At 37.4% G+C, this 72,089-nt stretch overlaps 1 protein-coding gene and 1 pseudogene across 1 annotated transcript; both read right to left on the bottom strand.

Moving 5' to 3' along the window:
- Positions 1-21,684: 21,684 nt before the first annotated feature.
- On the bottom strand, positions 21,685-37,329 carry LOC116119053 (annotated as a pseudogene).
- Positions 37,330-63,103: 25,774 nt separating this feature from the next.
- On the bottom strand, positions 63,104-64,656 carry LOC116119048. The gene is made up of 3 exons (XM_031405004.1): positions 64,555-64,656; positions 63,973-64,470; positions 63,104-63,806 (listed from the first exon to the last, which is right to left on the bottom strand). The coding sequence occupies exons 1-3, from the start codon at positions 64,652-64,654 to the stop codon at positions 63,283-63,285; spliced, it is 1,122 nt and encodes a 373-aa protein (XP_031260864.1). The 5' UTR covers positions 64,655-64,656; the 3' UTR covers positions 63,104-63,282.
- Positions 64,657-72,089: the final 7,433 nt, after the last annotated feature.

Here is a 72,089-nt window from a genome sequence, read left to right as displayed (position 1 = left end):
TATTAATAATATATTACTAATTATAATTATAATTATTGTTTAATTATATATTTTGCAAATTCTTTTACAAATTATTATTATCAAATAAATTGTTCTATAAAATTACTAAAATGATTTATTTAGGTAAATACTTATAAAATTCTTAATTAAAAATAAATATAATTTAATACGATATGAAATATAACTAATATTATGTTTGGTATAGTATTAAATTGAAAAATGAAATATCAAATAGTGCATTTGTTGTATCATCATTTCTAAAAGATGTGTCTTCTTAGTATGAGGATTCCTAGTTGAAGTTAAATCCCTATTAGGATTTATTGGATGGGAAAATGATAGAGTTACCGAAAAGTTTACACCGAATTTGTGCACCAAATGACGTGGCAAAATCCTGACCGTTGATTAATATTAACTGATAATAAATCAACGGTCAGGATTGTGCCACGTCATTCGGTGCACACCTGTCGGTAACTGTAGCATTACTCTATTGGATGATAGCATTACTTTCAGCAGCTGGTTTGACAAGATTTGTAAATATTTTCTTTCTTATTTAGGCTTCATTTAGGAGCGTTAGTTTTGGGAGTTATTTCCTTGTATAGATTTTTTCTATTGTTATCAGATTTATTGAGCTGTAAATCTTGTATATATTCCTGTTGAGATCAGTAATGAAGACAGAAAATGATTTCATCAGATTTGTTCATGGTATCAGAGCCATGGGTGATGAAGACAAGAAAGATGTAGGGACTTCTGGTTTAGACAAGAAAACACAGAACCTCTACTCACTAAACCCGAATGATAATCCTGGAAACATAATCATTGAAGTTCAATTGAAGGGTGAGAATTACGATGAATGGGCACGGGCAGTACGAACCGCTCTGCGAGCCAAAAAGAAATATGGGTTTGTCAATGGAACTGTCAAGCAACCGGAAGATAATTCGTTGGAACTTGAAGATTGGTGGACAGTTAACTCTATGCTTGTGTCTTGGGTGTTCAATACCATCGAGCCTTCGATTCGTTCGACAATATCTTATATGGAGAATGTGAAAGATTTGTGGGAGGATATTAGGCAGCGATTCTCCATTGGAAATGGTCCTCGAGTGCAGCAGTTAAGATCTGATCTGGTGAATTGTAAGCAAGATGGGCAGGCTGTGATTACTTATTATGGAAGACTCAAAGCTTTGTGGGATGAATTGAACAACTATGATCAAATACCAATGTGTACTTGTACTGGGTGTAAATGCAATCTCACCGCTAAGCTCGAAAGGAAACGCGAAGAAGAGAGAGTTCATCAGTTTTTGATGGGTTTAGATGAAGAAGGATATGGAACAGTGCGTTCAACTATTCTAATCACAGAACCATTGCCTAACCTGAATCGGGCATATGCCATGGTTATTCAACAGGAACGGGTGAGAACCATGACACGAACAAGAGAGGAAAGAAGCAGTCCCATGAGTTTTGCTGTTCGAAACAGTTGGTCCTAATTCAGGGGGGGACAAAGACAAATCTGTGATTGTTCTAATTGCAACAGAGAGGGACATGATGCTGATAACTGTTTCCGGCTCATAGGTATCCTGAATGGTGGGGAAATAGCCCACCACAGCGTCACTGGACGAGGTGGTGGACGAAAGCGTGGTACTGCAAATGCGTAACAAGCCAGGAATTCCCAAGCAAACGCACCTCAAGCATCCAGTGTTGACGTGGGCGAGGAGCAGGATCCGACTCTAATAGAAAAGGACTTAGTGGTTTGAATGATGACATGGGCTCCTTGCTTGGGTTATTAAGCTCACATAAGAATAGTGGTAATGAGAGATTGACAGGTAAGGGAAGACTACTTCTTGGATTATTGACTTAGGCGCCACCCATCACATGATAGGAACTTATTCATGCCTGAGTGAGTGAGAGATTTGTGCCATGTTCAGTCGTTTTGCCTAATGGAATGAGACCATGGTTGAAAGAAGGAACTGTGTTTCTTGGAGAGCACTGATATTGAGACATGTTCTTTTGTGCCCAATTTAAAATGCAATTTGATTTCGGTGTCTCAACTTCTTGATGATTCAGATTTGGTTATGCAAATCACTAACAAAATTTGTGCTATAGATACCGAACTTCGAGGAAGCTGATTGGAGCAGGTGAACGATGCGAAGGTTTTATTTTTTCAAAGGAGTGGCTTCGCGCATGCATACAGGCCAAGGGTGTTGGATCTTCTGAACCCTGGCACATGAATGGGACATCCGTCTTTTAAGGTGTTAGAAATAATTCCTAAGTTGGTAGTTTAGGAATAATAATAAGGCATGTGATATTTGTTTTAGAGCGAAACAAACAAGAGAAACTTTTCCTTATAGTGATATTAAGCCAAGAATGTTTTGAATTGATACATGTGTTTTATGGGGACCCTATAGAGTCCCAGCTGCTTGTGGATCTTTTTTTTAACAATTATTGATGATTTTTCTTGTGCTGTATGGATATTTTTGTTAATAAGAAAATTGAAGTTGCTTGTGTTTTTAAAAGATTTGTTGCAATGATCAACGACAATTTAGAAAGATGCGAAAGTTGTTAGAAGTGACAATGAAGTGAGTTCTGTGTCTCGAGAATATTTCGATGAGCATGAGATATTGCATCAACATCTTGTGTAGGGACACCTCACACAAATGGGCGAGTGGAAAGAAAGCACGTCACTTCTTAATGTGCAAGAGATTGCGTTTTCAAGTAAGTCTACCTATTGAATTTTGGGGAGAATATGTTCTTACAGTAGGATATTTGATCAATAGAACACTCTACTGTTGTTAGATGGTAAGTCTCCTTATGAAGTTCTCTGGGACAGCACCTTCCTATAACCATATTCGAATTTTTGGATGCTTGTCATATGCACATAATTTAAACAGGACAAAGATAAATTTGCAAGTAGAAGTCGAAGTGTGGTGTTTGTTGGATATCCGTTTGGAAAGAAAGGATGGAGATTGTATGACTTAGAGATCATGAGTATTTGTGTTTGAGAGATGTTGTTTTTATTGAAACAGAATTTCCATATACAATTAAGCATATTTCAGATAATGAAGTGGCTAAAACCGTAGAAGAAAATGGAATCAAGATGACGTAGATGACACATGTACAGATGCGAAGGAAAATGGTGAGGTGAATCATGATGATGAAGAAGCACCTGTAGCTGATTAGTGCATGGAGGAAATATTGCAGAAGAGAACGAAGATGTCGAAGAACCACTCATAGGGGACAAAAGTGAAGCAACCTTCTGTTCGTTTGAGGACTATGTGACTATACCATCAAAGTAAACCCTTCAACGTGTTCATCACTTCAATCTGCTTCCTTAGGTACACCTTATCCTTTGGCACATTATGTGAATTTTGTTTCTATACAACATAGGTCCTTCTTGGCAGCAATTTCTACAGGACATGAACCTGGTACCTACAGAAGCAGTCAGATGAAATTGGAAGGAAGCAATGAGAAAGGATACAAGCCTTAGAAGACAATGGTACATGGACTGTTGAAAACTTGCCACCAGGAAAGAAAGCAATTGGAAGCAAGTGGGTCTAAAGATAAAATATAACTCTGATGGAGGGATCGAAAGGTATAACACGATTAGTGATACTTGGGAATAATCAGTTGAAGGCATTGATTATCACGAAACATTCGCACCATAGCAAAGATGGTAACTGTCCACTTTGCTCGCTGTTGCAACTGCAAAAAATGGGAACTTCATCAAATGTGTTCAAAATGCTTTCTTGCATGGTGACCAGATGAGGAGGTGTACATGAGACCGCCGCCTAGTTTTGTTTCTCAAACACCAGGAAAAGTTTGTAGACTTCGAAAGTCTTATATGGATTGCGACAAGCGCCTAGGCGTTGGTTTGCAAAATTGGCAGCTTCTCGAGGTTTATGGGTTTAAACAATCATGTTCAGATTATTCACTGTTTGCTTTTCATGACAAATCTGTTCATTTGAGTGCTTGTTTATGTTGATGACTCATTATCTCGGGTAATGAGGAATGGCGATACAAAAGTTCAAGAATTATTGAACCGTGTTTTCATATGAAAGATTTGGGCAAGTTGAAATTTCTTGGGCATTGAAGTGGCAAGAAATTCAAGTGCATCTTCCTATAACGCAAGTACACATTGGATGTGATATCTGAAGTTGGATTGTTAGGAGCCAAGCCTGCTGAACTCCTTTGAACAAAATCACAAGTTGGCATTACAAATAGCGCAGTATGAATGCCCCAGCGCAGTATAGACGGCTTGTAGACGACTTCTTTATTTGCACAATCCACCGCCCTGAGTTATCTTATTGTATGCTACCCTTGCACATTTGCAGCGCCGAAGAGAGAGCATTGGAAGCAGCCTTAAGAGTGGTGCGTTATTTGAAAGGCCATCCAGGTCAAGGAATCTTTTGCGACTGATTGTGATTTGAAACTCTATGCGTATTGTGACTCTACTGGCTAGTTGTCCTTTAACAAGACGCTCTTTGACAGTACTTTGTTTTTCTAGGAAATTCGCCCATATCATGGAAATCTAAAAGCGCAACAGTATCTCGCTCCTCCGCTAAGGCCGAATACCGGTCTATGACCACCGCAGCTTGTACTAAAATGGCTAAAAGGTTTATTGAGTTTTCTTGGAGTTGAGCACGATGGTTCAATGCTTTTGTACTGTGACAGTCAATCAGCTTTACACATGGCACTAACCCAGTTTACCATGACGTACGAAACATATCAAGGTAGATTGTCATTTATTCGTGATGAATACACGCCGATGTAACAACTGCGTTAAGCTAATACAATGCATGCATTAACAATGAAAATTGGGCCCAAAAAACTTTCTTTTCATTATAATCATATGTCTTTTATACACAAAGAGTACTGTTTACAAAAAGTCATTTTAAAAGACAAAACAGGGGAAACAGTGTAGCTATTGCTCCTCGCTTGCCGACACCCCTCCGACTGCATCAACACCTAGATCCTGCATCCACAAAGGAAAAATAACGGGGTGAGCACAAATAATGCTCAGTAAGTAAAACCCTCTATTGTCTGTCCCCGTATTGTTTACTCTTAATCTTTCATTACACTATTTCTGTTTCTACTAAACGTCATGGCCTCATCTTACCGGGTTACGGCCGTGGCGTTCCACAGCACCATCTCACTCTCCATGACTATCGAGTGGAATTCATACAGTACCAACCTTCTTAGTGACTACCGAGTGGGGATCACGAAGCACCTACCCGGTTTTCGTAACTATCGGTGGAGACCACCACACCTACCCGTTCCTCAACTTTCAGGTAACGATCACAAGCATTACCCCTCTCTAATCACTGTCGGTTGATGATCACAAAGCATCACCACTTCTTAAATGTCGGATGATGATCACAAAGCATCAACCGCTTATCTAAACTAACCGGTGGTGGTCACAAAGCATCCACCCGTTTCTAATACTTATCGGTGACGATCACAAAGCATCAACCCATCTCTAATGGCTATTCGGGTGGTGATCACAAAGCATCAACCCGATTCTTATAACTGTGGTGATGATCACAAACATCAACCCATTTCCACTACTCTTCTCATTCACTCTGTTCTAGCATTTTTCATTCTCTCTACCTTAGAGTAGTTGCATCCACCAAGTTCTCTACTCATAGAGTAATTACATACACAAAGTTTCCTACTCTTTGTTAGGTCACTTTTCAATGCACAATTAGTGCCTATGAATGGTTCATCTCCACTAATGCACTTATGAAATGCCAACATGCAATGTTGCAGAATTAAGGTTCACTACTCATACTCAAACCTCTATTAGGCATTTCATCAAACACTCAAGTGCATTATAAAACTCTACTATAGCAATGATTCTAAATCTTTCTCTAACCATCCAAATGGGGAGAAACCCCCTCACATAGCCACATAACCTGCCAAAGAAAGACACTTCCAAAAAGGGTTCCACAATACCCCTTCAATTCCTCTCAACTACCTTTCCAACCCACAACTCACTTCTTTATTTGAAAGGCAAACAATCACAAAGCACTAGAAATCTCTATTTAAGCCTCAATAACATGACATTAACAGTATATAACACACATACATAAGTGCTATCAAAACCCTAATCAAGAAAATTCCCAAATCTCAACTTGGGTTGGGGTTTACTTACCTGTTTTATGAGAGACTTCACTAACCTTCCTTTCACTTGGTTTGCTTGACTTTTTCTCTACTCTTAAACCAAAGAACAAAAACCCTCATATTCTATATACAAACAAAACTCACAAGACTTCACAACCAAAGCAAGAATCCTTACCTTAGGATGCCTTAGGTTGATTTTCTACCTCAAATCACTCCAAAAACCCTTTAAAACTCCTTGATCAAAAGAAAGAGAAAGTGAGAGGAAGCAAGAGGGAAAGTGGCGTTGAGAAGAGAATGAGGGGTTTGCAATGTCCTATATTTTAATGAAATTTATCACACATTCCCATTTGCCCTTACTCTTCTTTGGGAATTCTATATATATCCTTTGATTCATTACAAACACACCTCCTATCAACATATTCTCCATGAAAAATCCTTACATTTTACTCCCCACTTTTCCTGCTAATTAGGGGTAGAATGGTCAAATTGCCCTTAGGGAAGAAAATATCTAAAACTTAACAAACATCTGGGTCGGCCTGTCGCCGCAGCGAGGAGCTTCTGTCGCCGGGGCGAAACTGCCAGCATGTTTCCCCGGCTTCAACACCTCTTCGCCACGGCGAAGCTTGGCACACTGAACCTTCTATTTTCAACCAATTTCAGGGCAAGTATTCAACACAACACTCAATCAAAGGTCAACCAAACAATATTACCAGAAACCAACTCAATAAGAGCAAAGAAGAAACAATAACTACTTACCTCAAGTGGGGCGTTACAGCCGAAACATTCAAGTGAAATAGTGCATACTTCTATGCAACCACGGACATTTTGACGAAAGCTTTAGACCCACTCATTTGATTTTCTTCTTGCAAGTTGGCATTCAAAATCCCCATGCTCCAACTTGAGGGGGGTATTGGATTAGCATTACTTTCAGCAGCGTGTTTGACAAGATTTGTAAATATTTTCTTTCTTATTAGGCTTCATTGGGAGCATTAGTTTTGGGAGTTATTTCCTTGTATAGATTTTTTCTACTTTTATCAGATTTATTGAGCTGTAAATCTGTTATAATTCTGTTGAGATCAGTTGAAGACAAAACGATTTCCATCATTGTTCAGGATTCATGTAAATTCATTCACGCAAATCAGTCTTTTGTGCAATAGTGACCTACTTATCCTCTTTACACCTAGTACCTCACCGCCTCTCTAGGTTCTTTGTGAATATATATGTTATTGTTATTACTCAATATCAATTTGTCAAATTACTGTCTATCAAATCAAATTCTTAGTTGCTTCATCTACAAAAATATATCAAAGTAGATTCCTAAAGACTCTTGTAGATTCTTCATTTGCTTCTCTTTAGTATATAAGTAGTGTTTTAGTTAGTTTGTTCAAGAACTATTCCAAGTAGTCAAACTTTGTTAAAAAAAAAAAATTGCATTTGAGGGGCAATAGAACGCCGGAATACATTTCAGATAAATGAACAGAACACTCTTAATCATTTAGAAGCACTACAATCACCTTAAGAGGCATACAAATAAATGAAAGAGATAACATCAAGATCCTCAAACAATTCAACTATGATATAATGATGAAGTAAAAAAAAAAAAAAAAAAAAAAAGAACAGAAGAACGACCAGTAGTTGATATGGACTGAAATTATTGTCCTCAACACCTTTCATCTTGTTCATAGCAAAGAAGAAAAGAGTTGTGAATAATTTTTTTGTGTGTCATTTAATGAGAATTTACAAACTATATATTATATAAATAGAAATGCAAGTGTGAAAGCTAATCCTAATAATTACAACTGATTATAATAGTAAATATCCCATTGATTGGACAATAAACAGGTAATTAATAAAATCCTCGGAATGGTCAAGTATCATTAAAGGATCTTTCCTTTAATATTCTCCCTCAAGTTGGAGCATAGATGTCAAGAGCACTTAACTTGTGAAGAAGCAAGTGAAATGAGACTTGACCCAAACCTTTAGTGAAAATATTTGCAATTTGGTCTTCACTTGCCACTTAAGCAGTTTTATTTTATCCTTTGTCAATCGCTCACAAAAGATGTGACAATCAATCTCTATGCGTTTGGTTTTCTCATGGAAGACTGGATTTGCGGCAATGTGCATGGCCACTTGGTTGTCACAAACTAAAGTCGTTGGTTGAGAATGGTCAATACGTAGATCCCATAATAATTGTCTTGGCCAAGTCAACTCGCAACTAATAAAGGCCATGGACATGTATTCGACTTTGGCTGAAGATCTGGATATCGTGGTTTGTTTCTTGCTTTTCCAAGAGATAAAGAGCTTTACCCAAGAATACACAATAACTAGACATTGATCTCCGTGTGGTAATGTATCCTTCCCAATCTGCATCACAGTAGCCTATTATGCCAAAACATTGTCGGAAGGGAATAAAAGTCTTTGTCCTAGAGAATTTCTAAATAAAGAAGTACCTCATGAATTGCATCCAAGTGAGGTCGTCTAGGCTCTTGTATAAATTGGCTAAGTGTATTAATTGAAAAAGCAATTTCAGGCCTTGTGATAGTTAACTAGTAATGAGTAAGATCTTTCAATAAGTTACCCTTAGTGGGTTCTAGCTTCAAGTTTTGCTCCGCAGGTAACTTAGCAGGTTTTGCACCAAGTAGACTTGCTTCTTGGAGAATGTCAAGTGTATACTTCCTCTAATTGATGGAGATTCTAGTTTTAGACCGAGCCACCTCAGCACCAAGAAAGTACTTCAAAGAACCAAGATCTTTCAATTTGAAGCAAGAACCAAGAAACCTTTTGACATCATCAATTGCATTGTCATCATTTCCTGTAATAATCATGTCATCAACATATAACAAGATGGCTGTAAAAGAATCCTCAGTACTTTGGTGCAAAAAGAATATCCAACCAAAGATTGTTTGAAGACAAAGTTAATAATGGCAGAGAGAAAATTGTTGAACCATGAACAGGAAGCTTGCTTGAGGTTGTAGAGAGACTTGTGAAGTCAACATACAAGTGCATGCCCCTGTCAACGAGAACCTAGCGAGGGTTGCATATAGACTTCTTCAGTAAGGTCCCCATGAAGAAACGTATTTTGGACATCCATTTGGTGTAATCTCCAACCACAAATCAAGGTAATAACAAGGAGGCGTCAAAGAGTAAAAGTTTGGCAATGGGCGCGAAAGTTTTAGTGTAATTAATTCCTTCGCATTGACTGAAGCCCTTTGCCACAAGTCGAGTTTTGTATTGTTCAACCAAACCATTAGAATTATACTTGATCTTATTTACCCACTTACAACCAATGAGTCGATGTCCTAGAGGAAGAGGAACCATAGATCAAGTGTTTTTTGCCTCAAGTGCTCAAAGTAGCCTATATAGCTTCAATCCACTTTGGGTCTTGACAAGCCTGCTCATATGTCTCTAGTTTGACCAAGTGAAATATAGTATTGATAAAGGTATGATGAGTAAGAAAAAGATTGTAATAAGACATATACCTTGACATTGGGTGGTGAGTACATGACTTAACCAGAAGCGATGAAGTCTAAACTGGCAAAGCATGGTTCATTTGGTAGTGAAGGAGGTGAGCGGGTGGTCGGCTTGGGCGAGAGAAAAGGCGAGTGGTAATGGTTTCTGCCTCTATTGAAGGTCTGGTCAACTGAAAGGACTATCTGGGTGATCGGTCTATGTCGTATCGAATGGAATTAGCATCTCAAATGCTCGGTTGTCGAGGTTTGGTCAACCGGCTTCGTCTATACTGGTTGGACTGAGCTCATTTTGTGGTAAAGTTGGATTGTTTTGAGTTTGATTTGGTGTATTAGGGTTTGGTAAAAATGTGGATGTCTCATTTATGGTTTCCAAGGGTAATGGAGGTATGGGAAGGTCATTTGGGTCGAAGTGTGGTATGGTGGAGTATGGAAAATTGTTTTCGTGGAAAATGACATATCAGGAGGTGAACATGGTTTTATCATTCAAGTCATAGACATAATAACCCTTTTGATTTGGTGGGTAACCTAAAAATAGACATTGTTGTACACGAGTGTCAAATTTGTGAGTGGTGGTAAGATTGGTGGCATAGCATAAGTATCCATAAACCCGAAGGTGAGAATATAAGGGTGGCCTTTTGTGAAATCACTCATATGGTGTTTTGTGAGACAATATTGGTAAGGGTAAGCAGTTTATAAGATAACAAGCGATTAAGATATGTTTTCCCAGAAACTTTAAGGGTAAATGAGCTTGAAAACAAAATGCATGAGCGAAATTTAATAGATGACAATGCTTGCACTCCACGACCTCATTTTGTTGAGGTCCCCCCCACCCCAATTTGAAAATCTTAATACCACAATTATAATAATTTCTAACCCAAGCAAAAAAAGTTCGTAAAATTGATTGAGTTTCAAATTTATGACGTATAAGATAAATAAGTGTAACAAGAAAAATATCTATTATTGTAAAAAATACAACGAGTTTCAGTATAGGAATGAATCTTATGAGGTTCCTAAATATCACTATGTAGTAAATCGAAAGGTATGGTACTAGAAATAGTACTTATTGGAAAAAAACAATCTAGTTTGCTTAGCTAAGGGACATATGTCACCAAAATCATGAGAAATAGGAGAGATTTCTAGGTTGTTTTTGGATAATACTTGGAGGGGATAAGATGAAGGATGCCTGAGACGTTGGTGCCAAAGGTTGGATGTGTGGTGAGTGTTAATTGCTAGGTGAGTACTCTGGTTCACCGAGTGATAGTAAAAACCATTGTTCTGCCTACACTTACCAATCATCTTCTTCGTAATTAAGTCCTGTACAACACAAAAGTCAGGATAAAATGTCATATTACAGCCAAAGGCTCGTGTGAGCTTGCAAATAGAAAGCAAGTTGACTTTAAATTTAGGAACATAAAGCACATTTTTAAGAATCATATCATTTGATAATTTCATAGTCCCAACTGAATCAATTCTAGTTTGCCCCCCATCAGGTAGTTCAACAAAATTATGTTTGGTATATGACCCATCAAGAGTTGGCTAAATTTTAGAGATATGCTCGGTTGCACCACTGTCCATTATCCAAGAGCTATTTAGGAGAAAGGCTAGATTTGTACCGGAGGTGTTAGCATAAGGTTGAGTATTACCGGTGTTGTTGCAAAGCAGGTCTATCAATTGTTCATGATCTTCCACAGTGAAATGAATCAACAACATTCGCCTTGTTCCCTTTAGGCTCTGTAATGGTAGTAGAACTATGAGCAGATGATTTTTTGCCTCTTGGTTGCACATCCTTGCCATGGTAGGCGTGATCAGGAGGAAATCCATGAATGTAAAAATATCGATCGATAATGTGACTTTTTATGCCGTAGTGGATACACTTTCTGCCAGGTTTGCTATGACAGATCGACAAGTTTTGGCTTTAGTAATTTTTCATGTGACCCATCGTTTCCTCGTTTCTTCTCCACTTCAATTTGTCTTTCCTATTGAAAGACGAGGGCGTGAGCTTTCCGGGTGTCTGGAAGAGGACTCATCATGAGAATAAAACCTCGAATGGTAGCAAAAGAATCATTTGATCCCATCAGGAACTACATGACTCTTTTATTCTCCTTTTCTTCTATAAGATTCTTGAGGCCTCCGCATTTACAGGTGGATAGAGCACAATAGGAGGCTAATTCATCCCATAAAGCCTTCAAGTTGGTGTAGTAGACAAAAACTAAGTTATGTCCTTATCAAAGCTCGATAATTTCTTGTCGAATTTGATAAATATGGATATTAAAACCTATCACGGAGGTCATTCCACATATCCACGGTCGTTTATATATAGATGACACTACCAGCCATATCAAAATGGATAGAGTTTAGGATCTAGGATAATACCATATAGTTGCAGCGTTCCCATAACAAGAATGGCATGTTAGTAGTTGGTGGTGCTCTGATCGATCCATTGATAAAAATGATCTTGTTCTTGGGGCTTAGGGCAATTTGCATAATGTGGCTCCATCTGCCATAGTTGTCTCCCTCAAAAAGCTTTGAAACAAGAAAAATTTCGAGATGATCCGAGAGATGTAGGAAAAGTGGGTCCAATGCATTGATGCACGTCTCTGTCTTGGTTGTATCTCCCATGGTCGTAGTGGAAATCCTCGTCGCGATTGTATGGAGCACGGTCGCATCGGAAATGTATTTAGAACCTTGCTTTGATACCATGTAAAAAATGATAATTGGGAGATGAAACGTTTGTGAATAACTTATGTGTGTCATCTTAATGAGAATTTACAAGACTATATTAGGACAATTGCAAGTGTGAAAGCAATAATCCTAATAATTACAATTGATTATAATTTATATATCTATATAATTCTTAAGCTCACCTTTGTTATTGATCGCCATGTGGATTCCACGTAAGATTCCACATTGGATGTCACATAGGATCTTAGGAGCTCTATTAATATATAATTGTCATGTAGGATTTCAGTTGCAGCTCTAGAATTGCTACTTATTAGTATAAATAGCACATATTTCTAGAATTGCTACTTATTAGTATAAATAGCACATATTAGGCATCCAAAGGTCTAATTAAAAGATATATAGATTCATGTTAGTCCCTTCATATTCACCTAAATATTAATAACAATTAAATAGTGGCATCCCAAAGGTCTCAAGAAAACTTTGTTTATATGTATAGATTCATGTTTGTCCTTCTTTGAGTCAAAGCATTGCTAAATATTGTTAGTTTTAATCTTCTTAATGACTTCTATGCAGGTATCAAGTGCGACTACTACCTTTGCTATGAGCTTCTCCTCATCCATCTCAATTGTAGAATATTACCTTTCGAAATGTTTTCCTGTCCCTTACGGTAAGCGACCCACTAGCAACCAAATTACACAATTATTTATACTTCTGTAATTTCTAAACATCAGAAAAAACACATTTGCAAAGAAACGCACAATGTAATTTGCATCTAGATGTTAGAACTATGGTTTATCTAATTTCAATTGATTTTTTACTTTCTTTGGCAGCTCTCTACTTTGTTGTTGTGGCTACCATTGCTGCTTTAATTGGGTAGCATATTGTGAGAAAATTGATTATTTTTTTGGGAAGGGCATCGCTTATCATCTTCATTTTAGCCTTTACCATATCTGTTAGTGCAATATCTTTAGGTTGGTGCTGATCTCCCTGTTGCCTGGCTTGATAATATTATTTTCATTCATATATCATTTTACTTGGACAAAGTTCGAAACTAATGTTTTCTTTTGTTGATAGGTGGGGTTGGCATATCAAACATGATCGAGAAGATCGAAGCTATTGCCTGGCTTGATAATATCATTTTCACTCAGATATCAATTTACTCGGACAAAGTTCGAAACTAATGTTTTCTTTTGTTGATAGGTGGGGTTGGCATATCAAACATGATCGAGAAGATTGAAGCGCATGACTACATGGGATTTGAGATATGGTGCGTAGATTGTAGTTTGTTGTAATCATTCTTCTAAGGCTGAATGGCTGTAGATTGTCATCATTGTCTTTCTAGCAATCTTCAAACTAACAATAGTGACCATTTTTTGAAGGGATTTGTGATGTGGGTTGATTTTATGAATGGAAAATATCTAACCTTGAAGTCAAAAGATAAAATTAAAGAGTTGTGAATAATCTTTTCATGGAAGCTTTTGAAATGGCAGTCCTCTGCAATGGGATTCCAACTTTATTACCATGCATTCCCTTTATGACATTTTTTTTTTTTTTTTAATGGGAATAACTTTTGATGCATGGTTCCAATTTCAAGTTCCACATCATGAATATAAGAGAGAAATCTTCTTTGACAAGAAAATTTTCACAATTTCATCCATAGCAATGCAAACAGGACAAGTACATTGAATGGTCAAAGTGGCCTCCGGAATTAGGGTACCAAAACTCGTTTGGCATGAGTTAATGTTTCAATTCATTTCATGCATGTATAACCTTTCACAAATAATATAAATGCGCTCACATATAGACAAAAGCAATACAACCATTAAAACAATTACTGTGAATGTGAATGTCATGGGTTTTTACAAAACATTGAATGCATGTGAAATATTACTATTTCATATTTATGGGATTAAACAATATAACCAAAAATATTTAGGAGGTGTTTGTCTGAGCTTATAAAAATTAGCTTATAAGCAACAATTGATTTTAGCTTATAAGCATTTGAAATTTTAAGCAATTACGTGTTTAGTTAACGTACTTATAAGTGACTGATAAGTAGTTGACGTGTTTGGTAAAATGTGGCTTCTAATTACATTTTATTATAAAATGACTAAAAATGGTACTACATTAAACAATGGTATACTATGGAATTTTAAAATTAAATAANTACAATTTATATATCTATATAATTCTTAAGCTCACCTTTGTTATTGATCGCCATGTGGATTCCACGTAAGATTCCACATTGGATGTCACATAGGATCTTAGGAGCTCTATTAATATATGATTACCATGTAGGATTTTAGTTGCAGCTCTAGAATTGCTACTTAATAGTATTAATAGCACATATTGGGCATCCAAATGTCTAATTAAAAGATATATAGATTCATGTTAGTCCCTTTGCATTCACCTAAATATTAATAACAATTAAATAGTGGCATCCCAAAGGTCTCAAGAAAACTTTGTTTATGTGTATAGATTCATGTTTGTCCTTTTTTGAGTCAAAACTTGCTAAATATTGTTAGTTTCAATCTTCTTGATGACTTCTATGCAAGTATCAAGTGCGACTACTACCTTTGCTATACATGACCCTCTCCTCATCTATGTCAGTTATAGAATATTACCTTCTGAAACGTTCTCCTATCCTTTACAATAAGTGACCCACTAGCACCCAAATTGCACAATTATTTGTACTTATGTAATTTCTAAACATCAGAAAACACATTTTCAAATAAACGCGCAATGTAATTTGCATGTAGATGTTGGATCTATGGTTTATCTAATTTCAATTGATTTTTTACTTTCTTTGGCAACTCTCTACTTTGTTGTTGTGGCTACCATTGCTGCTTTAATTGGGCAGCATATTGTGAGAAAACTGATTATTTTATTGGGAAAGGCATCGCTTACCATCTTCATTTTAGCCTTTACCATATTTGCACGTATGGTGTGTAGATTGTAGTTTGTTTGTAATCATTCTCCTAAGGCTGAATGGCTGTAGATTGTCATCATTGTCTTTCCAACAATCTTCAAACTAACAACAGTGGCCATTTTTTAAAGGGATTTGTGATGTGGTTTGATTTTATGAATGGAAAATATCTAACCTTGAAGTCAAAAGATAAAATTAAAGAGTTGTGAATAATCTTTTCATGGAAGCTTTTGAAATGGCAGTCCTCTGCAATACTTTGGACACGGGATTCCAACTTTATTACCATGCATCCCCTTTATGACTTTTTTCTGATGGGAATAACTTTTGATGCATGGTTCCAATTTCAAGTTCCACATCATCAATATAAGAGAGAAATCATATTTGACAAGAAAATTTTCACAGTTTAATCCATAGCAATGCAAACAGGACAACTACATTGAATGGTCGAAGTGGCCCCTGGAATTAGGGTACCAAAACTCATTTGGCATGAGTTAATGTTTCAATTCATTTCATGCATGTATAACCTTTCACAAATAATGTAAATGTGCTCACATTCAGATAGACAAAAGCAATACAACCATCAAAACAATTATTGTGATTTTTACAAAACATTGAATGCATGTGAAATATTACTATTTAATATATATGGGATTAAACAATATAATAAAAAAACATTTAATTTGAATATGAATGTCAAAGGTTTCTATGGAACATTGAATGCATGTGAATTATCATTATTTATCAAATTAAACAATAAACAAATAGATAACAATTTCAGCATTTAATATAAATGTGAATTTGAAAGATTTCTACAAAAATATTGACTGTGAATGTGAACGGTTTCTACAAACCAAATAGGTCAAACCAATAACCCGCAAACACGTGCATTTGTATACCACTAAAACTTTTCAATAAAGCTACTTACAAACTGTTTCAAAAACATCCACTAAAATCTAATTGATTATAATAGTAAACTATCCTATTTGATTATAAACAGGTAATAAATCTTGGCATATGGTCAAGTATCGTTAGAAGATCTTTCCTTTAATAAGACCCATTTAAGACTAGTGATGGCAATGGGCCGGGCCAGGACCGGGTATCCCTTGGCCCAGGCCCAAGCCCGACTTCATGACACAGGCCCAAGCCCGGCCCGAGCCCGCTACGGGTATGATAGGCAAAGCCCAAGCCCGGCCCGACGGGTTTTTTATAACCGCAGGCCCGGCCCAAGCCCGCCTTTTTTAATAATGTTTATTTTTAAATATTAATAAATTTCAAATTTTTTTATATTTTTAATTTTAGAAATGGTTTTTAAATATTAATTGAAGCTATTTCCTCAAATAATTTAAGCAATAAGTGAGCAATTAAAACTCCATAATAGTTTATTATACTAACTTTTCATCTGTGCATAATATGTTATGGTGAAATCTACTTTAATAAGTTGAACCAAACCCATCTAACTCATTTAAAGGCAATTTTAACATGTTAAACCTTTAATATGGGATGAAAATTGAGGTTAGGGTTTGGGGAAAATGGATATATATATATATAATATTGTAATTAAATATATAGTATAAGGGTAAATTAGTAAAATTAATACTAAAATTTCCGGGCCGGGTCGGGCCTAAAGATATACCTATGCCCGGCCCGTACCCGAGGTCGGGCTTTAAAATTAAGCCCAGGCCCAAGCCCAAGCCCGCCAACCTCGGGTAAAGCCTGCCCCTTTCAGGTCGGGCCGAGCCGGGTACCCGAAAATATCGGGCCCATTGCGATCTCTATTTAAGACTTTGTTCTTGAGGTAATTTATTAGTAACTCTTCATCAGTTGGGTAGAACTTTATCTTGGTAGAAACAAATTGAGGTACCCTTTATTGTTGAACATTATTTCATCAATTAAATGTTTCTTTATATCTAATCTACTTGATTAATCTAACTACTATAGTGAAGATGAAGAGGAGAAAATAATTGACAACTTCTTAAGATTGCGTTTTCAGACTACTAAGACACATAAATAGCACAATAGCTTTAATTAGTTAAGTTAATAACCAGGCCGTAATTGAGAATTACTTTCCCAATACACTGACTCACGATGAGGCGTGTTAGGCAACTCTAGCCCATTAAGGTTGGACTTGGGTCTTCTTTGCAATATTTCTGTTTGAGTGAGTGAACCAAGTGGAATCTTTCTTGAATGCGAGAGATTAGAGAATGAGGCTGTATTCTCATTTTATTATACTCTATTGATCTATAGTGAAAAACTGTATGCTATTTGGAAGTAGCCTAATTTGAGGGGAACCATGTAAATCGTTGTGGCTCTTGTTATTATCTATTATTTGTTACTGTTTGTGTTTGTTGTTTGTCATGTCACAAGAGACTTGATTTTAAGCTTCATTTTTTGCTACGTAATTTGACGAAAAGTTGGTATCTTAGCATGTTAATTTTACAACAATGTGATGTACAACTTTTTTATTTGAAAGAGCTTTCAAAAACACTTGAGCTAAATATGTGCTTTATATGAGTTCTATTTGACTATTGAAATGAAGACAATAAGTTGGATAAAAGCATGTACCTTTATATCAAGAGAATTCTCAGTTCTATTAAGATTCAATAAAAATTCAATCATAGGACAATAAGTCTTTTTTGCCCTTTTGCATGTTCCTTCAAAATAGATTCGTAACGATCTTATACCCAATTGGATTATCCTCTTTTCCAATTAGTTGAAGTGCTCTACCAACTTTCTAATAGCCATTATTAACTACTCAGATTGGAAGTTTCCCATTTATAAACTTTCGATCTCCTCGAGTGAAAAAATACATCACTACCTTCCAAGGTTTTTTGTACATATATGTTAATATTGTTAATTATTATACAATAAATCAGATGTCAAAGATTACAGATATAATGTAATGAATTATAAGAATTTCAGTAACATGAAGAATTGTAAAGACGAAATTGAAGTTTCCCATAAAAATCTAATTCGCTTCCAAATTTTTTGTATATTAGACTTGAGTGTCTTTATTTAAAGAAAATATCTTAAAGATAGATCCCTAAAAGAACATTGTGCCTTAAACTTACGAGTGTAAACGAGCCAAACCGAGCCGAGCCAAGCATTGGGTTAATCGAGTTTGGCTTATTCGCTACAGTGTCGAGCTCGAGTTCAAGCTCAAGCTTAACGAGCTTGAAAATTTGAGTTGGAGCTAGAGCTTGATGCTCAAAATTTGAGTTGGAGCTTAATCGAACTCAAGCTTGACGTTGAAAATTCGAGTTTGAGCTCACCAAAAAAAAAAAACTCTTCAGTTCTCCACTTTTCCACTTTCCCAATCGAGTTTGTCAAGCCAAGATCTAACAAGCTTGAACTCGGCTCAACATTGTAGTCGAGCCAAGCCAAGCTCGAGCGGCTCGACTCGATTGACACTGCTACTTAAACCCTTATCACTTTGCTCAATTACTTCCATACGCTTTTGTTTTGTATATAATAAGTGTGTTAATTTGTCAACCCATAAAAAGATTAAAGATATTGTTCAAGGACTTACTAAGTCAAAGACGCCAGAAGGCATTTCTAGCTTTGGGTTGTAAGAGATAAACAAATAAATGATCATGACACTCTTAATTATGTTACGAATTAAGCATGAAGCAATACAAATATAAGAAAACAATCACAAGAAAATCCCAAGAAAGCAACTAATGATGATGAAGCCATAAAAAAGTAAAGAAGACGAATGAGATAGTTCTTGAGGACAGTAAGTACTATAGTTCCTGACTTCCTTTATCTTGTCACATGGCAAAGAGGTTAATTTTATACGCCTTGTTGAGTGATGTTTTAAGTCAAAAACACCTAGCAATTATTAAAATCTATCAAATATCTCCCTCAATGTCAATGGAGTTTTAATATTTGCATGGGATCTTTAACATTTGTAAGGGTTTCTGATACTTTTCAAAGGGTTTTTGGTAATTTTAGAAGGGTATTTAATACTTTTCTATAATCACTAAAGTGTTTCTTAATTAAGTATTTCTCAAGTGGGTGAAAGAAATAAACCTATAGCAAAGACAAATTCAAGACTTTGTTCTTGAGGTAATATATTAAACATTCTTTATCAGTTGAGAAGAATTTGTATCTTAGGTGGAACAAATTCAGGTACTCTTATCATTTGGCATTTTTTTTATCAATTAGGTGGTTCTCCATTTTTAATTTGTTTTTTTTAATTGACTCTAATATGGGGGATTTTAGTGGCAAAGCATGGGAGAGTCACCTACCCCCAATTGGGCGACCATGGACTTGGGTTGGCCACCACTTCCTCCAAAAGAAAAAAAGTAGGCAGCAAGGAGGCTTTTTCTTTATTTCTGGAGAAGGTCACCACCTCCTCATTGGGAGGAAGGTGGCGATTGTGAGAGGAGCATATTAGCTCCCTTTTTTTGTCTATTTAATAGGGTCGCCACCTCCGCTTCTTCTAGTGGATAGAAGCACGGCCTCGGGCTAGCATGCTAGCTTCCTCTCAACTGGAATGAGTTTCCACCCCTTAATGAGAACCCAAACGGAAAGTACGTTAGCCCATTCCTATTTACATGAGGGGGTCACCCACCTCCTTACTAGTGAAGGAATAAGCGATCAACATAGAGCAAGTATAAGGAGAGGGAGCACCTGTAGCTCGTCTATATCTGCCTCTCCCTAAGAGTCATGTGACTAGTGAGGGCCATCACCCCTATGAGTGTTGCTTGGCGAAAGAGACTCATCCAAGAGAGCACATGTCATGGTGCCAATGAATCCATGCTTAAGGAAAAATAATGTTAAAGTTGCTATTTTAAAGATACACATATCACCAAGGTAAATGTGAGTACCTAATCCTTCCAATGAAGGTAAAAAGAATAGCCTACAACCTTGTCAAATGGAAAAAGACAAGATAATGAAAATGTCAGTGGAATATAAGTAAAAGGATAAGGAATAAGATTCTCATTCTCTTGTCCATTCACAAGCAAACATGACCTTAGTTCAAGAGTGGTGTTATTTGAACTAATGTTTTTAAACCCATCTTGAGCCTTGACCCCGTCAAGGAGTCGATCCCTAACTAGGTCCGGCAATTCGACCAGTTGGATTGGTCGGTTGAACCGTTGACTTAGCATATCCAACTAGTTTGAACTTAACAAACATACCCCTGAGAAATTAACATCAATCCCTATAGGTTTGAAATCCAGCAAACACACCCCTACAATCTAGCCAGGAAACCCTCGCCGCCACAACTGCAATCCAACCCAGATCAACCCAACATCGAAGAAACCACCACTGGCCACCACAAAACACCACCATCTACCATAACAAAATTTTATTAACCCATGTCTCAAATGCCAACAAAATCAAACTCACTAATCACTAATCACTCGCAGGCCGAGTGAAGTAAGGCTGAGTCGCAAAGCGAAACGGCTTGAGTAGGTTGATCGAAGGACGCATGAAGCGAAGAATGAAGATTGAAGAATTAGAATTGGAATAGGGATTTTAGTAACCCGGTTTAGCCACCTGTCCAGTTGAACCGACGGTTTGGTACTATTCTGCCAGTTTAAACCCTAGTCAAATATGGGTGAAACTGGGTTTAGGTGTCCCCCAATCGAAGACGAGGCCAATTACTAGTCAAACCGGCCGATCCGGTCCAAGTTTTAAAACCTTGATTTGAACCCTATTAATAATTTTTTTAAATTGTTAATATGTGTGAAACTTACAATTGCTAAGAAGTACATTAATCAAACATGAATTTATTATTCTGCTCTTTTATGGGTTAACTCTTTAAATTGTTAAAACAAAAACAAAAACAAAAAAAATATATTACTTAAAATTATTTTTTGATAGACATAATTGCTGCAAATTTAATGGATCCATTATTATAGGATTAAACTTGTAGGATATATGTCATTAAGTGAAGAACTTTAATGGTTTTAGATTTTTTGAGATCTTTGCTTCAAAGGATTTTATATACAGTTTCTATTTCTTCAGTTTTATGTTGATTTATTTTTTGTTGGAATTGAGATACTATGTCATAGGAGTTAAGGTTTTTGAATTTTGCAGAGCCTTTACCATGTAATTGGTATGCAGATCTTTATCAGGTGAAGAGTAGCCATGGTTTATGGGTTTTAAGAAAAAGAAAAAAAAAATTGAACTAATAAAATAGAAAATAGAAAAATTAAACCACCATACTGCAAAGGAAGTATGAATTCATGGTGTTCTTTAGAAGAGGAAAAGATTAATATTAGTTAACCATGGATTTCATACTGCAAATTTAAGATGGAAAATGAATTAAATTTGACCCAAGAAGAAAAGCAGTAACGCGATCGCGATGGGCCTCAAAAAGCAAATTTAATCGAGTTTTAGAAAGGAAACTACAGGATGTGGGTGACTTTGGAATAATGCATAAATATTATATTAAAATTTTAAAACAATTTAATTATTAATGGAGCTTATAAATAAATTTAGTGGAGCACTCTTAGTTCAATAGTAATAAAACTATTTTCTCTCGAGTATGCTTTCGCCACTTTCCTTCATTTCTCCCATTTTCTCACCAATCAAACACCAAATTTCTCAACTCAAACCTTATGAAAATCTAAATTGAATATTTCCTAATCTTCGAGTTCTTCAATTACTAAGATCCATATTCTTAGAAAATGTTGTGGGAATTCCTTTCCTAACACCAATTTGATTTCTTATTTTTCCATTAATTCTCTCTCAACATCTCAAATCCTCGTCATAACATAGCCTGTTTCTCACGAAAAATTCGGCTTCTGGGCTAAGAAGAAATACATTGGTGTGAATATACGCTTCCTGTAAAAACCAAATTCAAATTGGTCAATATACCTCCCACCTACATTTCAGCAAGAGCAAATAAATATGTTAACATAGAAATGGTATTAGAGATGTGTTAAAGCTTTAAGAGCAGACTAGGATTTGGGACCTCATCAAAGTCACATCATCTTATGGAAAACTTACTATTTTTTTTTTTTTTTTTGGTTTTTTCTTTCTCAGAGAACGGTTATGAAATGAAGAGAAACAACCTACCTTCCACCTTCAACAAGAGCTTCTGCTGCCTGCTCCAAGAAAGACTGAACTCTTTGGCTACCTTCAGGAGCAAGGCCCAAAAACTCTTAAGGTTTTTACCTACACACAGATAAAATATCAATTATTTGCCAAAATTGATCAAAGCAATGCCTTACCGACCTCACTTTCTTCAGTATCATCAAACTTCATTAATATCATTGATAGGACAGTGTGGTGTGTATTTCATCTTTACACATTATACATTTCTATTCTCCCTCGCTAGTGGCAGTTGTACATGTTACCACACAAATTTCAGAATTAAACATGATCACTAAAACCAGGTCAGGCTTTATAGATCTTACCATGTTTCTAGTGATGAAATGATCACAAGCTGTCACCCGGAAACTGCTCAGTGAGAAATGATTTTTATCCAAAGGCAAATACCAAGGAAGAGGTGAGTCTGCAGCAATATCCTTCTCCCATAAGACCTTGCATAAGAACAAGAATGAAATGAATATTAAAAACAGTGTTAATTTTTTTTTTATAGCGGAAACGTCAGAGTTCAGACATAGTGATTTTATATTGCAAGAAGCAATTCCATGCTACTGACTTCAAAGCCTGCATGCTTCAGAGCTTCAAGGCATTCTCTCATTAATCTGATGTCAGGAAGTCCATTGCCCAACTCAACTTCAGCCTGTGTTCATACGTCAGTTTGTTAGACTGCCGTTATTAACGTTAACTAAAAGGACGGTGAGGAACATTATTAGAGCACATGCCATGACCTTAATCCTTTGATGTTCTAGGTTCATGGGATCAAAGTAATCAGTAATGCACCATTCATAAGCAGCAAAACACTGACCAGGCTTCAACACTCTGTATATTTCTGTGTAGCAATCACGCTTTTTCAACCAGAGAACAAAGTTTTATTATGTCACACATTGTGATATTAGATACTACTAAATGGCTAACTGGAGAGTACTGAACATTATAAGCCCATTGAGATTTGATTGTCATGACATACCACATTCGGTGCATGGCAGGTTGCTTCTATTGCAAATATTGCATCAAAAGTATTGTCCGAAAAAGGCATTTTCATGAAGTCAGCCTAAATCATCATAAGGAAGCCATTAACATAACTTAGCTACAGATGTATATTCCATATAAGAATTAAAGCAAATGACACTTTATAAAGAATGAAGATTATTGGAGAAAGCACTTTAGAATGGAAGTAAAATGATGAAAAGTAAAATGCATCTACACTAGATAAGTTTAACCGACCTTCACAAAGTTGCATCTCTGGTCCACTCTACAGTTCGATTTAGTTCCTGAGCAAGCAAACTTCCAAGTATATGTGAACAACATGACTCAAATCTTTGCAATATACAATAACACTATGAGCAGAAAAGGTATCGATATTGCATTCATCAGAAAGCAGAGTCACTCACCTCTCCTCTTGTTATTTGATACTTATTGTTGTTTACCCCTGTAATCAATGTATCACTACAAAAAGCAATTAGTATCATAGCTGTGACTGAAACTGTCCAAACTCAGGGAAAAGTCTCCAAACTTAATGCAGAAAAGAAACTGAGAGTGTGAAACTTGTAACAAAAATGACTACTATAAAAAAAGTAGGCCAAACACAGTACTTATCAGACCTGTATTCCCTCGCAAACCAAATGACATCAAGTAAAATGAAAATAATTGACATATATGATAAACATTTAAGGTGTACCTCATTATAACTTATCATTTATGTGGCTATTTCAAAGGCCAAAGTATGTATACGAAAACCTTTCTTTAATCCAACAAACTAAGTATATTCTCAGGATAAGCAAAGGTAGGCCACAAAAAACTAGAGAAATATAATCAAGAAATAGACTCAATAAAATTACGTCTTATATATATGATACCGGTAATAACACAGCCTTTCCTACTCCATCCAAACATGTTCAATTTAAAGAAAAACAAGTCAATTTAATAATTTCATTTCTGAAAATAGCATATTTGTATACACAATACGAGAATCATCAACTACCTGAATCTAGCAATTTCTCTCATTGGCCCACCAATTCCACAACCCACATCTAATACCTGTCAATAACAGAAAAAGGGTTGCATCAACGACTTTGCAGCAAAAAATAACAAGTTGCATTGTGTTAGATTAAATTCTATTTCATATTACAGCTTTAACTGAACGATAGAAACCTTCTGTCCTTTCTTCAAACATAGCTGCAAAGCAAGAAAGTGTTCATGCCGCTTGATGCTTTCTCGAAGTGACTCCCCTTTCCATCTACAAAAGTGAAGGTTACGCAATTCGATTCTCAATCGGCCAACTGTAGCAAAATGTCGTGCACAGATGCCTAAAAGAAGACGAAACAATTGATTGGGCATCATATGAATCCACTCCTTACCTAGGAGCAAAATGGAAAGATTCACCCCAACCGTATTCATAAAAGCTTGTCACCAGATCATAATATTTGTTGACCTGAAATATGCAAGCCATTTTATAATTCATTTACCCATATAGCACTAGTTAGAAACTCAGTCAGTGATATGTTACAAAAATCTTGTGCAAGAGCAAACCCTTCTGGAAAATGGGAATCAAAATATACTTCATAATTCATAAGCATAGAGATATGATTTACTTAAATAATTAATCTCAAGCGACAAAATGTAAGAATCAAAGTATGTTAATCATCAGTACACTAATAATTTTATTTTAAAANTATGTTACAAAAATCTTGTGCAAGAGCAAACCCTTCTGGAAAATGGGAATCAAAATATACTTCATAATTCATAAGCGTAGAGATATGATTTACTTAAATAATTAATCTCAAGCGACAAAATGTAAGAAAGAGTATTTTAATCATCAGTACACTAATAATTTTATTTTAAAACCAATGCCGCATTTCATAACCATTTACTCCTTTAGAAAACTAGTTGTAGACGTAAAAATCTACCTGTACGAAAGGGGGGGTCTGATCTTGTGAGGTTGAGGCAACTATCGATCCACTGCACCTGCACACGTAGAGAAACAAGCGTAAAGCAAATGGAAAACACCGAGGTGGTGTTTGTCATAGGCACTCCAACGCTCAAGTTAGCAAGGCTGAAGAGGCTAGTATAGTGAGGGCTATGGAGTAGAGACGTTACCGGAAGTCTAGTCGGGGACTGTGACTACGGCAGTGATGTGAAGCTCTTAAGTAGGAGCTTCGGGTGTGAAGGTGTAATGTAATGTATCATGTGAGAGGGCTGGTCTTTGCTTATATAGTGACTGTCTGCTCTCCCAATCCTGGTGGGAGTAGGAGTCCTAGTGTGACTCTGATGCAAACCCTAGAGGAATTAGGGCGATGGTGAGCTGTCTTACCAGTGTTCGAGTAGGAAAGTGATCCGAACAGGAAAGTAACCTCGAATAGGAGATTGATCCCGAATAGGAACGTGATCTGTGGGGGCCGTAGGCTTCTGGATTTGCTCATGGACTCAGGAAATGAACTAGGATTAAGAGGCTTGTGCTCGGATGGTTTGGGCCGGCTGTATCTCGTATCAAATGGGCCTAATCTGGATTAGATCGCATTGGGATTGGGTCGGGTTTCTTCCTCAATGTCAAGCTCGTTTTCCTATTTGGGCCAAAGACAAATTTTGGCCCTAACAGTTTGTCCCCCACTCTCAGAGTTAAGATTTTCTTAAGTCAAGAGAGTCGGAAATGATTGAGGCGTGGTCGGTCTTCCTTCCCGGATGACCGATTGTCGGCGCGGCTGATTCGATTTTTGTAGGTGATTCTTGGTCGGGGGTCGTCCAGTGCCCATTACCGATCCGGAGTATGCCACCATCACGCTGTGGTGTGCTTGATTGGTGTGAAGGGCCGAGAGATTAAGACAACGAGGCTTTTGGGCTCGCGTGCCCATTCGGTTCGTCTTACCGACTAGAGAGGGGAGGTATCATTATATAGCCTGGGTGTTTGCTCAGCATGTCGGATTGAGTGAGTTAGGGGCTATATTGAATTGAGGGTTCGCTTGATCGGAGAGCTCGGGTGGTCAGGTGAGTGAGATGAGAGAGCATGGTCCTTTGGTTGTCCATTCATCCACTACGGAAGACCGAATGGTGAGGCTTCCTGGTTTGATCAACTGGAGTAAGTGCGAGCTGGGCCGTTCAAGCTGATCGACTAGTCGGGAGGACCTCCTAGGCCTGTGAAGCCTAGGATCATATCATGTGCACTTTGGAAACGGGGTGCTGAGTCGGTCGAGAGGACAGGGCGGCTGAACATAGCTTCCGTACGGTGCTGCGGATCTCTGCCACGTGTATAGTGGCGATCGGTTCCTTATTTTCGAGGCGGGAAAATGAAAAGTTGCTCTGACTATCAGCTAATCGCGGGACGCCATGTGTCTTCATCTGTCAGATTTTCCTTTAAAAAACAAAAGAGCAAACCGTTCGTCTCCCATTTGCATTTTTCCTCTGTTTTTCTGCAGAACAAAAGTTTTTTCTTCTGCGTTTTCAGTTTCTTTTTAGCGACGGCAATTTATCTCGACAGACTTTGGCTCCTTTCATGGTAAATCACTTCTTTTGTGTCATCTGTTTGTTTCTTTGTTTTTGTTTGTGGTTGTTTGTTGAGTTTTTTGGAAAATAGGATGAAGTTTGTGTGGTTTCAATTGTTTTTTGAGGTGTTTAGGAGTGCTGGAGTTTTGGTTTTCTAGAATAAGCTTGGATTTTTGGATTTCTAGTGAGTTTTTGGTGATTTTCTCTGATTTTCTGGTGTTTTCTGGACAAAGGGAAGACGAAGTCGAGTTAAGTGCTATTTGGGTCGGTCGGTCTGCCTGACCAAATAGTGTGATAGCTTGGGGAGTTTAGTGGGAGAGGTAGGTCTTTTGGTCCATCCGACTGAGTGTTGAGGAAGTGCGGAGTGGATTAAAAATGTGATCGGTCACCTAGACCGAGCGAGTGGCACGGAGGTGTTGGTGTTTGAGTTGGTGTGTTGGTCGCCTGGAGCAAACAAGGGGGAGCTGTTGCATTTGGGGTCAGTTCAGTCAGTAGTAGGGGTCGATCGGAGCTTGGGCTTGTCAGAGTTGACAAGTAGTTGACGGTGACATGTCGACCGGTGTTGTGGGGCTAGTGATAGCTAGGTGTTTTTATCCTGACTCGGTCGGTAGCTTGGGGTGAGCAGTTACTTAACATACTTTTGGGTGCCCAAGTCGTGGGGTTCATTCGATCGGTTAGGTGGGGCGAGTGGCTATTTTACTACTTGGATTTTGGGAGTTTGGAAGTCAGAGTTGAGTTGGTCCGTCGGGTTGGGCGATCAAGATATCATGTCCTACTCTGAGTCAGCTAGTTCAAGCGGAGTTGTGGCGGACACTAGTGACGAGTATGAATGTGCCCATACCATAGTGATGATGCCCGAAGGGGGAGTTCCGATTAGGGTACCAATTTGAGTTAGTGTAGCTGCCCCAGGGACGAGTACTCCCGGTCCAAGTAGTTCGGGCAGGCATGGGAGAAATGGGGAAGACTCCGAAGGAGCTGGTAGTCCGTCTTTATCTAATAGCATCTCTGAGGAAGAGCCGAGTCAATAGGGCAGCGGAATCTTGACTAGGGATTATCCGCCCGCGCTTAAGGAAAATGATGTGTGGCGCATCCGGACTTTGTACCATATTTCGAGTTCGTTTGATATCTGGGGGCCGCAGTCGTATGAGCGAGTCGATTGGGAGGCACAGAGTTGGGTTAGTGTTTACGAGAAGTGGTTTCATGATGGGTTAAGGTTACCTATCCCTCTCCTGGTTTGGGAGGTGTTAAACCATTTCATGATTGCTCCGTCTCAGCTCATGCCGAATGGTTGGAGATTGCTAATGGCTTTGGAGGACCTCTGTGTTAGGAACCAGGTGAGGTTCGGGTTGCACGAGCTGTTGTACTCGTACTTCCTAAAGGAGAATGATAAGGAGAAGGGTCGCTATCTGATGAACCTAAGGCATGACCGGTCTCACTTGGTGACCGACCTGCGGTCCAGCGACAAAAACTAGAAAGACCGATACTTTTTCATCAGGGGTCGGGCTGTCTTTGGAGAGAGGAGACAAGGCGAGCTACCGGAGAGAACTTGTTGTTTCTTTTGTACTTTGATTACTAAATCTTGATTGTGTTTTTTGTTTGCAGAGCTTGAGTACAATCGGGCTGGGCAGAGCGGAGATGGCTTGGACATTGCGACTCAGAAGGTGTTAGCTATCCCGTCGGAGCAGAGGGATTGGCGAGTAGTGCTAGCAGAGTCCAATTTGAAGGCCAACATTCTTTGGGTCGGAGTAGAGGTAATCCAACGAGGTACTCCTTTCCCCTTGCTGAAGCGGACCTGGGACGTGCTTCTGAGTCGGTACTGCAATCATATCATTTTTGGTGAGTCCGTGCTGAACCCACTAACTGTTGGAGAGTTTGCGCTTACAGAGACACTGATGAAGAAATTGACCGTCCCTAGTGCAGCGAGTCCATCGCCTGGTGTCAGGAGAAGAGGTGGAGGGAATCCTTAGCCAGGGAGGAAATGAGAGTGGAGGATGTATTAGCGATGCCGCCGAGTCAGTAGCCGGTGGCGGGAGTTGGATCGTCCCAGACTGCGGTCATGGATGAGGAGGTCGGGACGATTACCTTCAAGTTTCAGGCTACCGCGTCGACTTATTCTGACGTGACTGCCATGAGCAAGTTGGCCGACTCCTTTTTGTTCCCGACGGACGAGGCGCGTTTGAACCAGATGGGTGCAATTGCTGCGGCTGATTGGGGGGTGGCCCGCACCTTTCAGGTATGGTAGTAGCTTACGTTATTTTTGTTCCTGAATTTCATTCTTATGATACTATTTTGTTGTGCAGGTGTTTACCAGCAGTCTTCATCTGCGGAAGTCTGTGGTGGCACAGGAGAAGCGGATACAAGGTGTATCCAAGGCGAACACCAGCTTGCGCCAGAGAGAGGCAACAGTACGGAAGGCCGAGCAGGAGAGTCAGTAGCTTCTGAGGGACAGCGAGCGTGAGCTGGAGAGGTTCAGGCGTGAGTTAGCCGAGAAGACCATAGAGATCAAGTCTCTCAGGAAGCAGTGTCTTTCTATTACTGATGACGCTACCATCAAGGGCTGGGGTAAACTCATGCTTGAGTTCAAGGAAGGAAGGACTTCTCACTAGGATCCGGACAAAGACATCCAACTCATGTAGGAGTTGTTGGAAGAGGGAGACGGTCATCTGCAAGGGCAGGACGAGGAGCAGATGCCTGACCTGGCTAGTCAGTCGGGGCCATCGGATGCTGGGGATGTGATCGACCAGGCTGCTGGGACAGGTGTTAGGGGTGCAGACATGACGACCGAGTCAAAGATGGAGGAGACAACTCGAACTAAGGATACTTAGCTTAGTTTTCCTTTTGTTTATGTATTTTGGGGCCTGCGATGCCCTCTTCCTTGGCGTCTGTGCCTTTTTGTATTCTGAATTGAGCCGTTTGAGGCCTTTTTTGTACTCTGAATCGAGTCATGTAATGTTGTACGTATTATACTTGGTTGTTTTAACTTTTGACACTTTCTTCGTGGATGAGTGAGTTATTCATTCCTTCTTTACTTGTAGATGCACTATATTGTGTTTGTTACTTTAGTGTGGCCTAGTGGCTAAGGCATGTAGGCCTTATGTTGGGCTAGGTTGGTGCTTTGCTTATTGAAGGTGTAAGAAACATTCACTCGGTCTGGACAACCGAGTACGTAGTCTCCTAGATTGAATGAAGTCAATCCGAATGTGTGAAAAGGTCGGGCAGGGCCAATCGAAGGTGATTCCGTGAACTGAGCAGGGTCGATTCGAAGGTGTTTTCATGAACCGAGCGGGGTCGATTCGAAGATGCAAGTAGGTGGATCAGGCAAGGTCGATCTGAAGGTGTTATCGTGAATCGGGCAAGGCCGATTCGATTGTGCAAGTTCGTGGATCGGGCAGGGCCGATCTGAAAGTGTTATCGTGAATCGAGCAGGGTTGATTTGATGGTGCGATTTCATGGATCGGGTAGGGCTAATCTAAAGGTGTTATCGTGAATCGAGCAGGGTCGATTTGAAGACGAAAAATTTTTGAATAATACTTCATTAATGTTTGGCCATGAGGCCGATTATCTATAAGGAGGTGGATAGGCCCATACATCGTCTTAAAATAAAAAAGGAAAAACAAAAAAAAGACAAGTTCACCTAGAAGTAGTAGCGTTTGAGGTGAACGGCGTTCCAACTGTTACTGATGTCTTTACCCTCGGGGGTCTGGAGTTTGTAAGCGCCCTTCCCTGCTTCTTTGGTTATCTTGTAGGGGCCTTCCCAAGTGGGGCTGAGTTTGTCAGAGTTGATCTCCTTGGTGTTTTGGAAGACCATGCGGAGGACCCAATCGCCTACTTTGAAAGTTCAGATCCTCACGTTGCGATTGTAGTGTCGGGCGGCCTGTTGCTGATAGATTACATTTCGAATGCTTGCCCATTCGAGTAGCTTGTCGACGGTGTCTAAGTTCTAGCAAAGGTTCTGGTTGTTTGATTCCTCATCCGCCCATTGGAGTCTGGTGGACGGGACTAATATTTCAGCTGGGATGACTGCTTCAGAACCGTATGTGAGGGAGAAGGGGGTCTCGCCGGTTGACGAGCGAGCTGTGATTCGGTATGACCAAAAGACTCCAAGTAGCTCATCTGCCCATGCACCCTTAGCCTTCTGTAACTGTTTTTTTAGTGTTTGAATGATGGTCTTGTTAGATGACTCGGCCTAGCCATTAGACTGGGGGTTGCAAGGGGTTGAGAAGCTCAGTTTTATTCCCCACATGTCACAGAAATCCCTGAAGCCTGAGCTGATAAACTGGGATCCATTGTCGGTGACGATCTCCTTTGGTATTCCGAACCTGTAGATGACATTCTTCCAGATGAAAGCTTTAACTTCTAGGTCTCTCACTTATGCGAAGGCTTTGGCTTCTATCCACTTGATAAAGTAGTCTGTCACTGCTAACATGTAGACTCGCTGCCCGGGTGCAGTCGATAGTTTTCCCACTATGTCCATCTCCCACTTCATAAAGGGCCAAGGTGTGAGGATGGAGTGGAGTCGCTCTAGTGGGAGGTGTGAGACATGAGCAAACCTCTGACAGTTGTCGCACTTCTTCACATAAGCAGCCGAGTCGGTGCGTATGGTCGGCCAATAATATCCAACAGTGATTACCCGGTGTGCAAGGCTGCGTCCCCCAGCATAGTTTCCACATTCGCCTTCATGGAGTTCGGCGAGAACATTTTGTGCCTCCTCTAGACTTGTGCACTTGAGATAGGGGCCCGAGAATGACTTTCTAAGGAGTTAGCCCTCATGTATGGTGAATCTGGCTGCTCTTGCTTTTAATCGGCACGCTTCGTTCTTGTCAACTGGGAGTTCATCATGTTTCAAGGATCTCACTATCGGAGTCATCTAGCAGTCGGCTAGTTCAACACCCATGGCTTCTTCGGGCGGCTTGTTTGGTTGTTGTTCCTTCTAGTTGGCTGGCCACTGTATGAATAATAGGGGGATGGATGACTGGGAAGAACATTTAAGGGCTGAGCCGAGGTTGGCAAGGGAGTCAGTGTGGGAGTTCTCCGCTCTAGGGACTTGGACGATGGAGAGCTCATCAAATTGGGCCTGCAGTTCTTTGACCATGCTCAAGTAGGATGTCATCTTCGAGTCGCGTGCTTGATACGTGCCTTGCAGTTGATTGACCACGACCTGGGAATTAGACTTCACCTCTAGTCTCTTTGCTCCAATTTCTTTGGCTAAAGAAAGTCCAACGATGAGGGCCTCATATTCAGCCTCGTTGTTCGTGCACTTGAACCCACACCGGATTATTCTTTGGATGATGTCTCCCTCTGGTGCAATCAATACTATTCCAAGTCCGCTTCCATTCACGTTACTCGAGCCATCCACTAGGGGAGTCTACTTGGAGGGTGGTCCGCCGTTCATGCATAACAGATCCTTTTCTACTTAGGTGGTGGCGCTCGGTATGAAGTCAGCAATGAAGTCTGCTAGTGCCTGGGATTTGACGGCGGTGCGGGATTGGTAAGATATGTCAAACTCATTAAGCTCCACTATCCACTGCGTGAGTCGGCCTGATAGCTCTGGTTTGTGTAGTATCTTTTTAGTGGGAAGGAGGTGATTACCACTATAGAGTGGCATTGAAAGTACGGCCTGAGCTTCCTGGATGCATGGATGAGGGCGAGGGCTAGTTTCTCCAGTTGACTGTACCGTGTTTCCGCGTCAAGGAACGATTTGCTTACATAGTAGACCGGTAACTGCTTCGTTTCTTCTTCCCGAACTAGTATTGCTAAGATGGCTGTCTTTGAGACCACCAGGTAAGAGTAGACCTTCTCCTTGTCCACAGGTTTGGAGAAAAACGGAGGGGAGGTTAGGTATCCCTTCAACTGTGGCAGGGCTTCCTCGCAGGAGGGGGTCCATTTGAACTTCTTGGACTTCTTGAGAGCATGGAAGAAGAGATGGCACTTGTCGATGGATCTGGAGATGAAGCGGCTCATGGCAGCCACTCGTCCTACCAGGCGTTGGACATCTTTGATGTAGGTCAGAGATAGTATACTGAGGATCACTCTGATCTGGTCGGGGTTGGCTTATATCCCTCGCTGAGTAACCATATAGCCCAAGAATTTACCTGACGAGACGCCGAATGAGCACTTGGCTGGATTTAGTTTTATGCTATACTTCCTGAGGATGGCGAATGCCTGGCTAAGGTGGTCAAGGTGTTGTTCAGCCATCAGGAACTTGACGAGCATGTCGTCGATGTATACTTCCATAGTGTCTCCGAGGTGCTCGGAAAACATCTTGTTGACTAACCGCTGGTAGGTGGCTCCGGCGTTCTTAAGGCCGAATGGCATTACCTTATAGCTATAGGTTCTCCTTTCCGTAATGAAGGTTGTCTTCTCTTGGTCATCCGGGTGCATCAAGATCTGGTTGTACCTTGAGAAAGCGTCCATGAAACTAAGGAGCTCGTGACCTGCGGTCGCGTCAACCATCATGTCAATATGTGGGAGCGGGAAGGAGTCCTTGAGGCAGGCTTTGTTTAAGTCCGTGAAATCGATGCACATCTACTTCCCGTTCTTTTTCTTTACGACCACGACATTCGCCAGCCATTCGGGGTAGTGGACCTCTCTAATCATACCATTGCTTAGTAGCTTCTCGACTTCTTCATTGAAAATTCGATTACGCTCTGGTGCGAATTTCCTTCTTTTCTGTCTTACTAGTGGGTGACCTGGGTCTACCTTGAGCTGGTGGACCATTGCTTCTGGACTGACTCTGGTCATGTCAGCGTAGGACCAGGCAAAACAGTCTTGGTTCTGTTCAAGGAATTCTATCAGCTTCTCTCTTGTCTCGAGCTTGAGGCGGGACCTTATGTGTGTCTTTCTCTCAGGGTCATCCGGATGTATCTGCACTTCATCCAACTCTTCCATAGATAGTTGATCCGGCTCGGTCGGAAGGGTTGGATGGGATCGTAATTGCTATGAAGAGTTACCCTTGCCCTTGAAGGCATTCTTGTAGCAGTCTCTGGAAGCTTTGGGGTCGCCCTTGATCTCTCGTACCCCCCATTTGGTTGGGAACTTGATCGTCTGGTGGATGGTAGATGGGACTGCTCGCATGTCATGGATCCAAGGTTGACCCAAGATGACGTTGTAGGGAGAGAGACAGTCGATCACCAGAAATACGATCTGTTTGTTTACTCTGCCAGCGTACATAGGGAGGATGATTTCCCCAATAGTGTACTTTTGCTCAGAGCTGAACCCAACCAATAGTGTCGGTCGCCTGTTGATGTTTGCTTCTTCCAGTCCCATAGCCCTCATTGCTTCGAGGAATAGGATGTTTGTTGAAGATCCTCCATCTATGAATACTCTCTTTACTAGGATGTTGGAGATTTGATGAGTGTGCGACCATGAGACCAGATGGATGGATTGGACTTCATGGTGGTGGTTGGTTCTGGCATATCGCTTGGCTGATGAGTAACTTACCCCACTGATCTTTGATCCTCCGGAGATGAGTGAACAAAGCCCTTTCGGTGTGGGTTCTCGCGGAGGTGGTGATGGTTCTTTTGAGCTTCTCTGACTGATGGTGTTCTTCCCCTTATCTGTTAGTAGATCTCAGAGATGTCCCATCTTTAGAAGTACAGCGAACTCTAGTCGTAAGGCGATGCAGTCTACAGTGTTGTGTCCATGGTCGCCGTGAAACTCGCACCATTTGGTCATATCTCTCCTTGCTTCGGGATTGAGCTTACCCAGCAACTTAACGGTGGAACCCATTCCTTTTATAATCGCGACGACCTGGGTCGGCTCAACGTTGAGATTGTACTCCGGTATTTTATACCGGTTTGATCCGAACTATCAGCTCTCAGTTCTCATTGGTTGACAATCATAAGGTTTTCTGAATCTGCTCGTATTGTGTGCTGGGGGCTTGTAGCGGTGTTCCATTGGTCTATGCTCTGGCTTCCTGTCGTTCCGCCTCGAGTTGTATTTGGAGTGAATTGTTTGGTTTATCTCATCTTCCTCCCATCTTATTTGGATCACCACCTGGGCCAGGGCATCTTCCATTGTGGTGCAACCCAGCTTTGTAAGTTCTTTGTATAGTTCTCCGTCCGGGAGGAGACTTTTCCTAAAGGCGTCCACGGCTGTCTCGGGGTTACATGCAAGGATGGAGACCTTCTCTTTGTTGAACCTGCTGACATACTCTCTCAGTGGCTCTCCCCTTCTCTGGTATACTCTGTATAGGTCGGCCGACAGCTTCTCGAGTTTCTTGTTGCTGGCAAACTGTTCTACAAAGGTGTCAGTGAGCTGGGCGAATGAGTCAATGGATCCGTTCGAGAGATTCGTGTACCATTGGAGTGTCAGGCCGGATAAACTCGAACCGAAACTTTTGCACATGTAGGTTTCTCTCAGTAGTTGGGGTATTGAGACAGTGAACATCCGCTACTTGTACGAGGCTATGTGATCATCCGAGTTGGTGGTGTCGTCGTACAGTTTCATGTTAGGGATGGTAAACTTCTAGGGCATATCGGCTAGGGCGATCTCATCCACAAAGGGTGAATCTGCATAGCAGTGGGGCCTGTTCTTCTTGGTTGGTACTGGCATTCTTGGGATGCGTCTCATCACTGCCTCCATATCGACCAGTCTCTTGGCTAGTACCTGTTCCATAGGAGAAAGGGACCCCATTAGGTCATCTTGCTTGACTGGGTCGACCTTTGCATTCGTCTTCGACATATTCCGTTGGACCATCCCGTGCAGTGTGATTTGGTGGTTCATTGCTTCGTGCACACCCTGGTAGCCTGGATCTTCGTTCACTCCTTCTGGTTGGATGACTCCCATGGTAACCGATCTGGTGTTTCGCCCTATGTGAATGGTCAAGGGGGTTGTTTGATAATCGGTTGATCCGTCAGGATGGGTGGGCTCGAGTGCTATAGTATGGTTAGGTTGGCCGTTCAACCCGTGAGGGTGAGCTAAGCCGAATGGCGTTTGTGTGGAAATGGTTAACTGGAAGTGAGGCTGGATGGTAAGAAGGGACTGGTCTTGCGGGTGCAGGCTCTCTATCACTAGGGCGCCTTGATCTCGAGACTGAGATGGGTCGGCTGAATGGGGTTCTTTTGTAATCTTTTCCTCCGTGAGTTAGGACAGAATCATCGATCGCCGATGAGTTAATGGACGCGGCCTTTTACCGGAGACCGAGGGTCGGTGCTCTGGTGTGTGTGGAGGTTGCATGGATGGAACAGGGGAGCGGAACTGATTGGGAGGTACTTGGCCAGGCAGAAACTCTAGATCATAGAATTGACTCACCTTCTCTTTAAGAGACCAGTTTTCTGTCCTGATGGATACATTTTCGGTCCGGATTGCATTGTTCTCGGCTTCCAGTGCCGCTACCTTGTCCAAGTTTTGTTGCATGAGGGCGGTCAAAGCCTCCAATTGGCCTCGAGGCTGGGGTTAGCATTGTCGGAGTTGTCAGCCATGGAAAGTTCCTCTACGTAGCAAAGTTCGTTGAGCCGAATGATTGCTAAACGCCCCACGGTGGGCGCCAAATTGCAGACGTAAAAATCTACCTATACGAAAGGGGGGGTCTGATCCCTTGAGGTTGAGGCCACTAGCGATCCGCTGCACCTGCACATGTAGAGAAACAAGCGTGAAGCAAACGGAAAACATCGGGGTGCTGTTTGCTATAGGCACTCTGACGCTCAAGTCAGCAAGGCTGAAAGAGGCTAGGATAGTGAGGGCTAGGGAGTAGAGACGTTACCGGAAGTCTAGTCAAGGACTGTGACTACGACAGTGATGTGAAGCTCTCAAGTAAGAGCTTCGAGTGTGAAGGTGTAATGTAATGTGTCTTGTGAGAGGGCTGGCCTTTGCTTATATAGTGACTAGCTGGTCTCCCAATCCTGGTGGGAGTAGGAGTCCTAGTGTGACTCTGATGCGAACCCTAGAGGAATTAGGGCGGTGGTGAGTTGTCTTACCAGTGTTCGAGTAGGAAAGTGATTCGAACAGGAAAGTAACCTCAAATAGGAGATTGATCCCGAATAGGAAGGTGATCTGTGGGGGCCGTGGGCTTCTAGATTCGGTCATGGACCCAGGAAATGAACTAGGATTAAGAGGCTTGTGCTCGAATGGTTTGGGCCGACTGTATCTCGTATCAAATGGGCCTAATCTGGATTAGATCGCATCGAGATTGGGCCGAGTTTCTTCCTCAATGTCAGGCCCGTTTTCCTATTTGGGCTAAGGACGAATTTTGGCCCTAACACTAGTCAAGTTTAATTAACTAAGCATGATAATAAAAATGAAGCTAAACTTGAAACCAAAAAAGAAAGAAAGAAAAAAGTTGTTACCATGTCAGTGTAGTTGGCTTTTCTCTCATCCTCATCCCCTCCATAACAAACATGATACTTCTCATACCTGATTAAAGTTTGACACAGGAAATCTATAATCAATATCAATTGTTCGAGAACTTTAAGCTGCTTTTTGAATACACATTTCAGAACACTTTCAGAAAGCAAGAAAAGAACTTTGAGAAACAAAATGCAATCTTTTGAACAGAGAAAGAAGAAACAATTTAAATTACTTTTGAACAATTGAAAATACTTCCTTCTTCTGAATCATCCCTCCAACACCAGAAGCAAGATCCAATGCTCCAGATTTTGACATCTTCAAAAATATTATTGCGCTAATTTTAACGGTTTAGCAGTATGAAGCTTACTTTTTCTTTGTGAATGGGAAATAATATAACACACCGTTTTGTACCTTCTATAAACTGATGACTACCGCATTTTATCATATATGGAACACACCGTTTAGTGTATAATGGAAAAGATTCTAAAGACTAATTTTATGTGGGCACTAAATTTGTTTTAGTGCACTACAGACGCACACACTTATATACATATAAAATATTTTTTTTTATAAACTTCTCTTATAACATTCGACGTGACAGTTGAATTAGCATTGTCATGTCAAAATAATTTTAACTAGACCAAAGAAACGATCGTTCCTTCGTAATGAACGGTTGTTTCTCACAGAATGAATGGTTGTTCCTTATAAAGGAATAACCGAAGGAATGGTCGTTCATAAATAAGGAACAATCATTCCTAATGGAGGGAATGAACATTCATTATGAAAGGAATGGTTGTTCTTTTGGTTGTTCCTTCATAAGTAATGTTTATTCCTTCTGAACGAACCTAGTGTCTTGGGTGTAGTAGGAGCTGAAGTTAATAACAAAAATTAACTAAAATTTTGAATTCGATAGTAAATTCAAGGACATTCATAGTGTTTGCCAATAATAAGAAAACACACTACAAGATAAATGACGAAGAGAAAGGAAAAACAAAATTATAAAAGTGACTAATGGAAAAATAATTTGTAATCCTAGTCAAACAAGAATTAGATTTGGGTTAGAATAAAAGGAAAATTCTACTCCTAATAGATTTAGAAAATTGATGTAATCAAAAAACCAAATCATTAAGGTTTATGAAAACTGATTTAACTAGGGTTAATGGAAGCTTATGTGATTCTCAAAGAATTGTAACCGAAACAAACAATGGAAATAATAGCCAAAAAGTAAAAGAAACTAGCCCATGAGGTCTGTAAAATAATTCTACAAACATTTGGATCACACAAATGACAAATTCGCCCTATGTCATAAGTTTTTAAGGAAGTGTTTGGTTCAAAAAATGTTGTATTATTGGAAATGTTATATTAATGGAAAGATAGATTACTTTGAAGATTAGTGACAATCTCATATAAAATGTGTTTGGTTGGATGGAATAAATTGGTGGGTATATTATGTAGATTACTAAATTGTCTTTCTTTTTTAATATTATTATTTAGATTATTCTTTTAACCCCTACATTTGATAATTAGCTAAAACACTCCCATAATAAAAGTTTAAAAATTAACAAAAACATCCTATGACCCAAGAAGACATCTGACCACCAGCCACCACCGTTGGCTAGCAGTCGACAGTCATCGAAATTGTACACAATTGGTCGGATCTAGCCGATCATACATCGATCTAGCCGTTTTCAGCCAGATCTACAGCCAAATTCTGGCTATTGTTAACCGCCAGATATCTGACAATTGATGGCTAACATCTAGTCTTCAACGACGGTAAGATAGATCAACATATCTGGCCGTTGATGACGACCACAGATCTAGTTGTTAACAACAACCAGATACACGACCATCTGGCCGAAAACGACAAGATCGAGGCACAACATGCTAGTGGCCAACTAGATCCGACTGGTCGTGCGCCGTTCTGGCGATGTTTATCGACGATCGACGGGCGGTTGTGGCCAGGTCTAGTGTTTTTGTGAATTGTTTTCAATACAATGGCATTCTTGTCCAAAATTTTTGTGTATAAGGATAAAATAGTCCATGAATATTCTTGTAAATTATTTTCAAAACAAGGACATTTCTATCCAAAAGTTTTAATAGTTAGGGGTAAAATTATAACAAAAATAAGATTATCAAATAATCTCAAAATACCTAAGAAAATTATGATATTCAAATTACCACCTATAAAACCAATAATGATTACTATTAGCTTTAAAAGATTATCGGAATCTTATATTACTTGACAACCAAACATGGTAATATAAGTAATATAAGATGACATTATCTCAATAATCCCAACCAAGCAGACCTTAAGTGAAAATTGATGGAGACTTTAAATGGTATTAGCCCATTAGTTTAATATAAAATTTCTCAATAAAAAAACACGACAAAAACTTTGAAAGACTATGCACCAAAAAAAAAAAAAAATGCATCTTGAATGAAAAAATTATAATAATTCACCACAATTTGTTATTTTAAAAATTATTGTATAAATGGGAATTTTTTATTTTTAAAGAAAAATTTTGATTTTTCACTTTTCAATGCAACCATAATAATAAATATTAAATAAGACGAATTGGTATAACATCATTCATATTCATCCTTTAAAATAATTGTCTATTATGTATATCTAAACAAAAAAGAAGTTGATTGTATAGCTATTTTAACACCTTCATAATCTTATCATGTACAATATATATACAGTAAAACATCTTTATAATCATAATAGTGGGACCAACTAATTTTATTATTACGAGGAGATTATAACTTAATATAGATGTAGTTACAAAAATTATTGTTTTGATTTCTTATTTTATAATTCATGTTTTAGTAGTAGAGTATTAGGATTTCAATTGATATTTTCGTAGTATTAGAATTTCAATTTAGTGTTCAATTGCCTACTTTTGAAACGGATAGAAGATCGTGTCTTGGAACCAACAAAGATAAGTGTTATTGATGGAACTGTAAATGTAGTTGATGCATGGTCAATTGATGTGAAACCACAAACAATTATCAATGGTTTTAAGCACTGCAAAATTATAACCTTCGATGTCGATGAATTGCAAGTTACAAATGAAGTGGATGAGAAAAATAAAAGAGTCATTGCAAAATTGAGTAATCAGATTCAACAACTTCACTACACTAATCAAATGGATATTGAAAAAACAATATCATTTTGATCATATATATATAACAGAAATTAAAAAAAAAAAAAAATTGAATTACTTCTTAATTTTGCAGAGTTGGTGCTAAAAAAGGTCCATGTCCGAGTCATAGAAACAGCTGAATTTGCAAGCTAGGTGAATTGTTAAGGTAAATTCAAACATTTGTCTCAAATCATAACCTATTATAAGATATTCCCCATATGGAAAATGCTATCCTTACAAAGACTTATACAAAAAAGGCTACAAAGAGAAGAAAAAAAACAAAGAAAGAACGGAAAAAGAGGGGGAGAGAGAGAGAGAGAGAAATCATGAAGATGAAGGGTAGCAATTGTCTTTGTATGCCCCATTTGTATTTGTCTTTATAAAACTAGCACTTCTCTCTCCATATTAATCAATTATATTAATGAGTAAAAGATTGTTCCCATCCAAAGTTTGGTAAAATGGCGAGTTTCTACCCCTAGTTTCATAAATTCTAGATTCTCATCTTTAAACTTAAATTAAGAGAAAATTGTTTACATTTCTTAGCTAATTTTCCTACTGTGGGCGACTCACCATTTTCCTTCCCATCTGTGCACACCAGGTGTTTGTGAAATTGCCCCAAACAGCCCTAACGTAGTAAAAATGACCATTTTACCCTTTAATCATTAAATTAAACGATTTTATGTTAATTTAAAGGTGAGAATCTTGAATTTTTGAAACTAGGAGTAAAAGCTTGCTATTTCGTCAAACCTTGGGTGGAAACATGTTGTTTACTCTTATATTAATTGACGAGTGGTCATAATTTGTATCTAAAATATATATTAGGAGCACAAAAATACAAAATGAAAAATACTTATCATTATTATTATTATTTAATGGAAACTAGGAATATTAACAGGGCAAAATTGGCTATCAATCAAGTGAGAGAGGAGCTTGAGATTTTCAAGGCTAAGCTTGATTCTTACTTTGAGGTCTGTATATTAAAAAAATTGTTCCTAATTACTTAAATATTAATTATAGATCACACTAATTTATTATTATTTTTTCTTATTTCTTTGATACCAGCTAATTAAGCTATATATAGTGCTTCAAGTCGAAGGAATTAAGAGTTTCTCTCTACTCGAAAATCTACCATTTACTATAGATAAAGAATCAAATCAAATTTGTGAGTTGTCATTGTTGTTGTTTAGTTTTAACTAATTAAGCTTATAATTAAGGAGTGTTTGTTTTATTTAAATTTCGAAAAAAGGTGGATTTTATTATGAAATTGTGCTGTCTCTTTGAATGAATAACTTCCCTAATAATATTGATTAGGGGATCTTTTTGCTATTTCTGAAACATATAGGGGGTTTCTTTTTCAGGATACTTCAGGGGCTAAAAAAAGTGAAATTAGATTATATATCTTCATCTAAAAAATATACACAGATTACCAAAAATCTTGAAAATTTGGAACTGAGATAGAAAAATTTCAGAAAAAAAAATGTTTTACACGCTACAACAAAAAAGGCTTTTAGCTACGATTTTGTTAGCGACGATTTCACAATTCGCAACAAAGATAACTATTAGCGATGAAATATGAAATTGATTGCCAATAGTTTCGCAGACTTTCTAATCCTCGCACGAGATGGCGGGAAGCAGATTGGCGACTGACTTAGCGACGACATATTTCGTCACATAATGTTTTTGACGACGAAAATACAAAAAGCAATGCCCAAGTTGTTTTGCAATGTAACCATATGTCATCGTGGATACTTTTTAGAGACGAAAATAATACAAAACGTAGCCAAAAGTATTTAGCAACGCAAATGCACGGCGCCATAAAATGTGTTTGGCAACAAAAATATAGAAAGCGATGCCAACGAAGTTTAGCTATGTGACAAAAGGCCCGTCATAACACCTTTTTGGAGACAAAACTATAAAAAATGCAAAATCCATTTGGCTACGCAACAAATAGTTCGTCGGGAAACGTTTTTGGTGACGTAAATATAAAGAACAACGCCAAAAACATATTGCGACGCAATCTATGTTTCGTCATGAAAACGTTTTTGGTGTCGATTTTCTCAAAATCGTTGCCATTAGTATGTTAGAATGTAATTTTATATTTATATGACAATAACTGAAAGTGTAAAATCAATCAGTAATAAAAGAAATCAAAATTAAAAACAGTGTCAATATAAAAAATAATGTCATAGAAGTTTGGCTCTTCAATAACAATAATAAATATTATTAATTCTCAATATCATCTTCAACTTATACTTCTTCACTGTCAGTGGTACAATTTTCATCACTCATCTCATTTTCACTATCATCATTTATGAAACCGATATCATCATCACTAACATCCACCCTACGAAGTTCTTCTTGTTCATTAACTTTGGCATCAATATGAAAACCAGGTCGATGTGTATTCCAGTCTTCAGAGAGAACTGGACCGTTAAAGGTACTGGGTTCCGGTCCGATTGGTCTGACCGACCGGTACGGTCCGGTTCTCTAAACAGTGGATGCGAGTATTCACATCATAAGAATGTGATACATGTAAAACTTGAGGACATGGTCTATCACAAGACAACATTATCTATTTGTGGTTACAGTATTTTAATTGTCTATATATACACTAGGGTAGGAAAAATTACCCACTATTTATTTTACATTGAGTAAAATTATTACTTTAGGATTTCTTGGGTAATTTAGGATTACTCGAGGACATGCTACTAATTAAAATGAAACTAGCAATTACTTTAGGATTACTTGGTGCTTAAATTAATCTATAATTATTATGTATACCTACATAATTAAATGCTAATTTATTCTATATATACCAACATCCCTTCACCTTCACCTTCTACTTCTACTTCTATATATATATAAGAATGTTACTTTTATATGAATTTTTTTTTTTTTTTTAAAGAAAAGCGGATGATACCACATCTGTTGGTGCGTGAATTCAGTATATGTTTTTCAATATATGTTAATGCCACGTCTTTGTTAGATTAGTGTTAGTGAAAGAAATTGACTTTGAGATTTGTTTGGAGCAAGAAGATTGACTTTGATGATAAAAAAGTTGATTATGACTCGCTTATTGGTAAACTTGTTTTTAATTTTATTAATTACAATTTTTTAATTACTAATATATTGAATATTGTTTTTTTTAGTAGACAAAGTTTGATATTGATTTGAATGATCCTTTAGTCCTTGAGTACCTTAATTAGCTTATGGGTAGGGCTTATTGAAATAATTGTTTTTCACCGAACAAATAATTCAAAGGTTTGAAATATTTATTTTTGAATAATTTTTTATTTAATGTGTATATTGTAACTGTTATTTATTTGTTTATTTTTTAATATTAATTGTCTTTTATTTGTTTATTTTTTGAATATTAGGATCTTCTTGAATGTCAGCTCTAAGGGGAGGTGCATTTATTCCATGACACTCATTTTAGCAATAAAAGAAATACTTGGATAAATGATGAAGCCAAGGTTCGATATGTAAGTATTATGTAGTGTATTTCATTTTTTTGTATAAAAGTTTATTATGTTTATATTATAACTTAATACCTTTTAATTTTTTAATTTATAAAATTATATTATTTTTATTTATATATTTGTGTGTATGTACATATATATTATTTTCGTAGAAATAAATCGTGGATTGGGTTATGGTCCAAAACCACCTGCATCTTCTAAGACTTCAAGGCGAGCCAATCAAGAAGTTTTAGAGGAACTCGGACACTTGCATGAAAAGGTGCAAGAACTATGAGGCATAAGGGAAGAATTTCGCCAATATAGGCAAATGATGGAGAAGATGCAACAATTCATCTCAGTTAATATGGTTCTTGTTCTTATGGCTTACAGACATTCTCGGGCCAATTTCCACCAGATCCTCCACCACTTGCAACAATTTGAGTTTTCATTTGTTACTTTTTGTTGAATATTACAATTTAGTTAACTTTATATCACTAAAAGAAAAACTACATTCTGCAACCAATTTTTTAGCAACTATTATGATTAGCAGCTAAATTAGTTGCAATTAATTAAGAATGTATTAGTAACTATTATGATTAGTTACAGAAAAATTAAATTACCAAAATATCCCATATTTGGACAATAATTACAAGGGCCCCAAGGCATTTTTAGCAACAAATGTTTGTGTTCATATTAACAATAGTTGCAAAAAAATATATACAGCAACTAAATTCGGTTTAGTTGCCAATTTAAGTTGAAAAATTAATCTTACCCCCCAAATTATTGTTCCGCCAGACTTGCAACTATATCTAATTCTTTCAGAAAAAATTTAGTTGCAAATTGATTTGTTTGCAAAATATATTATTTGAAAAATTAAACAACTAATTACAAGCCTTACTTTTTAAAGTTATTTACAGAAAACCCTAACCTATAAAAAGCAAGCCTTTCCCCAAACTCCCAATCTTCTCCACGCAAATCCTACATTTCCCAAATTCCCAATCTCATAAATTGCCTACCTCTTCTCTTCTCCACGTAAATCCCTCCCTGTTTCCCCAAATTCCCAATTCTTCTCCATGCAAATCCTGGCGATTACCCAATAGGTTATAGTTTGTCAACCATATGCCAATTTTGTCATGACCCAGTTTGTGTGCGGTTTCCTCCGGATCTGCTTTGTTTTGTTGATTATTTGTTGAAGGTTTGTTGAAAAAGGTGTTTAAGGTTCGATTTGGTGTTTTTTTTGGGTGGTTTTAGTTGAGTTTTTGCTTTTGGGTTTAGATCGTTAGATCTTCTGCATTGGGGTTTGTATTCAATTGGTGTTTGGGTTTCGGTTACTCGTGGGTCGTGTGATTATAGGGTGATTGATTTAGGGGTCTTGTTCTCTATATGATTTTTTGGAGAAATGAGGGGATATTTGTGAATATATATATATTTTCTGTGGGGTTTTATTTGTATTATTATTTAGAAGTTTAGTTAGCATTGGTTGTGGAAGAAATTGTAAAATTTATGGCTTAGCGTTTTTTGTTTTTTAATGTGTCCTGAATCATTTTTTAGTTGACTGATGATACATACAACTTAGTTTTTGTTTTTTTTTTTTTTTTTCTTTGGGTTATTGATGGGGTTTAACGGTGATCACGGGTTATGGGTTTCATGATCCAAGAATGCAATGTGTCCTATTATCATATTGTTCCATTTGTTCCAATTACTATTCAGTCCTCAAAATTGTATGTAGATGAATGTTTCTATGAGAACTGCTCTGGCTGTAAAGTGTTTACTTTCTGTTAGTGTTTAACTTTCAAGGATTTCATTCCGGTGTCCTTGAGAGTGGAGTATGAACAGAGTGCCAAATAGTAAAAAGATTTTGAGAAGTTATTATAGAAGATAAATGTTATTAAGAGGTGAGGACTGTAACATCATTCAATCAGTACTAATGAATTTGTAACTTGATGAGATGAGCAGATGAGCACTTAAAACTGAAGTAGAACACAAATTAGAAGTTAACTATATCTCTGGTATGCAACAACATTCATAAAACCTAAATTACAATTAGACAACTCAAAACTACTACATCATTGATGCATTTCTATGAAATAATAGAAACTTGTCAGACAATTTGATATATACTAGAAAATTATTATGAGCCTAAGTAGAGAGATTTCAGCTCTGCTGTGTTCTAAATTTGTACATTCTGTGCGCAAAATAAAGTCCCTTTTGTAGTTTATTTAATTTCTTCTAGAATATCCCCAATTTATTTTACATTTAAAGTCATTGTGCCATGTTTTCTTTTTCTTGGACATTTAGTGTTTGCTTATAATATCTGCTAAAAGTACATCGGTGTTGCTTGCTGATCATATGAAGATAAAATAAGTAGGTATGGGTTGTAGAACTAGAACCAACGACATTAGCTCGTATTCGGTTTACTGAAGAATTTTCCATAATAAACTTCTAGATTTGAAGTCTAAATGATTATACATTTATATATCAGTATTCTCTGAGGGTTGATGATTTTACCAAATATTGTAATCTTGACACTGAATGAACCGAGCATCTTGTAAGTTATACTAAATTGCAAACAAGGGCAGTTTAGGTATATGCTATTTATTTTATCCATCAGGTCAGAGGGTTTACTCCTCCAAGAGGTAATGCTTGCTCATTCCGTACTAAGTGATCTGACTTTAGTCAAACGTGTGTTGTAATCGTATATGATAATTATCTTACTTTCATTAATTATTGTTGTCGTCTGTATAACCATAATCAGAACCAGCTACTTGGTCTCTCTTCTTTCATGTGTGCTCAATGAAATTGCAATTACCTGCAATTAGATATATGTAGATTTCATGTTGTAGAGTGTCGGTTGGAAACAGTGATCAACTTTTAGTCTGCATCAGATTGCACATAAATCAATGTGTATTTATAAATCATTAAATAACTGTAAGATATGAATTATTGGTGATTGTTGTGTACATTTGCTTCGTTTTCCAATATTAAACTGATATTCTCATTTCCCATGGGAATTTCAAATTAATGGTTCTGATGGTATGCTTGTATGATTATAGTACTCTTACTATTTTCTGTATGTGTAAATATAGTTAATGATCATATTTATGAGATTAAATGTATAAAGTGACTTATGTCGACCTGGTATGTTTCTCTTATGTTGATGTTTGCAGATCCAAAGAGGGTCTGGTACAAGACGAACCCTAGCAGACGTGCAAATGTTGTTCGACGAAATCATAGTTTGTACCGACTCCTGAAATTGCTGCAATCACGGTAAAGTTATGATATTGATCCATAAGAATACTGAAATATATACTTGGATTTTAGATATTGTCTACAATGTTTGTTTAAAATTTAAGAATACATTTTACTTTACCAACATGTAAACCGTCATTGTAATAACATATTATTTACTAATGATGCATTATTTTGATTTTGTAGACAATATTGTGGCAAAGAATGTGAGAGGAAGAGTAGAGGAGTTGGTGTGAAAGAATCATGACCACAGCGCAGTCAATTGCATGTAGACTTTCAAAAAGAGATGGAGTACCTACTAGAGTCATGCATCAAAGTGAGTACTGAGGTAGGAATAGTTGCAAGGAACTATGCCTCCATTAGAGTGCTTAATTGGAAGAAAGTTCCCTACGATGTCGAAAAACAAATGATTGCTCGTTCACGGTAATGTAGTTTAATATCATATCCCTATTGTCATACTTCTTATGAAAATAATAATAATACCCAATAAGTTATGCATGTACATTATGATGAATTTGAACCAAGTTGACATTGATGTCACAGAGCCCCATGTACTCAAATGGCGAAGCACAAATTGTGTAAGAGAATCAACAGCTTCCGGAGTGCCCTACACAAGAAATTCAAAGCATATGCTACTAAGGAGGAAGCATTACATAAGGACCAGAAGAAATTACAGATCCCGATGATTGGATATATCTTTGTGACCTTTTTTCTAGTGAAAAGTTTCAGGTCAAGTCAACATGGCTTTTAATGTTATTATATATGTATTGTATTTTAATATTAAATTTGTTGGGTGTTAGGCACGGTCAAAAACTTATTCTGAGAACCGGTCGAAGCTGAGGTGTAACCACCGTGGTGGTTCCAAGAACTTTATCCAGCACAAAAAAGAAAAAGTATTTAATATGATTCATCTATACAATATACAACTTTGTTTTCCCGTTTACTAATTTAATTGCATTTATGGTCAATGATGATATGAACTGTTAAGGCACACCAACTTGGGGAATCTGTCGGTCCTATACAATTATTCATGACACTCGTTGGAGCGCCGAGAAAGGGTGGATTAATGAACAAGCAAGAGAGCTATATGTAAGTTGATCATTTTCCATATCGATATATGAAATGTCTTACCATGAATTGGGTAATGTATGGTGATACGGAATGGAGTGATCATCATTGCATTTCTCTGTTCTTTGACCTGTAATTATGTTGGTGCTTGTGCATTTGTTTGATATTGGCATTTAGTTTTCCTGAGTGTTACCAAACTTTTATAACTTGGCTGTGGTTTGCTATTGATATGTTACAAACATTGAAGAATAAGGCTGAAATTGAAATTGTGTTATATTGTTTCTCTTGATTGAACTTAACAGTTTGAATTTTAAAGTAGAAAGTTGGAGTTTCTTCTAGTAGGGAAAACCTGTTTCATGGTTTATGTAGATATTTCAAAGTTTCTTCGAAGCATTTTTGCGTCAGTTGTCATCCACCTAGGGACATGCTATAACTAAAGTGCAATTTAGGGCCTTTAAGAGCATTTTTATTTTCATGGATTGATTTTATTTATGTTAGCATGTTGTTAATTGATAGTAAATTGTAACTTAAATATCACTTAAGGAAGTCTAGATCTAGTGAGGATTTTATGATCTAGATATTATTATTGTCTGAATTTATAATTGAATGTGTTACGCTGAACTTGGACGAGAGATTAGATTTTTTTATTTTTTTTTATTTGTGTGTGTGTGTGAAGTTCCTCCATGGAATTCAGATTCAGCTTGACTGAAACACCTAAATCAGAATGATTTAAAATTGTGCACATCATCTTCGAAATGATTTTTTTCACTACACTAGATCTTATGTGGCATTAGTGTGCATTGATCAATGATCAATATATATTTAAATGAGATGTAGTTTTCATTCTTCTCTGGGCACCTTTCCTGATTGTACACTTGGAATGAATCTGTTATTTTCAAACAATCAGCTTCATGATTGCTGAAGATCATGTAAGTTAGTGGAGTTTTACAGCGTGTTAGTGTAGTCCTTGGGTTTAGGTAGCAATGGCAGAGAACCACGGCTTTGTTTTGCCTCTGGAGAATTAAAACACTTTGAAAATGGGAAATGCATATGTACAGATTATAATTCTTGCATGAAAATACTGAACTAATCAACTTCCATTCTGTATCTTCAAAGCATATGCCACATCACTTTTATGATATTTACAAAATCCAACAGCCTTATCTTTCCAATTAATTAGCATGTTTATGCATGGATATGTGACTGTAAATCTGTTACTTATATGTTTGTTTAGTATTAGATTGATAATGTTTTAGATACTTGCTTCTCTACTCCATCAAATTTATTTTTGTTTGGTGCTGCAGTATTCTTTTATGTTGCTATATAGTTTGTTGGTTGACTTATTGATTATGCATTGAATTAATGGTAGGAAAAAATGATAGAGCTGCAAGATGAAACACAAGCAGGGGAAAGTGAAAAAACAGAAGCTGAAATATGTGAGGAAGTTATGGGTAAAGCTTCCGGATTTAACCAAAATTTTGCATTTTCACAGACTAAGCATCAATCCACTGCAGCAGAAGCAGAGTTAAGGTGCATTGTGCAACAACAAGAAATTAAAGTTAAAGAGTTGAAGGAGCAGCTCATCTTATTTGATCATCAAAAAGAGAAAATAAAAAGGCTTGAACACCAACAATTTGTCCTGTTGGACATGATGAAGCAGCTAACTATAGCCCTTGAACTACAGCAACCTCATAGAGCTCCAACTGGACAGCCATTTCCATCTCCAACTGATGAAGATTCGTCCTCATCAACTACAACTATTTCAAAACCGCAACTGGTGACACTTGACATGTTAACGGTATTGATGGTTATTTTTTTGTTGTACAGGCAGTAGATATTTTGAAATGGGGTAAAACCATCTTTTTAGGATTGTTTGCATATATATGTTAGATGGTGTACATTGGGTGGGCATTTTTTTGTTAGTTATGCACAAATAGATAGGTAGTGGGCTGAAAATGTGGGTGCATGCTATTTTTTTTGGTTATGCACATGTGATAGTGCATTTTGGATTTTTATTGCTCATCATGCATAAAAATCCATGTATGGACTATATATATATATGTATGAAAATATGATATTTGATGTTAGTTATCAGATTTTATATTGTGTCAATTGAGCAGTTGATGTTGAATGTATAATGTAGGTCAATACGAAATGCTCTAAAAAAAACACATTCTGTAACTAATTTTTTAGTAGCATCAAGTAATTTAGTATAATGCTTTCACATTCAGCGTCTAAAAAATAGTTGTGAAAACCTTTTGGATTTCACATTCAGCGTCTAAAATGATTACAATTAACCACTAAATTTTTTGTCACCAAAAGATACATTCGGCCACTAATAAATAGTCACGAAAACCTATTGGATTCTACATTCAGCATCTAAAATGAATATAATTAATTACTAAATTTTAGTCACGAAAAGATACATTTGGCCACTAATAAAATAGACCCGAAAACCGTTTGGATTCTACATTCAGCGTCTAAAAGTATAACAATTGACCACTAAATTTTGGTCACCAAAAGATACATTCGTCTACTAATCAAATAGTTGCGAATACCTTTGACGAAATTACCCTTACACCTTTGGCGTCTAATTTTTGTGGCATTCGCGACAAATTATTAGACACTAAAAGGTATATTTTGCAACTAATTGATTAGTCGCTATGCAATTTTACCAAATTACCCTTGAACTATTAGCGTCTAGCTAGGGGACTATTTTGACAAGCAATTAGCGACTAATTTGTTGGTCGCTAAAAAAAAAACTTTCTGCGTCTAAACAACAATTTAGACGCGTTAGGAATCTACGACAGCGATACTACAACTAACTGGCGACTACGAAATTTAGACGCGAAAAATGGATTAGCGTCTAAATGTTACTTTCTGCGTCTAATTTTGCTTGACGCCAAATGTCAGTTTTCTTGTAGTATATATTTTTAACTTTTTATTTGAAAACAAACATATATAGTTCTATAATATATTTGGTTTGATATATTTGTGTGATTTCAATTAATTACATTTACAAATTAATATTTACATTTTAGAATTAAATTTTAAAATGTCTAAGATAAATTAACTATTATTTAATCATATATTATAAAATGGGCGACGATAATTATATTTCGACGTTGTAGACTTTTAGCTATGAAAAATATTTGTCGTTGAGATGTTTTGCTGATGACTTTTATGTTTCATAGCTAATAGTTTCAAATGACGAAATACAAAGTACTGTCATGTTATACTTTAAACGGCACATTGAGAGATCACGTAGCTATTAGCTTTAAGCGACAACAACTCATATTTTATCGCACTACATGTTAGGCGACAAAACGTCATATTTTATCGTTGTATACTTTAAGTGACGCACACAATTATGACATTACTATTAACTTTGTGCAACAAAAATGCACATTTCATCATGGAATATCGTAGGCAAGCAAAATTCACATTTCATCAAGGTATAGTATAGGCGACACAATAGAGAGTATGTCGCTATTAACTTTAGGCGACAACAACTAATATTTCACCGGTAAATAGTTTTAGCAATGAAAATGGTATAGGCGACAATTTTTTGGTTTGTTGCCAGATTTAACGACAAATTTTAACAAATCATCACTTAAAATAAAGTGCGACATGCCTATCGTGATGATCGTGGTGACAATTTTTTCCATTGCTAAACGTATACCACAACGATTTCTAGTTTTTTAGCAACAAAAAAATTCGTAGCTAAAAGCCCTTTTTATTATAGTGACAAAAAATTCACGCAAATAAACATACACCAAATTGAAGAGAAATACAAACAAGATTAACAATAATTATTATCAATTAAATTAAGGATAATGCCTACCAAACCTCTTAAACTTGTACAATTGAAATTTAGATCTAACAAAGTGCAAAAACTACCGAGGACCTAGCTTTTCAATTCAATTTGACAAAATAAAGACAAAATAGACATCTTCAAATGAAACATAAGATAAATATTTTATGTATTGAGTGCGTAAGTGGCTTTGATACAACTATTAGTTGTGGAAACAATATGCTTTGATCCTACACTCATCTTGACCAATCATGATTCAACACATATACATAAAGCAATAAATTAGAACAATAAAGAGAAAGGATTTTAGCATGTTTGGGTGTTAACTAACCCTACATCAACATAAGCTCTTCACACAAACTTAGCTCTGCACTAATAAGGAGATTATACAACCACTCAAGAACATTATACACACACCCTCACAAATACCTACAATAGAGACGAGATTCAAGAAACCTAACCCCAAGATCCCTTCTCACGGTTACATATTATTTCCCTCACACTCTTTTATCATACGGTGAATATACTCTCTAATCTCTCCCAGTTCATAATCCCCATAATTAGATCCCAGATCCTAATCCTTGTGATTAGAACTCTTTTTATTTATATGCTAGCAAACTCACCTCTTAGACCTTGCGCCTTCCTCAACTTGCCTCTGAAGGTAACCGTGGTGTGTCTCATGAACTCATTGAGCTTGCGCCTTCCTCAGCTTGCCTCCAAAGCTAACTGTGGTGCGTCTCACAAACTAATTGAGCTTGCAATCGTAACTCCCTATAGTTACATCTTGAAACTAGCTCTGATGCAGCTCCTTGAGACTCGTTGCCATCGAGCCTCCTTTGAAACCCTCTTTGACGGAGCTTTTTTGAAACTCTCTCTCACAGAGCTTGAGTATTCTCTCGTATGAAGACTTTTTTATATAGGTTCTTGAATAGTATCTTTCCTTGTCAGACACTCTTTCCTTTTCAATGTAGAAAGAGATATTCACTTCCCTTATTATCATTGTATTCCTATTCTATCATCTTGATAAAGATATACAATCTCAATCAAATATAGGAAAGGTACAATAGGAATATTCCACCAAATCTTAAACTCTTTAGGATTAGGAGTTTGTGGAAAACTGAGCATTGATATGAGGTTTCTCTCATTGATGTTGATTTGGAGCCACAGAAACTCCACCTTGAAGTCAATTATGGCCACTTGACTTCCTCATTTGAACTTCTCAATTGCTGTGATAAAACTCTCCCTAAAGCTACTCCCTAAATGACAACTTTCTCAACTCCACTTAGCTAAGGTGGTTGTTGACATAGAAATCTACACCAACTAGAGAATTCTGATCGACCTTCGTGGCATCAGAATGGATGTGTGCGTGATTACGGATAATCAGTGATAGTCAAGTATTGAATGAAATGAAGTAAATGGCAACGAGAATTTTTAAAGTGGTTCAGCAAGGTAAACTTTGAGCCTATGTCCACTATTTTTTGTATTTGCTACGAGAGCTTACAATGAGAATTCTGTGGAAAAATCATAACCCCTTTTTCATCATTTGAGGGGGTTTGTATACAATGTTTGTACAAAGGAAAAAGTGAAAATAAAGGGATTACAATTGATCTGAATTGCAATTTCGATATTTTCGCAATTGGGCGTTGTGATTACACAAAGATTTCTGTTGATCTAGTCATTCCCTCAATATCTGGGATCTGAAGTTATCTGGGAATTGATTGAATGATTATTCGAGTGTTCGTGACTAGCCTGTGCTAGGTCGAGCTATATGTTGATGAGCTTATGCTGAGTCAGACAACTAGTGGAATCGGACTGATCTTGGGTCGAGCTATATCCTCGTGGTAGCCTAAGCTTGGTGGAAAAATCACACACAACATCTGCCTCCTAGTGTTCGAAGCTCGTTTCGACCTTCAAAGACTATCACTCAATTTGATACCAAGCTCGGCATCAACAACGGGTCTCCAGATGCAGGTTCGGTCGAGTTCCTAGGGTCGACCTCATGTCCGGTCTACGTGCTTCACACTTTTCCGCAATACCTGCCAAACTCATAATATGAAAAGTTAGGGCAAATATGTAATTTCCAAGCGGTCATGTCGCATTAAATCCTACAGTCTTTGTCAGTCACGTTTCGTTGCGTGTGGACGACTACAACTATCCACGCGCGAGGTCGAGGCAACATGCGATGATGGTTATCAGTGTAACAGTCTAACAGTTCGTCGCCCCTCGTGGATGGATGACGTGTGGCCACGTCTAAGGGCCGAGATTGCTCGATGAATGAAGGGTTGAGATTCACGGTAGATCGATGGCTACGATTAAACCTCACCCTTTCGTCTTCCATGCAAACCACTATAAAAGGTGGCAAAGTCATCAGAATGCTCATTCAGTCCATGAAAGTTCTCTTACGCCTTTGTCCACTTTGCTGTTGTTTCGTCATCATCACAGTGCTCGTTTCGGCGTTGCATTCTTTTATTTCGGTAAGGTTTTTTTCCCTTTCTTTATTCGTTTTTCCAATTTTCACGTCAAAGGGTAGCCACTGTCGTGGCCACATTGGATGTTCTAGGGCTTTAGTAGGGTTTTTGAATATGTCTCTGGCGGTCTTAGGTTTAAGAAAGGTTTAACGCGATGGCTGCTAGAACCTAGGGTAGGTCATGTGCGTTTGTCATGTGGCGCAAGCTATCTTGGTTGTCTAAAATGAAAGCAAGTGTGAAATGGTCATCGAATTTTCCGAGCTCTAACACATGTTCGCTTCTATTTCAAGTACCCAGAAGCGAGCTATAATTATGTCTTCTTCTAGCAGTCACACAATTGATCACATGTTTGATTCGCCTATGGGCTCGGTAGTCCTTGGGGATTCAACTCCCGAGGTTTCTGAGGAAATCATTGCGTGAAGCTCGGATCCCAAAGTGGCGAGCTCTTCCAACCATGCCTCGAGACAGTTGGCTCAACCCACATGGTCTTCGGTCCATAGGCTATAAAGAAAGCCACAATCCTCGATTACCATTAAGGATCTGGAATGCATAAGAGCAGTCTATGTGCCATAGCTTAATTTGATGCCCCCAAAGGACATTTCTTGAAAGAATCCCCCGCCTAGATGGGTGGCGATCTCTAAGACCCTCATAAGATGCGGGGTATCTATTCCCCCTTCCCCCCCCCCCCCCCCATCGTTTTATTGACAACGAGCTGAAGCAGTTCGATATCGTTCCTCTCCAGCTTTCCACAAATTCGTATGTAATTATCATTGCTTTGTACATAGCGTATATGATTGTTGAATTGGGCGAGCCATCCGTCAAGGAGTTGTCCATCTGTATAGGCTCAAAAAAAGGCAAGACTAGACGTACAACCTCTCCAAGGCAAGAAAGGTACGTTTCAACGAGCTGGTCGATGTCCTGAAGAAGCTCCCACTAGAACTCACAATTTCTCTTCTACGAAGTCTGGGAGACCGGTGCTTTCACTTCAAAAGCGGTAAGACTATGACTTACCGTACATGCTAAGATCGCTTTTGAGCTTTGTGTTCTAGCTAACCGAGTTCTTTGTTTTGTAGTTAACGTCGAACAGAACTATCTCCCTGCCACGAGCTTGCAGTGGCTCCAGTGATTCAGTGACCTTTCTGATGGACAACATAACATTAACGAGATCATTACGCTCCCTCACCTGTGAGCATACAGGTTCTATAGGGAACACGCTAGATTTCCTACGATTTTGGAGAAAGGTTAAGTTATTGTTTGCCCGCACTTTTTCCCGTGCAGATAAGTCGCTTACTGTTTGTTACTTTTTTGCAGAGATGTGGGCCAAGAAACCAAAAGGCCTTAAGAATAAGTTGGCAGCTTCGGCGGTTGCCAAGAAGACACCGGCTGCTTTGACGATGAAGCAGCCTATTGAAGTTGCTGGCGTGAAACGCGTGTTAGTGTATGCCCTAGGAACCAATCGTGTCATCGGTTCCAAAGTTTTATGTTTTGTATATATATATTAATGTATATATTTTGTATATACATTTTTATCTTATCAATAGAAGAAAGTGTTCTTATTTCACATGTAGTTTATTGCTTCATTTATATATATGTATTACATGTGAAATGTCTGGATGATATCAAAGTATTCCCTACATAGGTAATATTAATTGGGCAATAATATTACATAGTAGGCATGCTGAATGCCTCCAAAAAATATCATATGATGGTATTAGTGTGGATGATTATAAAAGTTATATCACTAAGGCATTAGCATGGATAAGCGGTTAGTGAACTGTTTATCGAATATGGCCATTTATGATGAATCACATGGACATTTAAAATGTAGTCATTGATGCATTATAAGATCATACTAGTATATTATTAATCCTTAGACCTGCGATATCACAGTTAGATTCTGCATAAATACATATGATTCATATGGTGTATAAACATGAGGCTAATCATTTCATGTGTTCATAAGCCGATTTGGCCATGTGTTGTTTATGTGTGAGGACAAGTGATAGTCAAGATGGGATCTGCTGACTTGTTATAGATTGATATCAAGTTCCTAAACAAATGTCAAGATACGTTGGAAAAGGGAAATCTCTGGTCGGGGTTTATAAAATGTTACCTGAAAGTTTGTTTCATGGTGACACGTTCCATATGTATTGATTGTCAATTTGATATAAAATTAAGATAAGGATTTTGACATACCATGAATCTATTCTTAATTGGGATTAAACAATGGAAGGATTTGATTATACAGTGTGTATGATTATAAAAGAGTTCGTTGGAGTATCTCTTCATTGTGACGTAGGGGTTATGGAGCATTACTAGATGTCTACCATAATCGGTGGGAGTTTTATTCGTAAAGAGTTATGACAAAACATATCGGAATAGACTATGGTATTACGCCCACGGCTAGGCTACAATGAACCTAAGAGGTCACACATAAAAACTAAGGAGAATAGAGAAATAGCCAAAGTTGATTATCCAAGGTTAGGTAGCACAAAACTCTTAGGTTCACATTAGTAGATGTGGGCGATGTCTTGAGTGAGGGGGGTGTATTCTGCATACCGCAGGAAAGGTTGCTTGTCTCTACGATTATCTATTCTTTTTCTTTTTTGGAACCTGTTACGATCCCTGTCATTGCGGTCTTGGCCCTCATACTTATCCGATGGATGATCTTGTTGCCTATCTAGGGCCCCTCGTGCTAAACTTCTGACCAATGCTGCCAACGAGCTTTCTACCCGTTGGTGTTTTACAGCCATCTAGTAGAACTTGGCCAAGCTTACGTGATCTTCAATTTAAAGCTCTTTCCACAGCTCCATGTTTGGCCTGATCCCTACAATCAGTAAAGTTCGGATATACTCCTCGGGTGCATTTGCAACCTTTGTCTACTCGTTCTGGAACCTCGTCAAGTACGAGGCTAATGTTTCGTCTCTCTCTTGATGATGTTGCTCAAGTAGCTAAGCGGCATTGCGAACTACCTCCTCACTTGAAATTGTTGTAAGTACAGCAAGGAGAATTGTTGCCAAGAGTTGATGGAGTTCGCCTTGAGCCTCTTATACCACCCTTGACGTCCCCCACTAGTGTGACTACGAAGCACCTGCACTTCACTAAGTCAAAGACCTAGTGCAGCTCCATCAGGGCATTGAAATTATCGAGATGGTCTCTTAGGTCCCCTCTCTCATCGAACTTACTTTCTGGTGCCTTGAATCCTTGTGGAAGCGGGGCCTAGAGGACTTCCTCTGTAAAGGGAGAAATTACTATTTCCTCTGCTATGTCAGTCTGGCAGGCTTTTAGATCGTCGAGCATTCTCTGTAAGTGATCTAAGTATTCATTGTGGTTGCCCTAGCTGGCTCTATTCAGCCTCATTTCGAGCAAATGAGTTCGTAGGTCTATCGCTTGCAAAGCTCCTCTATTGTGCGCATTAATGCGCGAGGTTGAGTCATGATGGTTAGGTTGATAAGTGTTATCATGCTCGTTAGTTCGTTGCTCGTGACGTTAGTTATTGCCAAATTGGAGCACATGGCTCGTCTTGCGAGCTAGTGGGGATCGATCTTGTCTTAGGCGTGGGTTAATATCGACACGCTGACACTAGGGATATCGCCAAGCGTCTTGGGGATGATTGTTGTCTTCACTCTTCCCCAGTGGCTGCTTCCTCAGCTGCCTCCTAAGGTTAGTTTACCCTTGGGACTCACGCTCGTGAGCGAAGTGCAGCTTGTGATGTCAGGGGTGTTGGCCGCCTCTTGGCGTCGATGAACTGGACTAGCTACCTCATAATTCATACCCGTTAAGGTGATGTTGGTAAAGCATGGCTAGTTAAGATTTTGGGTAATTGGTTGTTGATTCCTCAGCTCAGCCACGTTTTGTTGCACCGCCTGTGCAACCATCATTTTGATCATCTCCACCAGCTGGCCATTTTTGGGGTTTGACATCCCTACCCCCTGGTTATTCGTGACATGCTGAGTTGGCGGCATGGGTGGTCAACATCCAACGGTGTCTTGTTGTACCCCCTAGTGGGTGGTCTCCACATTCTTAAGGTTTCCGGTGGTGGTCTTTGATCTAGTGTGCACCATTGTGGGCTTGGATTGGGTAGATTGTCGCGACTGTTCATAGGAATTGTTGTGATGTTGGTAGAGGCCCTCATTCTGGCGCCAAAATGTTGATACAGAAATCTGCACCAACCTAAAGAATTTCGATCGACCTTGGTGGGATCAGAATGGATATGCGCGTGATTACGGATAATTAGCGACAATCAAGTATTGAATGCAATAAAGTAAATGGCAATGAGAATTTTTAAAGTGGTTCAGTGAGGTAAAGTCTTGAGCCTACCTCCACTGTTTTTTGTATTTGCTGCGAGAGCTTATAATGAGAATTCTGTGGAAAAATCATAACCCTTTTTTCATCATTTGAGGGGGTTTATATACAAGGTTTGTACAAAGGAAAAAGCAAAAATAAAGAAATTACAATTGATCTGAATTGCAATTATGATATTCTCACGATTGGGCGTTATGATTACGCAGATATTGTTGTTGATCTAGTCATTCTCGTAATATTTGGGATTTGAAGTTATCTGGGAATTGATTGAATGATCATTCGGGTTGTTCGTGACTAGTTTGTGCTAGGTCAAGCTATATGCTGACGAGCTTATGCTGGGTCGAACAACCAGTGGAATTAGACTGATCCTGGGTCGAGCTACATCCTCGCAGTAACCCGAGCTTGGTTGGAAAATCACACACAACAGTGGTCTTCAAGAAACTAACCTTGCTGAGGTGGTTTCTTCCAAACTGATATACCTCAAGTCGTCTCTTCCAAAACAACCTCTCTTTGCTCACGACTAAAAGGACTTACTCATTTAGATGTTCTAGTCTTCGATGCCATCTCCACTCCACCTTGCTAAGGTGATCATTAAGCTTTTAGGCAGGAAGTTTCAAAGGAGCTCTATGAGAGAGAGTTTCAAGGAAGCTTCGCGAGAAGGAGTTTCAAAGAAGGCTTGGTGGTGGCGAGCTCAAGGGAGGTTAGATGATAGGCAATTTCAAGATGTAGCTCTAGGGAGTTACGATGGTGAGCTCAGGGAATTCGTGAGACACACGACGCTCAGCTTTGGAGGCAAGCTAAGGAAGGCATAAGCTCTAGAGATGAGTTTGTTACCGTACAAATACAAATGGATCTAATCATAGGGATTAGGATTTGAGATCTAATCATGGGGATTATGATCTGGGAGAGAATAGATAGTTTCTTCATCATAGGATAAATGGTGTGAGGGAAATCATGTATAACCATGCTGAGGGTTATTGGGGTTAGATTTCTTGAATCTCGTCTCTATTGTATGTATTTGTAAGGGTGTGTGTGTTATGTTCTTTAGTAATTGTACAATCTCGTAATAGTGCAGAGCTAAGGTCATGTGGAGAGATCACGTGGATGTAGGGTTAGTTAACACCTGAACCACGCTAAAATCATTTCTTCTTTGTTGTTTCGATTTATTGATTTATGTGTGTGTTAAATCATGGTTGGTCCAGACTAGTATGTTAGTGGACAAATGGTTCCGGAAAACAACGATATCATAGTTATTGGCTTATTGCTTCTGCACCTAACAATTGTATCAGAGCCACTTCCGCACTCAACAATGTGGAAAAGAAAAAACAAAAATTAGTCAATTCCATCCTTGCCCCTATTTCAAATAACTATTTCTATAATATCCTTTTATAATTCAATTAAGGGTAGTATCATTCGACTGACAGATATTTTAAAAAATCTACAAAAAAATTGATAGAAGTTTTATTTCTATTAGAAAGAGGACACATAACAATAAATTCTAGTTAAATTTGACCTACTTATCGTAAAATGAATAAATGCCCTAATAATAATTTTTTATTTAAATTCAAAATAAATTTAAAATTTAAATAGATAAAAAAAATTATTTAATCAAGAAAAAATGAAACTTCAAAAAAAAAATTTTTTCCACATCAATGATCTAGCCTAAATTACGCCCAGGCCACTTACTTAAGCGCCGTCTGGCCTAGATCGTGCCCTGCCCTAGGTGGCCAGGCCAAGGTTGCTTGGCCAGGTGCTAGCTCGGCTTGGATCACACCTACCAAGTAATTGGCCTATCATGGCTAGTTGGCAACGTCACCTCATTTTTAATTTCCAAATTTTTTTAGAATTCTTTTTGCAATTTCTCAATTTTTTTTCCAAATTTTATTTTTATTTCATATTTCATATTGTTTAATTTTATAATTTATGTTTCGAATTTTTTTTTCAAATTTTTTCAGACTTTTTAAGGTTTTTACTTTTATTTTTTAAGTTTTCCTTTCTATTTATTTTTTTCAACTTTTCATTTTTTTTATTCTTTTTTAATTTTTTTAGATTTTTAAATCTTATTAATTTGATTTATAGTAAAGGACTAAAATAGCCCGAATCACAGTTAAGTGTATTTGTGTCTCACTATTCAATGTCATTTGATTGATAGAAATTAAACTTCTGTCTTTTTTAAAAATAAATAAATAAATAAAGTATCCATCCCTTCAATTAAATATTAATAATTTACAATTTAATAATTATTAAATTAAAAAAATTAAATATTTCATTTTATTTTAAAATATAAAATAAATTTTTTATTTAAAGAATAAAAAAATTAAAAATTTCAAAACATGTCAACGCCGGTCAAAGTTGCCAGTCAGCGGCCTTTTTCACGTTTTCAGCATCATAGCCAGCGAGTGAAGGATTTTTGTCTGATGATCTACTAATCCGGGCAAAAATTGGCCACTGAAGACCAGTGTATGGACATCAATTGCGGCGACGAAAGATACAACCATCGCACATGATGTCCAACTTCGACATTGGATGCTCGATTTTTGCCCACATCAGGAGATCAATGGGAAGAAATCCTTCACATGTTGGCGGTGACGCCAAAAACGTGAAGGAACGTTGTCGTCCAATAACTTTGACTGACATTGATCAGTTTTGAAATTTTGAAAAAAAAAAAAAATATTTATATGTAGAGTAAAAGATTGTTCCTACCCAAGGTTTGGCAAAATGGCAAGTTTTCACCCTTGATTTCATAAATTCCATATTCCCACCCTTAAACCAACACAATTAGCAATTTTTAGCCCCCAAATTAGTAAATTACTTTTTTAACCCCTACATCTCAAATCTCTCCACCTCCTTTCTGCCTCCGTCTCTACCGTGATTTGTAGTCTTTCGAGGCTAATTCTGACCGATTTCCCATGCCAAAATCCCACCTCACCTCACCATCAGACTCGTGACTTCCTGTTAAACAAAACCCATATCATCATTGCCCATCATTGCTCGCCAATTGTCGTCGGCCACCTATTGCAACTTTGCGCGATTTCCTTGTTTTCGGGACCAGATTTCAATCAAAATTCCCCCTATCACCACCACCACCATCACCATCACTAGCCTCTCCTCTTCAAAACCCATATTTCTCAAGACTGTGGTTGTTGGCTGATCGCCATCCGCCACCCTTTGTTTTCTGCACGACAGTTACATTTTTGCACCGATTTGGTGCAGCTTGCGGCCTTTTCCATTGATTGCAGCTTCCTACTAATTATAGTGGTTTTTATTGTTGTTGTGTGTAACTTCCTGGTTGCCGATGACTCCCCATCATCTCCAACCTTTCCCACAACCAACCTGCCCACCACCTGATTTTCCAACAATGAACGGCGAATGGCAAATGGTGGGGTAAACGGGCATGGAATGAGAAAGGTTTTGGTGGGGGGATAGTGAGGAGAAAAATGGTGGTGATAGGGAGAGTCGTCGACGACAGATTCCGACCAATCCAAGGGTAGTCGAGGAGGTCACGGTCACTTGTCTACCATTTTTTGCAACGACGACTTTCCCCACTGCCACCATCCTCTTCCTCGTGCCTCACGCACCAAAACTCCTATTACCCCGCCCCCGTAGACTACACCAATTGCCAGATTTTGGCTAATTTGTGGCTCATGAAACCGTCCCTCCGTTTCTAACCAAACCCGACCACTAGTATCCAATCTCTCACTAACCCATAGACTCACCGGCCTCTCCTTTTTAAAAGCCTCAACATTTTCGATCGAGTTAGCTCTCCAATCGCTGACAACCTCTCCTAGGGTTTCTTGTGGGTTTTTGTGAATTTGGGGTGCTTGTAAGAGAAATTTGAGATGTGGAGGGTTATTTTGAAAAACAAATTTATTACATATTTAATTTATTTCAAATTACCATTTTACCCTTTAGTTGATATATTAAATGATTTTCTATTAACTTAAGGGTGTAAGTATGGAATTTATGAAACCAAAGGTGAAAACTTGCCATTTCACAGGCCTTGGGTTGGAACATGTCATTTACTCTTATATGTATGAAATAAAATAAGTTAATGCCATATTGGTTTTATTTATAATAATTAATTCCAATTTAAATATATTAAATTGTGGTTTGATTTATGTTTAATTAAAGTATGATGAATTTCATATAATGACAAAATATACATATATAATCATTTAAAATTACAGGTAATTTTGTCCCAAAAATTATAAATTTTATTCCGTTCCATCACTATTCATTGTTGCAAGTAAACAATGCAATCATGTTTTATTCTTTCATATATTTCCATTCTCACTCTATCCCCATCTGCATACCCAGCCTCATACAATCCACGAAGTAAACGCCACATAAAGTATGGGAGCATGACCCCTACTTTATTAGTTAATTGGTCAACTTATCAACCTAATTCAGGTTTAGATCACATATTAATTAATGAGACGTTATTTTGGAAAAGTATAAGGTGCGAATTTTTTTTATGTTTTGCCTTTGGCTATTCTCCATAGAAGAATGCGAAGTTACTTTTAAGTACGCTTTAATGTTGGCGACTTGAAATTGATGCATAACTTTGTCTTGTGGGTCAAAATGTACTTGATGTACCTCTAATTCTATGTTCTTTTATTTCACTTTATATTGGGCAGATAGAATCTTTCAAATTCATAAAGTACAGTCAAAACATTGGGATATAACTTAAATAGCTCACAATCACAAGGCCATTTTAAATTTTTCCAAAAGGGTTGTCCCCATTTTCCAAATTTAATTAACTAAACATGATACCCAGAAACTTTAACATCATCCAAAACAGGTCCACACATATGCCCAAAATCATGCAGCTTGGTGTGATAATTTGCACTGTAAAATGTAATTCTTGTCCTGGAAGATAAGGCCTGGAATATTAAACTTGCTGTCTTGGATCCTCCTTTTCCCTGAGACTGAAAACGAACTTTGAGAGTTTTATTTCCGGCGAAAGCTTCGACCGTCATGTTGCCATGGCAAGCGTTCTTGGCGTCTCCAATGGTGAATGTAAGGTTGTAGAATTTGTTAGGGATTGTCCTTATGACTTGAGCAATGGCACTTTCTCTTCCTGCTACCAGTTCTATTGCAGCAAATCCTGAGGGCACAAAGAAGTGCTTCTTGTCAATGTATTTAACTGGTTTTAGAGATTCGATGATCCATCCAGGGAGTGGCGAAATTAGGTCTTGTTGCTTGGGAGGGAGAAGGACCCCAGTTGAAAAGTTCTTGAATACATGAGGACCCACTTCAAACCCACCGTTTTTGACCAAGTTGCCTGCACTTGCATGGAGAATAACATTATTTTTCTATGTTTAAATTATGTTTAAATTTGAGCTACACCATCAATAAAAAGGTAATATATATAAATTAAGGGAAGTGATGAGACTGTTTATATAATTATTTCTCGCATATAAAATCTCATGTAATATTAAGAAACTGACCTTTGGTATATTTGAGAGGCAACATCTCCTTGATTGCAATAGCGTCCAAGAGAGGTCCACAAGCGGGATCCTCCTGAATCCCAGGGTTATGAAATGTCACCTTAACAACTTTTGAAATAGCCTTGAAAGCCAAAGCGTAAGTGTCACCTCCATCGCTGCTATAAAGTGTTTGAATCGGGAGATCACTCGACTGTCCAGGGACTGACACTCTTAGCACTTCGTCTTGAGCGCAAGTCCTCGTGGCTCCAAATGTGAGCGTATAAATAACTCCGGCCTTCACATTCACACTCTGAGAAATTGAAGCTTCGTTGCCTAGCCTTACCGCATGAACACCACGAGGCACCGCGAAGTAAAACCCACCCGGCTGAGGTCCCCCCGAGATGTACTCCACTAAGCCTTCTATTTCCCATTTGGGCAGCGAGTATTTGCCTATGATCAGCGTTTTGTTAAGGTTTGATTTCTTCGGCCCTTGCTCAAAGTCGCCATTTGGAAGCAATCCTACAAAATATTGTAATATTGCAACATAAATAATGACATTTCAGTTACACATTCAAGCTGAAACTGAAATCATTAATGACTTACCGTCAAGATATTTAGTACTAGCTGAAGGAGCTGCAGGAGCACCATCGGAGAGAGAGAAAATGAGAGCAATTAAGCAAAAAGAGAGAACCCAATTAGCCATTGTTTCGATGTGGTAGAAGCATTTAGAAATGGATTTAATTATATATAGAATGAAAAAGTCCACAAGTGGGAACAAAAGAGAAGATAAGAAAGAAGCCACGTTATAGGGCCACTAAATTAGCCGTGAGATGTGTCTTAATGTCATGTATTTTTCCAAATCTTAGTCTCACAATTCGACTAAAAAAATTTAAAAAATTCTTGATGTTTGTGTTCTATCCCACTTGACTCTTCATTGGTTGCCGTGATTTGCTCTTAGTTTAAGTTCAAAATGAGGAAGATTATATTAATCTACAATCACATTTCTCGGAACATGTTGACAATTATGGCATCGTAATATTAAAGTTAAGAATATTATCAATCTAGGAGGTACAAGTTCGTGCAGAAGTTGACTTAAATGACAGAGCATGTGCTAAATCATACATTTTATTTTCATAAGAATTAGATTAGTAGAATGATATAATAATTGAGGAGTAGAAATATCTACATTGAAATTGTAAGTTGACCTGAAAAGAGGTTTATTGTGAATGTAATCTTATAACATATGTTAGAGCATCTTCAAATGACTCTTTATATAACTCAAATTCTTTATTATAAAGAGTTTATCCAGGAAAACAAGAGTCCAACAGACTTTTTATCTTTAAAATATAAATTAGAGAGTGGGTTTGACTCTCCATATTTAGAGAGTCAAATTTCATTCTCTATCCTAATTTTAATTAATAAACTACAAGTTTCTATGCATTTTATTTGTTAATTCTCTCTTTCATTAAATATCTTTATTTTTAAAAATAAAGAACATCTTCATTAAATTTAAAGAGTTTATTGGATTTGAATAAAAATTGAGTTATTTATAATTTAAAATTAATAAAAATATTTTTTATTTATATAAAAGATGTTTTTGTCTTAGATACATTGATCTATTTATAATTCTTTAAAGCAAACACAATAAAAATTTGAGAAGTTCAATGCAGAGGGGGACCGGACAACCAAACCACCGACACTGGCCCATTTTTAGCACTTTTGTTTTTATTTTTAATTTTTTAAGATAGTTATTATTTCAGACCAGTAGAGCTTTTTATAAGTCTCATTTTTTTTTAAAAAGAAAATCTGCATTATTTTTTTTATTTCTGAAATAAAAAACTTCAGGTTCGGTAGAATTCAGTTCAAGCAAGACTTTGACATTTTTCTATTACATAGTTCAGTAGTTATTATCAAGAATTGCGTGATGATTATTATACAAGGATTATTATTATATATATCTCTATGAATAATATTGAATTTGCAAAGTAATTACATGAATAATCTATAAGCAGATTTAAAATGATTTAATTGCTTGTTAATTTAATATTTGAATAAAATTGATATCTTAAAAGGAGAGAGAGAGTCGGAGGTTTATTGTAAAGCGGGAGATTTAACTCGTTTATTTACAATTTTACCCCTTAATTAGGGACTAATGAACAAAGGAATGGATCTAAAAATCACGTCCAGAAAAAAGAAAAAGAAAATTAAGGACTGTAGAACTACCCATTGGGTTGGGTTCCTACTCGGCCCAATGTAATTAGCAGTAACTTGGGCAATGGGACGGGTAGCCACCAAACCTATAAATGATTGGGTTGATACTGGGTAAATCTGTTGGATTCAGTGGGTTTGGGATATAACTTTACTCATTATTTTCAAACGAGTGGTGTTATTTGAGCCCGGTAAAACCCTTTTCAGGCCCCATACTAAATAATATTTAATTAAATAAAATTATGTTTCAAAAAACACCCTCATCTTCTTTCTATCTATCTTTAAAGGAATTGTAAATAATATTGGATTCTAAATAATACTAGATACTATCATAAATAAAACATTATTCAAAAGGAGAATTGGAGTATAAAAGAATAATAATGTTATGCTTATAATTGAATCATACAATCAGATAAAAAACATACGATATAGTAGTTATTTCACATAAATCTTGTAAATTTTTCATCTAACTGTATAACTCTATTGTAAACATAGTATTATTCATAAAAGAAACTACTCCCGTTTAACCTTTCTTAAAATTGGATTACAAAGAAACTGTATCTAAGTTTAAAATTGAAGTATAAAAGAAATTGTATCTTAATTGAAAAAAAAAAAGATTTAAAACTGGTTAATGAAAAAAAAAAAGATACGAGATGGAATTATTTAACATCTCTTTATATTTTTTAAATCTAACAAACAAAAAACTGAGATTTGCACACCAGATTTTATTCACTTTCATGCGAAGTCAATGGAAGGAGATAATATTATTTTATGTTTTGTGAATTAAAATATTTTTAGTTTGGTTTGGAATAGGGTTTTGTATATAATTGTATCTAACTTTATTTGGGTTGATCGTATGATACGTTATCTAAATTTCCATATATTTTTTTGAAGGTTAAGATGAGAGAGGAAGAACATAAGGATAACATTGGAATAGAATATATATTTTAATTTATTCAATATGAGACTTGAGTTTTGATGGGCTTAAATAACAACATTCATTTCAATTTTAGTGAAAATATTCTAATAATTTTATAATAAAAATTGTAGGATGAAAATAAAAAGGCCCAGTAAAATAATGGGTCATGAATTCATAAGTCCAACACACAAAAGCCCAAACATTAAAGCCTAAAGAAGCCCAAAAAAAGGAAAGTTATTAAACACGCAAAACTGTTACACCAACAAGAGCTAAATTAGAGTGATGTGCTGAGGCAGTCGAAGGGGAGGGGCTAAGGCGGTTACAAGAAAACTGCCACGTTGAGCACGGATTAGAACGTGGCTAATGTGGTTACAGATATGACTGCCACACCGAGCATGGAGGGAGGAGTTACAAACTTAACCGCCAGGTTGAGCATGGAAAGGACCTTTACAAGCATAACTACCACGCCGAGCAGGGAGGGAGCAGTTAATGAACATGCACGATAGTTAAAAACCAATCATTCCTAAGGGCACTATATAAAGGACCGCGGCATCAACAAATTAGGATGATCAATTATGCTAAGTACTTTCATACAAAATAACATTTTCTTTTAAAAGTATTTGATACATTTAATCAGCAACTTCTGTCAATTAAACTCATACCCAAGTGTAATTTGCTGACTTAAGCATTAGAGAGGCTACGCGGATAACCCCACTGACGCCTTTTCTAACATTAGAATTATCTTTGTGATTTAAAAAAGGAATTCCTCAATTAGGTTAGAATTTTGGGCTTAGGTTTGACAAATACAGTAAGTTGAATTTTTCACCTCACAAAAATAATTTTGTAAAAATAAAAAAGAGAAAAATACCTTTTTTTTTTTTTTTTTTTGGTAACAAATATGTCCGAATCAGCTTACTTGCACCTCGACTATTTCTCGGAGGAGACTAACGCAACAACCCACCGCTACAACCCACCACTTAAATCATGATGCTTATATGAGGAATCAAACTTGAGACCGTACGTCTATCTACACTATCTTTAATTCACCCTAACCATCTAGGTTACCCACACATGGGTAAAAAGAGAAAAATGTCAAAATTGAGAGGAAAAGAGAGGCAATTAAAAAGAGGTGAAGTGTGCTTGAGAGACATCTTTAAGAGGGCAAGAGAGACCGTTGGAGAGAGTTTGAGTATGCTCGAGAGATATCTTTGAGAGATAATAGTTATATTCAATTGAATTGAATTATTTGTATTGAGTTGTTGTGAATTGTTATGTAAATACACAACCTATTTATACAAAAGTACAGTAACTATGTAAGGAAACATAATATTGCCATAATAATTGTAATCTCTCTGGGTAAAGAAACACAATATCACCAACCTAAGGAAATGAAATATCTCATAATAATGTTTGTAATCTTCCTAGGTAAGGAAATAGAATATCAACATTGCATATTCGTATGTCAACACTCCCCCTCAAGCTTGTGGTTTGTATAAGTCATAAACTTCAAGCTCGCATAGTAGATACAAATGTTATCTACCACTAGATGTGGAATAAGTAGTACCCGAAGAGGGATTTGGAATGGTTGGACAAACATAGTCAGTTGTCCAAATTGGGGGTCTAGTGACATGAGAGGACTACCGTTGAGGGACTATCTCCAAGGAAGGAACAACAAAAACTCTCCACCGCTTATACTTGGGTAAACCATGTAGAGAAGCACACTGACCATTGTCCATTGGCTATTCCTTAAGAAAGTTAAATAGGAGAGAAGGGAGAGGCTAAGAGAAAGAATGTGAGAAAGGATTTTGAAATTGTGTTTGACTTTGTTTGGTTATCTAACCCAAGTGTCTATGTGTCTTGCAAGCTAAAGCAAAACTTACGGCTAGAGTGGGTTAAGTAGTAGAAGCTTGATTATGAAAGAAGTTATTTAACCTAAGTGCCTATGTGTCTTGCAAGCTGAAGCAAAACTTAAGGCTAGAGTGAGTTGATTAGCGAAAACTTGATTATGAAAGAAGTTATCTGACTCGAGTGTTTATGTGTCTTGCAAGTTGAAGTAGAATTTAGGGCTAAAGTGGGTTGATTAGCGGAAACTTGATAAAGGCGATGAGAGCTTTGAAACCAGTTGTTAAAACTCAATAACACAGGATAGTAGTAAGTATTGAAAATTATTCAATATGTATGCACCAGGAAAATTCCAAGAAAACATTGGAGGGGTCACAAACGGTCTCCTTAAAATCTATCCTCCTTAGACATTTATATATATATATATAAATATAATTAGATATATATCTACTACTAATATATTATATATATCTTATATATATATATATGTTGACTCTTGATTTTGGACGCCAACGACTCGCACGTGAGAAGCGCTAAACGGACTTAGGAATCACACGTGAATGAATCCCTGAGATTTGAATATGGAGCTGAGATTATATATTTTGCAGAAAAATAAATAAAAGATTGGCAAGAGGGGGTTTTTATAGTGGTTCGGATGCTCAACAAGCGACTCCTACATCCACTGTTATTTTTTTGTTCTCTGACTATTTCTATGATTTTGCCCGTAAGGCATACAAAGATGAAGAAATACAGTGTTTACAGAGAGAGAATGAAATGAAGCTCAAATCTCAGCCCAACCTCCCGTCCCCTTCTTCGGGAAGAGGACTACCCATTTATACACCTTTGCACTCAATGTAATGAGTGTTTTGCAAGTTGCCTTGACACATGGAAGGCTCTCGTCTATTCATTTCTTGAAATGAGATAGAGTTGGTGAGAATATCTTTAGAGATATGGGCTTGACAGCTGGTACAAGAAGACATTAAATGAGCTGACATAGACTTGACTTTTGAGGCATAACAATATATATAATCTTAAGCTAATAAAGATTTTATTTTACACCAAGCCCAATTTGTTTTTGAACTTAAGTCATGTTAATTTGGGTGCAACAATATGGGCGTCTACGCAGCCATGTTAATCTAGCCGACAAGGCCTCTAGCAAGGCGTTGCTGATGGTTTGTTTTTGAGCTTGACTCATGTTACTTCGAAATTTACACAAATGAATGTACATTCTCTTGTTGACTTCAAGACATTAATAGTGAAATAAGAATTCTTTTGGAATGGCTATTATCCTAAAAAATAGGGGATTGCCCAATTTAAAGGCATTTTGAGGGCCGAATGCTCACTTTGCCCCTCTTTTAATTTTTTTATTATTATTTAATTCATGAATTAATTTATTTAAATTTTAACAATTTTAAAATTAAATTGTTTTAATAGTTTATTTAAAGTTTGCTTTTCAAAAATTGGGGTTTAAATGAATTTTGTGAAGGTTTAAATGTTTGTAATTTAACCCATTTGGTAAGTCGATGTGATTCTAGATTTGTTGGACAATGTTGGGTGAAAATGTCAATTTCCAAATTATGGGGTTTAAACTGATATTACTGAAGTTTTAAAAGTTGATTTATAATTTAACCCATTTGATTAGCTGGATGTGAATATGGATGGCCCATCGGGTGGAACGAAGAGCAACCTCTATTTTGCTCTATTATCCACGAAGCTAGATATAGGGGTGAGCACGGGTAGCGGGTAGAACCGGAACCGGGGGTAAGAACCGGAACCGGAACCGGAACCTACCCAGAACCTGCACTGTGCGGGTAGGTTCCGATTCCAATTTTTTGGAACCGCTACTGTGCGGTTCCGGTTCCAGTTCCGGTTCTTACCCCCGAAGGAACCGGAATCGGAATCGGAACCTGTAAAAAGGGTACCCTGTTTGGAACCTGTAGGGGGTACCCTGTTTGGAACCTGTTTTGGAACCTATTTTGGAACCTGTTTGGAACCTGTTTTGGAACCTGTTTTGGAACCTGTTTGGAACCTGTTTTGGAACCTGTTTTGGAACCTGTTTGGAACCTGTTTTGGAACCTGTTTGGAACCTGTTTTGGAACCTATATTGGAACCTGTTTTTGGAACCTGTTTAGAACCTATTTTGGAACCTGGACTACAATGAAATATTTGTGAAATGTAAATAATGGGGCGTCTCTATTATTTACATATAAAAAAATTTAAAATAGAAAAAGTTAAATTTTATAATAACCTAATAAATAAATGTACGAATACAATTATACTATACATATAAATTACACCATATTAAAAGCTTAATATATTATAATACAAAATAAAATTTTGATCAATAAGTAAATAATTGGAATTATGATCCAATTAAAAGTGTTTTACATTTTTAATGTTATTAAAAGAATTATTTTGAATAAAATAGTATATTTGATTAAGTAATAATATATTTAGTATTTACTTCAATTATCAAGTTCTAAGTATATCTATAATAAATTAGTAAAATTAATTTATATGATAAATTGATAAATATTAATAAATTTAATTACTAGTTAAATATCATAGTTAATCAATTATAACATTATATATAGTAATTGATTACTTAATTAATTATATTTAAATGATTCTGAGATACAACAAATAATACAAGAACCAGACAGTACAATAAAATTAAATTTAGAGAAACATCCTTAGAACAAAATCAACCCATGTTACTAACAAAAATCACCACAACCCTAGGATTGAAGAAATTACAACACCTAGCCTTTCGTCAAACACTCAACAAGTAAATTAGTAGGAGTAAATTATTCTCCTTTTGTACCAAAACTGCATATGAAAGCACATCAAGTCCACCTAGTTCACCAACACAATCAGAAGTATTAGGAAACTATAATCAAATAACACAATAACAAAAACTTTTGAAATAAACAAAGAATTATTAAAACAAGAATTCTTACAAGATTATAATAAACAAAAACGACAAATATTCTTTACAAAATTTAATCCCGAAGAACAAAATATCTTAGATCTGAATGGTACAATATACAAGAAAAATTAAAACAAAATATTTATTTCTTTAATTGGTTAGAAAATAGAAAAAGTTACAAGATTTAAGTGAAAAGAAAACTATTGTTACCACAAGCGACAAAAAATTGGCAAACAAAAC

Source organism: Pistacia vera, unplaced genomic scaffold (genome assembly GCF_008641045.1).
Source record: "Pistacia vera cultivar Batoury unplaced genomic scaffold, PisVer_v2 Contig87, whole genome shotgun sequence".
NCBI classification, from domain to species: Eukaryota; Viridiplantae; Streptophyta; class Magnoliopsida; order Sapindales; family Anacardiaceae; genus Pistacia; species Pistacia vera.
Note: the sequence above shows the minus strand (reverse complement) of the source record. Positions and strands in the feature narration are given on the sequence as shown.

Excerpts from the sequence above, each read along its gene's own strand:
- LOC116119048 (XM_031405004.1), bottom strand. The coding sequence starts at position 64,654 with ATGGCTAATTGGGTTCTCTCTTTTTGCTTAATTGCTCTCATTTTCTCT. Across the intron at positions 64,471-64,554 it reads TAGTACTAAATATCTTGACG|GATTGCTTCCAAATGGCGAC; the intron begins GTAAGTCATTAA and ends AATATTTTGTAG. Across the intron at positions 63,807-63,972 it reads GCCTCTCAAATATACCAAAG|GCAACTTGGTCAAAAACGGT; the intron begins GTCAGTTTCTTA and ends ATGCAAGTGCAG.